This window comes from Opisthocomus hoazin, chromosome 5, assembly GCF_030867145.1.
Source record: "Opisthocomus hoazin isolate bOpiHoa1 chromosome 5, bOpiHoa1.hap1, whole genome shotgun sequence".
Lineage (NCBI taxonomy): Eukaryota > Metazoa > Chordata > Aves > Opisthocomiformes > Opisthocomidae > Opisthocomus > Opisthocomus hoazin.
Genome location: NC_134418.1, coordinates 74145754 through 74217842, shown reverse-complemented (window position 1 = coordinate 74217842; position 72089 = coordinate 74145754). Strand labels below are relative to the sequence as shown.

At 38.6% G+C, this 72089-nt stretch overlaps 2 protein-coding genes across 18 annotated transcripts; one reads left to right on the top strand and one right to left on the bottom strand.

Annotated features, from left to right (window-relative positions):
• Positions 1 to 16734: 16734 nt before the first annotated feature.
• On the bottom strand, positions 16735 to 32262 carry CEP44 (centrosomal protein 44). 11 transcript variants are annotated; one of them, XM_075421749.1, is made up of 12 exons: positions 31902 to 31946; positions 31128 to 31208; positions 28948 to 29097; positions 28190 to 28337; positions 27056 to 27202; positions 25992 to 26099; positions 24437 to 24577; positions 23866 to 24075; positions 20775 to 20844; positions 18591 to 18718; positions 18291 to 18328; positions 16735 to 17472 (listed from the first exon to the last, which is right to left on the bottom strand). In XM_075421749.1, the coding sequence occupies exons 3-12, from the start codon at positions 29034 to 29036 to the stop codon at positions 17415 to 17417; spliced, it is 1137 nt and encodes a 378-aa protein (XP_075277864.1). In that variant the 5' UTR covers positions 29037 to 29097; positions 31128 to 31208; positions 31902 to 31946; the 3' UTR covers positions 16735 to 17414. The 11 variants fall into 11 exon arrangements, 10 of the variants coding, with proteins under 10 accessions (XP_075277864.1, XP_075277867.1, XP_075277863.1 ...); XM_075421752.1 differs by lacking the exons at positions 31128 to 31208; positions 31902 to 31946 and adding an exon at positions 32206 to 32262; XM_075421748.1 differs by lacking the exons at positions 31128 to 31208; positions 31902 to 31946 and adding an exon at positions 31988 to 32033.
• Positions 32166 to 50023, top strand: FBXO8 (F-box protein 8). 7 transcript variants are annotated; one of them, XM_075421761.1, is made up of 7 exons: positions 32515 to 32903; positions 33000 to 33033; positions 37064 to 37400; positions 39587 to 39713; positions 47019 to 47137; positions 48422 to 48618; positions 49377 to 50023. In XM_075421761.1, exons 3-7 carry the CDS (start codon positions 37072 to 37074, stop codon positions 49562 to 49564), a joined length of 960 nt encoding a protein of 319 aa, XP_075277876.1. In that variant the 5' UTR covers positions 32515 to 32903; positions 33000 to 33033; positions 37064 to 37071; the 3' UTR covers positions 49565 to 50023. The 7 variants fall into 7 exon arrangements, with proteins under 7 accessions (XP_075277873.1, XP_075277874.1, XP_075277880.1 ...); XM_075421763.1 differs by having other exon boundaries at positions 37061 to 37400; XM_075421758.1 differs by lacking the exons at positions 32515 to 32903; positions 33000 to 33033 and adding an exon at positions 32166 to 32256.
• Positions 50024 to 72089: the final 22066 nt, after the last annotated feature.

The window sequence follows — 72089 nt, the reverse complement described above, 5'->3', positions numbered from 1 at the left end:
AAGAAAAAAAACAACAGAAAAAAGGATTTTGTGCCTTTTTTTTTTTTTTTTTGCATATTAGAATAGGTAACAAAATTACATGAACATGTTTATCATAGCCAAATTTGGGTCTTCAGTCTGTTCTGTATTTAGAAATAGATTTACATACTCCTCAGCAATTATCAGAAGTGGAAAGCTTTCAGTGAAAAAAATATTTTATGTTGAAAAGGGAAATTTTTTCCATTACTTAAAATATAACTTTTTTAACGTGTGAGGAAGATGACAAAACTTACCTGTCACTAAGCTTATTTTGCATCAGCAAAGACATAACTGCACCATCTACAGGAACAGCCACTCAAAAAAGAAGCTTGAGAGACACATCACAGTTACTATCTGTTTTCTTTTCTGAGTGTAAGGGAGACTTGCAGTAGCTCTTACGGCATTAGGAAGTAAGTCAGTAAGCACTAGAAAATTTTGAATAACAACCCAGTATAAGAAGAGGTCACTGTTAAAGTAAGGGTTGGAACAGTTCAAGATACTTCATCAACAGCAGAACATTGCAAAGTCCCTCAGCACACAGAAGTACAACTCACATGTAGTTTAAATATCGGGTAGCTTTCAAGCATGAAAGCCATATAGAAAACGTATTAGAATTACAGTAAAGCCAAAAGTCTGCATAAAATCCATAGAGGTTTTTAAAACACTTTTAGAGTTTGTTTAAAAAACCTCAGTTATGTCTTACAGTGTACCTCAGGTTTTTACCACACATGCTAAGAAGGGTCAGGGTAACCTAAAACAATACCTGGAGGTATGAGGAAATGAATGCAGGGTTAGAGGCATTGCGAAAAGAAGAAAAAAAATCATCTATCTACACGTAGTCAGTCAACAGTTCTTCAGGTCACTTCATCAGGGCCTCAGCACCAAGATCACGGTAGAAACATCTTAGTGTGGATACATACTGAAAAAAGATCCCTGGAATAGTCAGGGATTACTCAAGTGTTTTACAAGATTTTCCACACCAAGTAACCACTCTCCACCTGTAAAAAGCTTTCTACATCTTCTTGAGGAAGGTGACACTTTTATGTAAGACACCTAATCTTGATCCTAGTTTCATCAGGATTTCTAACTACAAAGTTGAGACATTAAGGACTCTGGTTGTATATACTCACTTTCCAAAAAATATCCTGCCTTGTGGTACCACGAGAGAGATTCACTCCTTAAGCAACTGGCAATTTAAACTGTTCTCAACAGTTTCTAGATAGTCTTTGAAACAAAGAATCAGCGATCCTTACAGGAAGGCTACAAAAGAGAAAACACTTTTTTTTTTTTTTTTGCAATGTAAGAAATCCATAAAAGTCATATTTGAACCGCAAAATGAATAGCAATGTAAAAAAAAAATCTTCAGGTTCAGCAATAGCTTTAACTATTGGGTATTTATTTTTAAGCTTCTGAACAGTAACATAATTTAAAGTAGGAAAAAAAAGAGGAGCGATAAAGATCCTGTTTTCGGTGGGATTCTGACTATTTTTCCCCCCCAATACAACACTAAGTTTCAGATTATTACTAATAGAATAGTAGCAATTATGAGATGCTGTCATGCACTATAAACAGTTGTTAATGGCCTTTCTTATACTTTTTCCAAGTAAATGAAACAGCCCATCTCTAATCAACAGCAGCAGTTAAACTCTCTACTGAAGTGACGATTTTCCACTGTTTTGTTAAAAACAGCCCATCACCTTCCCCCTTTGACCCCATTTGGACAACGTGAAATATTAGTTTTGCTTAGCTCTCAACTTTTAGATCACCCTGAACTTTGAAAAACTTCTGGAAGCATCTGAGTACCTAAAAAGAAGGTGAATCTAAAGGAAAGAAACTCAGCCCTTTGCTAAGACGTTGGAATAGCAAGTACACACACTAAAGAAAAGCAGAAGCAGCCGGGGAATATAAAAAGTGGAATGCTTACCATTTTAGAAAAAGAAGGAAGGAGGTTCTGCTGGCTTGCTACAGGACAGGGATACAGAAAGCAGATCAGAAGGCCTCTGCTTATCTCAGAAATTATGAAATACTTAATTCGTTTACAAGTAAAAACTAGCACAGCAGGTTTGAGCAGCTTTAAAGAAACATAACACATGCAGATGCAGAGCATTTTAAGAATCTGAAGATAAATAACAAAGCAGCCTAATGAAGAAAAGTTAAACAGACTGCATAAGTTATGTTGGACAGCTTATTTCCAGAAAACTGTATTGTCAGAAATGTGACCTACCTATACATCAAAGAAGCGCTGAAGCCCTGTGCAAGCAGAAGCCGTTTGGACCAGCTGTCCTTCATTACGGGTTTCTAGTTTAGCTGAGGGTTAGACCCTCAAGTCTCTGCTGACAGATGTTTGAGTAATACTTTATTTTGTTGCTTTTGCAAGAAAGGTCTGAAATGATTGCCTTTGCTGACAGGAATCTTCAAAGTACCTTGAATTTGCAATGGTACCTGTTTCTCAGAGGTCATCCGATGCAATTTAAGCTCTGTAAGTAAGTAGCTTTGAATCTTCCTCAGTTTTGTCAGAGACTTCCGAGTAGCCCGCAGGTCTCAGGCAGACAAGTTATCAAAGCTTAGTACCAGAGAGGGCCTCAGGAACCCAAAAGAAAGAGGAAAGAATGCATAAAGTCTTTCATACTAAGCAGACACCATAGTTCTGTGAACTGAGTGGTCAGTTTAAAGGTGTTTATCTTTTTAATGGGAGTTTAAACGTAAAATCATTAAAGTTGTTGTCAAGTACCAAGCAATAAGTTATATTACACAACTGATAGCATGAAATTAGGTTCCCTTTGAAGGGTGCTGCGCTCTGTTTAAAGTTGCAGTTTCTGCAGTTATGTGAGACGTAGGCACATTCCTAAAAATCCATCAGTTTTATCTATGTTGTCTTTTTGCACTTTTCTGTGAAAAATTATTAATTTTTTTTTCACGTCACATAAACATTAGATATGCAATACTCTCACAGGACTAAAAAGGAGAAGCAGATGCCTTCTTCAGCATCTTCATTTTAAAGAGATATTCAGGTGAGAATTTCTGTTTAATACTATGCTTCCAATATTCTCCATTAAGGGTCACAGTTCATATAGAGCTAACATGCCAAAAGGAACTCAAAATTTGTGCTAGGAAAGGTAAAAAGGAAGTGAAAAGGTAAAATTATCTTGCCTGGATAAATCAGGGGGAACAGGTAAAGCAACAGAAATATATGGACAAACAAGACTGTAATCTGGAAAAGGTTTTGAAGATAACAGACATTTCTGAATTTTGGGAATTTTTCTTACAGACAATTCTCTGAAATTTCTAGAGTGACATTTTGTTAAGGGTCAGACACCATACTGATAGGCTCACTGTTTTCCAGTAAAAACCTAGAAAAACTAGCAGGAAACAAAGTGTAAAAGACAACAAAAAGCTGACTTAAGCTTAGAAAAAGGCTATTAGGACCAAAATTTAATGTGTACTACCCTTTTCATAGATTCAGCTGAGAAGCTACCACTAGAAAGTAGAAATATCAAATCCAAATCTATTCCTAAGTGTTCTGGAGGAGGTGATTATCTTTTCATATGATAATTTTTGCTGATAATATTCAGGTTGTTAAGATGAGAAACACTGAAAAAAATATTTACTGAAAATATTACCTGAGTGAAAAAAAATATGCAGACAAAGTTCAATGCTGACAAGCATTGAAAACAAACAAGATATATGACAACTTTAACTTTGCAGTGATGGGTTCCGAGTTGGTTCTCCCTATCCAGAAGTGAGGTACTGGATCTACAGATGGGTCAAAAGAGGCAAAACGGCCCCTTTGGAAAATATCATTACATTTTGCTATGAAGAATCCAGGTCTCCAACAGAAAATAGAAGATGGCAGACAAGAATATGGTTTATACAGAATCCCAGACTAACACTTACCTCTCCATATAACACTGGAAATACTCATGCTAGTTTCCAGCTGACCTATTCATGTTCTGCAAGCATTGTATTCATACTTGATGTTTATTGTCTATGTATTTTGTCTCTACTGTTTCTCTCCACTCATGTGATATAACAAATATAGTCACCATTTTACTAGGATGCTCAACTACAGATTCCCTAGGGTATTTTCGAGCACTACCTTTTCCAGATTGTCACCTCTCTCATGGTTCGCATTCTGCAAGAGCCTGCAGAAAGTCCACAGTGGTCTCCCTTTTCTGAAAAATATTCCAAGTGATGTTGAATCTCTACCAGTACAACAGAATGAGGTACTAAGAGCAGCATTTTTGCCATGGTACTTGACTAATCCTGTTTATTTATTCCCTCTATTTCTTGTAGATACTCTGGAATGCAAAACCCATCACAATAGTAACTGTCTCTTTCTGAAATGCAAGGCGTAGAAGAAAGTACTGGCAAGCGAAATACATATTCACCTGATACAGTAATAAACACCATTAATAACTTCTTCCTTACTGAAGGAGAGAAAAATGGATCAGTTTAAGAGTAGTGTTATTCAAAGAAGAAAACACAAGGGCTTAAACTAACAGAAATGCTCATAAGCCATCATAGAATAATATGGTTGGAAACAGTATTTCTAGCATTTCTTAAAGCTCTTGCTTTTGGATTATTGTTCTTTCCAATAATCAGAGTAAATTCTGTTTATCCTAAAATATGGCCAGTGTTGATCTTTTTTCAGTTTCAACAACAGGGAATACGAAGATAAAACTAGAAAGGAGAATCAGCTTTAGTACTGGGACCAGAAGCAATGAGCTCTTTCTTCTCTCTTCTCCCAGATATGTATTCCAGACATTAAATGCGAGAAGCAGTTTCTGAAACAGAAAAGCATAGCTTCAATTTGTAAAGAAGGAAAACATTAACAGGCTGGGTATAAGGAGACCAGAGGAAAGCAAGAGAAAGGGGAGTAAAACTCCCTCAGTTACAAAAATAGTTCTAACAACTTACAGTAGGGACTACGTGACATACCTGCCAATCACAGTAATAAGAAATAAGGAACCAACTGGGCCTATCCACAATTATGTGCAATACTGTATTCATCATTGACATCAGAAAGTATTTCTTATCAAGGGAGTTGATACACATTTAGACATGCAAGAAATGCAAAGCAGCAATTTCTATAGACATTTTAAGAACATATTCTTGTGTATCTTCTTTTAAAATTTAGAAAAAATTGAAAGAATTATACAGATTGTATCTGCAACAGGCTCAGTGTTACAAATAATGGCCCACACGAAGAATAAAAAGTGAACTTAACACTGAATTTCTCTTAAAAAGAAAATCCCACAATTCTGAAATATTCACTATATTGCAGACAGCTTTGTAATTTTAAAATTTAGGAACTTAAGCTTTTTATAATAAGCTGTATAATTTAACATGTTTATCTGAAATTCATATTTCTAAGCTAATGAGATTTTTTTATGCGGAAAAAAAGGGCTGATTTTGTCAGCTTATGGGGAAGTTCTTTAGTCTTTAATCTTTTCCCAAACACAAAGCCTTGCTGCAAACTTGCACCATCGCTCCATTATTCAAAGCTCTTCTTATCTTCTCTATGACTTACAGAACTGCAGCTAACCTTTTTCCTGATAAGACAATGCTGGCTACTGTTATCTAGAAAAAGCAGCAAACGTCAATCTTTTATGAAAAAAAGGAGCTTAAAGACTAAACTGTTTATATTATAGTAGACACGTCTGTCTACGTTTGCCAATAAACTACACTGAAATAGAAAACATATCACACTTTATATGCTTTATTTAGATGAACATGCTATAGGTTCTATTTGCACTAAGAGTCAGCTTTTTATTTTGTATAATGACTAACACTGGAGTGACAAATAGAGAATGACTCAAAGTATCCAAGTTAAAGTTCAGATTTAAAAACATTATTTTTGCTTGAATAGCAGGCTTACTTCTCAAGGAACTGGATATTATTCCTTAAATCACTCCAAATATAATTTCAATTTTTAACAGGAAAGCACTTAACCTATTTTAAAACAGGTATCTTGAGTTCATGTAAGTTGAAGCTTAGCAAAAACTCATTAGTTTTAAGGTGTTATGAAAAACCTCAAAGGTAAGCAAAGATTATTCCTTACTTATTTTACCATTTCTATTTAAAAAACAATATTAAACTAAGTTCTGTTTTGAACCTTTTTCTTTGTATTTTTAAACATATTTTCCCTTTAGTTCCCATAGGAAAACACATAAAAATGCAAATAATAACCTTTATTGTGGGATACATGGAATATTACTACTGCCTAACATGAACTACTGAGAACACCATTTAACTGTAGATCCCCCATTCAGTTAATGATGTATATGCTGCTGTCCAAGCTGTTAAGACTAGAGTTATCAAACTAGCCCAGCTATCAGCAAGAGCACAGTTACAGCAACACAGAGATTGGCATGTTCTGGCCAACAAACTTCCTGGGGCTCGTAGCCTGTGCTGACCTCAACATTACAGCCCTGGTAACAAGTCAGGACCTGAGCTACTCAATTTACTGATAACTTAGGCATGCTCACATAGGCTACAGTCACAATACTATTTAAATGGATTTAGAGCGAGAAGACCAAAGATGACCTGAGCTAGCTTACTCTGCTGAGCACATTTGGGCTTTAAGTGTCCATATTAAAGCTCACTTAGGTAGACAACAACAAAAATTCATTCTTCCCCCACCCCCCAACATTAAATACATAGGCATAATAGAAATAAATACTCTTAACATATCCAATGTGACTTCTACTGTGAGAAAAATACAGAAGACACTGCAAACAAAGAAAGAGCTAAATGAGTGATCAAGACAAATTAGGTGGATTTCTTTAAAGTTAGCTATGGGTCTGCTTCCGAGGGACAGCACAGGTCTGAAAGGTCTGTTACCTAAAGCCTGAAAACCCTCTCTGATATCTATGTGATTTTAAATAACCTGTCAAATTAAGTTGTCTCCTCTCATTTACAGGTCTGTGACTTGTACAACATTCACGATACTGACTGTCACATTCCGTCCTCACATTGACTAAAGCTCTGTCTATGAAATCACTTGCTGAGGCAATACTAGTGTCTCAGCACTTCAACAGCCTGCAAGAAAGCACAGAAACAGACAACTTATGCAGTAGATACCGCTGGAGTAAAATAAAGTATACAAAGAATGATATCTGATAAGGAGCAGACACCAAAGAAGTTCGCTGAGAGGCTGCAGCATGTAGTTTGACTATCTCGTCAGCCAGCCTGGTCCCAGTCCTGCTGCTTTGCTCGGGGAACTCCTGCCATTCCCACAGAGGCGCGTGGCTGTAATGGTTCCCTGCAGGGCCAAAACACCCATTCTAAAGACAAGCCACGGGACTCTGCAGCAGCTCTCTTGAAGTGAGAGCAGGCATAGGAGAGTGAGCGAAAGCCTGCAGTCAACCGTGAGGAAAGGACCAGGATCTTTAAGCAACATCTATCCGTTACATCAGTTTAACCATATGGCCACAGGCATCTAAATAAGGAATGGTTGGAATTGCTTTTGCTGTATTTCAGAGGCTCGAAAATAATTCTTTTCATGTGCTGCTCACTATTTTAGCAGTGAGTTTGTTACTGTGCCAGTGTTTGGTTTACCTTAACAACCTGTTTAATTCTCCTTTTTTACCCCATAACAAAATGAAATAGTTTAGAAAGTATTGGAAGGTATTTATGATGAATGAAAGTGACTGAATGTTGCTAATTCACTGATCAAAGGAGAGTGTTCTGTGTGCTTTACAGAGCTAGGAACAATGACAGTATTTATTAATTTTTACACTTACTACTACAATTACACAGCCATGTAGTCACAGCTGTCTTTTCAAGAAACGAAAAGAAAAATATAGACTTATACTGGAACACACAACTCCAGATGGCCAGCAACACCTAAAAAAACCCAAAAAAATGAAGAAAAAAAAAATCCCAATGCTTTAGTTTTCATTGTATTCAAGGTGACTGTGATATCTGTGATACTAGGTCCGACCTCATATATATCCTAAAATGTTATAGCATTCAAAAACCACCACAGCTGACCTAAAGAAGTTTGGGAAGAGCCTCTCTGAGGAGGTACTATAATAGGAGACAAAGTATCAAAGTATTCACTCGCCTCATAAATCATAAAAGAGGCAAATTAACCTGTGTTAGTCCCCAGAAAACTGAGGGTGATGAGCCATAGATATGGTAATGCAACACTATCACAGCCTGTTACCGCCAAGGAGGATGCCCACCAGAAGCTCACTTCTGGGAAGGCCCAACTGCTTACTCCTGTCTTCCCCATCGGACATTGCCTTCCTTGACTTGTGCCTAGCCAATCTGGTTTGGCTGAAATCTGCTTCTCTCTCACGTCTGGTCTCCCCACAGCTGAACTGACCCAGCTCACACTGTTCCGCATGCGCAGCTTCCTGACAGACCACCCAATTCATTCAGTGGGACAGACACAGGGTTGGGGCAGAACCTCATGGGAAAGCAGCGGGTTGCCGTTTTGGACTTACCAAAAATTCTGTGTCTCCAACAAGCTTCTGCAATGGTGGTTGTCAGATTGGATGAGATACGACCAAACAAAGCTAGAAAGTAAAAATTGACTTCATGCAGCAGAAAAAGTGAAAAAAAAAAAAAGTCTTTGACAGTCTGTGAGTCAGAGGGGACCCTGACTCTGAATAGCTGTCCATATGGCTGTCAGAAAAGGAAGAAAAAGCTACTAATAAAGAATTTATATTAAAATTTGGATTACACTTGTACTGAAATATTATCATATATTAATATTAGCAATCAACATTGGACCATATATATGGGAGTTTTTTTAGACAACAAAAATCCCATTCCAACCCCCCAAGCCCTTGACACACCTCACCAATCATGCATGCACCGGACACACGTTCCTCCTTAACCTTGCTGACTATGTTCTGAAGCACGAGATTTTGATATTTTTGTTCTAACAAAGAGTTAAAAATGTTCTGATGGAAACATGGAGAATGCAGATGGGATTACCTAAATCCTGGAAGCAGAACAACAACAGAAAAGGCTTTGAACAGAAACACCAATTCAGATTCCAAGTCCAATCAACTCCCTACAAAGGGATACAGACTCTTTTTTTTTTCCCCTCAAGTACAAAACAGAATTATGTCAAACATTTTCATTTTTACACCACTGCTCACCACTCCCCAAGTTTTAGAGGGGTTGCTGGGTAGAAAATTTGCTGAACTTCTGAGGAGCCTAGGAGTCTGAACCACCTCCTCCCTTTCCACACATCACCTTTGAAGATTAAGTTGTAATCATCATTTTGCCTTGGTCATGGAAAGAGCTATTCCATTGTATTACGAGTAATGACCATCATACTACAGTGTATTTTCCCTACTCATTTGAGCCGTTCTAATTTCAAATGGTTCTCAATATTGGCATACTTTTAATTAAATACACCGCCTTTGTATTTCATGTTGTTTCATTGTCAGACACATTATATTGTTAACCTAACTTTCTAAGCATTATTTGAATAAAATATGTCCTGCTGACATCTGCTTTTGGTTCATCCAGAGCCTTTTTTTCCTGCTTCCCCTGTAGTTTCATTCCCTCCTCATCCAGAAGAATCTCCTGTAACCAGGACAGACCTCCATATTCTGGGCATAAATGTTTCAAGGCCATAAACATCTCCACTAGGACTTCAGTCTGGTCTTTACTCAAGACACCTTCTCTCCTTCAGCAAGAAGTGATTCTTGATGATGATTAATCTAACTTGTTGCTAAGATTAAATTATACCTGTACAGCAAAGCTCACAAATATTTCCAGAACACCTACAGATCACCACAGCTTCTTGTAGTTCTAGATCAATATTAGTTAGTACATGTTTATGTCAATCTTTTAAGTTGGGGGCAAGACTATCAGAAAGCTCACTAAATCAAAATCCACAAGTATATCAAAGCCATGCCTGTAACAAAAATACTTCTGCTCAGGGCCAGGTCATGAAATCAACTATGAAATAACTAAAGACATTAATCTCTTTCAGTGCCCTCCCAATCACCAGAGCAATTACTTATTTTTTTCCCCATGCAAAAAACGACATAACGTTTGTACCCCTTCTCTCTGTAGAGGTATGAGGATATTTTATACTGAAAACAATTTATGACCAGTGCATCAACACAGTATTATGCAAGTCAAAGTCAGCTTCAAATGAAAAGTTTTAACAGGTTTTAATATGACATTCAATCACAAAATACTTAAGAGCAACAAATTGTTTGCTGGTACATCTTAATGGAAAAGGCTGTATGTAATATAGATGATACAGGAAAGTTCCAACAGTTACTTACAAAAAAACCCTACAGAAAACTTGAGTCACTGGTTGTTATATCACAGCTTAAAAAGGAATCCAATAAAGTATTCAAGGCCAACAATCTCCCATCATATCAGCACCTATTTTTCTGCAGTTCACACAAAAGCACAACTACTTTATCTGAAATAATCACAGCTGTCAACTACTTTTATAACTACAAGAAGCTGGAGCTTAAGTTACTACTAATACATAAGCTCAAGTAAGTTCATGAACTTCCCCTTTAGTTCCTTCCATAGGTTCCAATGGAATGGTTTCAATTAAGAGAACTCTTAAAACCAGACTACATTTTTTTCCATTAGCTTTTTTCCTAAGTAATTCTTAAAGTGGGCATAAACAATGAACCAAACCGCATAATACTCTCAGGAGGAAAACAAGGGGAATCACTTAATTTGACATTTGGAGAAAGCAGATATAAAGAAATTACTATAAAGGACTTATGCCATGATATAGGGATAAAGACTCCACGTAATCCCAGATCATAAGTCAGTATGACAGGAATTGCATAGCACATTCAGACTTGATCACGTACAAGAAAAATGAACATGTATTGCTAAAAATAACTGAAGAGTCTTCACTGATATTAAAACTCACCTACACTGAGAGTAATGAAATGCTTTGAACTACCTTAATTGTGTTGTTTAACTTATCACTTTACAGTTAAACCTTGAGAGGAAGATTTGTTTCATATTTTCATACTACAGTGCGATCACCTACATGAAATATTATTTTACATGCCCTACTTGTGCATACATGCTTATTAACACAAAGGTTTGCAAACATATTCTCTAAGGACTGGTTTTGCATTTGCCTGTACATTTTATGGTCATTTTGCATAGTAACAGGAGAGAATATTTTTTTTTCTAATACAATGAAAAAATATACCTCTAAATCCACAAAAACTAGCCAGGGAGAAAAAAAAAATGAAAATCAGAAGCACTTGTGATAAATAGACCTATTTCAACACTTGAAAACTGACCCAGTTCCAAAATGTAGATTCCCTTTAATCTTATTTTCCATGTTTTTTCAGACACTCCTTTGCCTTTTCATTCAGCCAATTCAAATCTAAATTAAACAAATGCGCAATAAACAATTTTTCATTAATACCTACGTTAGAACTTTGCATAGCAACTTACTCAATTCTAGCTCACTGTGGGCTCAGAGAAAAGATACTTCAGCAGTAAAACACCAACTTGGCCCATTCCCTCTCCTGCTGCCCAGTTACTTCTTGTCACCACAGCATGCTGCTCCAACTGAAAGGTCAGACACAAACCTTCATATGCAACAGCCTAAGCTGGATCACAGAGCTGATGTAAACGGATAAAAAAACAACAAAAAAAAATCACAGACAAAACAAAACCAACCTGTATTTTCAGAAGAATATACTTGAGTCACATCAGTTACAAAATGCAGTTCATAGCATAGTCAGATGCAAACGAGCAGCAGTGGGAGGAAATCCCTTAAGCTGCCAAAAACTTTAGCTTTGTGAAACTATTCTCAGCATTCATGGAAAGTATTCAAGGCTCTTTAACTGCAGTTCTCTTAATCCCAGTTCATATTTCAACATGCACTCAATGAAGTGCAGCAATACCAGGTAAGATGAGAACAGACACAGAAACGTGAAAGTTTATGAAGACCTTGCAGTATGTTTTAGAAATATAATTGTCTTTGATTAAAATAATGAAACATAATATTCTTTGATATTGCTTATTTTAAAAATTAATCATTATAAACCTAACATTGGCAAAACTATTTTTCTGCTGATTCCAGAGCCTATCATCAAAAGTTATTTTGCTTTATGGCATATGAAGCTTCCTTTACCATAGCTGCAGAAGTAAAGGGGAGGACAAAATCAACATACATTGCTCTAGTAGAACCTCAGTGCTCACACTACTGCTTCTTGCTGTTAACCTATAACCAGAGCAATTTTCTCCCAGACAGTAAAAACCCTCGCTACTTCCAAAGCAAGCATCTGCTCTGGATAGTCTAAAGAGGATGAGCTCTGTAACCACAGATACAGCCTCTTCCTCTCTTATGCAATGTGGCCTTATCTAAACAGAGCTACCAAGTTTCCTACACCTCATAAAATAAGCTCTAGCACTCTGTCCTGGTTTCGACTGGGATCAGGTTAATTTTCTTCCTGGTAGTTGGTGTAGTGCTGTGCTATGGATTTGGGATGAAATGTTGGTAACATACTGATATTTGTAGTTGTTGCCAAGGAATCTTCAGCTTGTCACGCTCGTCTCCCAACGAGAGGGTGGGGAGCATAGAAAAAGCTGTGAGGGGGACACAGCTGGGACAGCTGACCCAAGGGATATCCCATACCATATGACATCATGCTCAGTAGTAAACGCTGATGGAAGAAGGAGGGGGGGACAACTGGAATGATGGCATTTGTCCTCCCGAGTAACAGTTACATGTGACGGAGCCCTGCTTTCCTGGAGATGGCTGAATACCTGCCTGCCGATGGGAAGCAGTGAATGAATTCTTGTTTTGCTTTACCTATTAAACTCTCTTTATCTCAATCCAAGAGTTTTCTCACTTTTACCCTTCCGTTTCCCTCCCCCGTCCCACCAGGGCAGGAGTGAGCGAGCGGCTGTCTGGTGCTTAGCTGCTGGCTGGGGTTAAATTCCGACCAATGCTCAAGGGAAGGAATATCACACAGTCTGACTTCCCCATTTGGGCCACTCTAGTCACAGGTGTTTTAACTCATATCGAGTGCTCGTCTGACACAGCCAACACACTGCATTCTCCTAAGTATCCTACAAAGGATACAACAGACCTCTATTGCACAGAAATCTGCCTAGATATCACAGAAGCAACATACTATCATTAAACAATTTTTGCAGATTTAATACCTTCCTGAAGAAGCTTCTTTCGCTGTCTGAGAATTACAAGTGAACTACTTAGATTTTCACCACAAAAAGTTTAAAAAAAGATCCTAGAAAGAAACCGAAAAGGAATTTTAGGTGGCATAAAGTGTTTGGAAAGACAACCATAAGGCCAAATGAATAATTTTAAGGTGGAATATATTACAACTGAGACTGTTCAAAGTGATGGCTAACTTCCAATATCAAAACGAGCAGCCGATTGAAAAAAGCTGTTTTAACTCCTGTTCAGTGATGATTAGTAAAGAATTTTAAGCACCTCCAATACAATGTAACTAAGTGAATTCCTCAAATATTAATAGCTTCTGATACGTTTTGATTATCTTACCTTTCTCTTTCTCCAGAAAAACTTTTACAAGAGAAGAATGCAATTCTCAAACTTCAGTGTGTCCATATCCTTGACTTTAGCTTTTTATTACTATAATAAAACAGGAATAAATACAAAAAAAGCCAATGAGAAAGGGGGGGAAGGAACAAAATAGCCATTAGAAAAAAATGTGCTCAGTATGAGCAATAGGCTGGCTGTATTGCAGGCTGTAACAGCAAATTTAGCAACACACCAGATTTGCTGTGAAGCCATATGGGCACCAGACAGCCATCCCCACAACATATACTCTTGTTCAAGAAATTAAAAAGAATGACTCATTTGAAAGAACTATCACTTATTTGATCTTCCACAAGTAGAGAAGAAAACTGCCACTCTCATTGGGTATAGCTCAACTGAAGTCACAACACCACTTGCAGCTTTAAATTAAATTAGCTAAATATATATGTAGGATTTTTCATATTGGAATATTTCTTCAAAACTCTATAATAAATATACCACATTAACAGAAAAAAGAGCAACAAAATTAGTTCTATATTAGATTTCAAAGAAGGTGGCTGTACTAATCACTGCTAGACTGACAAGAACGGAAAAACAAGTAACCTTCCTCTCCACAGAGTCTGGATTTCAGTTCTGCAAATTCCATGAGAGATTTTCTCCTTAACACAAGTATTCTGTATCAGGCAAATTTAAAAGAAAGTAAAACTTCAAAAAACATTTTCAGTCCAGGTTTCTTCTGCACAATGTTCACTGTTGGACTAGAAACTGAATTGATCCTGACATAGGATATGAGACTAAACCCGGACAGAAACACATAAAAGAGCTCCACGAATAAGCATAAGAAAATTGGATATACTTCCAAGGAAATAGGACACACTTAGTAATTATGGCTTTGAGCTTCGAATACACTTCTGATGATGCAAAAAAATACCAAGATAGGCATAAACACCAGGATAGAACTGAACTCGGCCTGTCTCATACCTAGGTATGAGACCAACCAAACTTGAGTGATCTGCAACACAATTTAAGTATCAGATCTTAAACATCAAAAGTAACATCATAAAGAATATATTCGTGTCGTAACGGCAGAACACTGGAATTCCACAACATGTAGCAGTATATATACAAACTCATAACTAAAAGAGATTATCAGAATGCTTTTCAGTACTACAGATTTGGGATTAAAGGATTCTTATGATGTTTTCTATAGCATGTTTTAATTTCAGTAAATAAATCAAAGTGCATACTGATGTTAGCTAAGGCAAAGTAAAAAAAAAAACTTCATGAGAATCCTGTAAGTTTTAATAAATTTAGAATCCTGCTAAAAAAAATAAGTTAAAATGTATATTTCTGTAGAAGCTTCAGTTTTAGCATTCTACTTTAATGCAATTATGCTTCATTATCCCACATAATGCATAAATACTTTCAGTTAAGTAAGGTGGAATTACTCTACTGATGTTTAAGGAAACAGAATTGTTAAAACAATTCTTAACTATAATAATAAATATTTTTAAACTAACAATTAAATTCAGTGACTTTAAGAAACACAATAGTTCAAGTAATGATTTACAGTGATGGAACATTTATCCCGAACAACAGGAATTTCTTCCAAGTCATTGGAGAGAGCTAGGCATGATAGAAACTACAGCGAGGAATATTCTCTAGATTTATCTGATTTGTGTTTCAGAAGGTATCTAACATTCCCTGTCACTCAGCAAGACCCACCAATGCAACTGTTACACATGTAGAATGTCAACTCTTTGACTGTTGTGACAATGCTCAAAGCAGTACTGCACCAGTAATTATTCAAAAACTGTTGCTATTTTCAGTAAAGACATACATTTCCCAGCATTGCACTGCTTTGGTGAAGCTCTACTGTGACACAGACCGTTTACCAGTACCATTTCCAATGATAAAACTGAACAACAAAAAAAATTGTAAATTGTAACTCAAACATGTAAAGAGGGTTTGAATGCACTATGAATACTTGTTTTTCAGAAGGCGGTATTATCTTCCAAAAACAAATTCCATTTAATGAAAGAAAGCAAATGTGAGAGAAAGGCCTTTCGAAAACCAGCTCCGCTGTCCTAACAGTAAAACACCCTTGGCTTCAGTTTAATCAAAGTGAGCCCCTGCTTGGTCCTGAAAACAGGAGAAGCCAAGCCTTTAATTGCAAAGGCTGAATCCCACTGTGCAGAGGAGAGTACTGCATTTCAGCTTCTGGAAGAAGGCAATAGTTGAACAAGTCTGCATTTTCAATTTTGCAGTACCAAACTGCACACTTAATGAAAAGATCTTTTTCTAACACTTGCTGCATTAATCCTATGCATTTAATGATAAATACCAGTAACCTCAATCATTTATATTGACTAATACCTCTCATTTTTGCCATAATGTTGACAAACAGATTCATTGTTCTGGTTCCTGCCACAAACATTATCAAATATCATACAGAACTATTATCTTACTTAATATAGATGCCTCTTTGAATCCAAGATAAAGAGGAAAAATTAGAGAGGTAATATTTCAAAATCTTTGATCAATACTGGTTTACAGCAATAACTTTAATTGTACAGGAAAACTTTTTTTCCCTACTTTGGTAATTATGTTGCATAAAAATTTCCACAAGATGGTGCCATAGTCCTGTTTTAGAAAATACCACCTATTTTCTGTTGAATTGGTCTAACATTTAGAAGAAAACCTCACTTCACTTCATTGTTAAGATAACAAACAGTGATTTGCAATGTGTATTCTCAATTCTTTTTTTTTTTTTCGAAACAACTGGAAAAGTTCTATTGCAAAAGTCCAAAAATCCTTAACTAAAGTTTATCTCACATAATGGATCACTGTATGTTCTTCTGTTCGTATGTAAAATAGTTGATTTATATTCCATATAGTTAAAGAAATCATATTGTTAAAACACATAAATCACCTTTTACAGCGTAATGTCAAGCAGCTGCTTTCGCCGTCATTTGCAAGCTCTGCCAAAAAAATCTCCTTTTGTGATATCAAACTCCAAAAATCTTTTTAAGTGAAGTATTATAGCACAAAGAAACCTTGATAGGATACGCTACCAATTTACAAAGAGTAATAAATACATAAATCTAATCAAACCTCATGCTTCTTTGGTTTTATTATATAATGTTTATGGAAGTCTTACATCTACTTACATCTCTAAAGAGAAATTTTAATACAGCTTCAAATCATAAAACTGTGGTGTATCTTTGTATACTGGCTGGTCTCCATCTGTGCTGCTGGTCTTAAAGGGTGTTGGGTAAGGGCACTAAAACACTCAACACATCTCTTGCAGTCAAAGTCTGTGGACTTGCTTGCACATTTTAGTGTTTAGGATCAAACTGACCCTCGCTTTGTCAGTGTTAATAGAAACCATAATGTGTTGGTGCTCTCCAGCTCAGCATGAAAATTTAAATAAAAACAGCAAAAAAGGTACATATTTAAAACTGCATATTTAAGTTTTCCTTAAGACTTCTTCAACCGTACAGATGGTAAGATGGTATGTAAGAAAGCCACTTGGGTGCAATATGCAAGGCCCAGCTGGAATGTTTCCAACAGGATGTAAACCGCGGTCCTCAAGCTTGCACTTTAAAAAACATATTACTTAGCACACTGCTAACAAATGTCAACACAAAAACACACTGTTATAATGACTTCACTTTACAAAAGTAGGGGGGAAGCTATTGGAACAGTTTTTAAAACCAAAAATCAGGGCCAGGGAGAGAGAAATCAATACACAGGTGCATTAGAAAATATTTATTTAAAGGAATAAAAGCACTAGTGATCATTACAAGTTTGATATATTAAAAATTTAATGTTGTACAAACATACACATTAGTTCTGATATCCATAAGTCTACAGAGACCAGGTCTGAAGACCTGTGCTTTCACGTCTTCTCAGAGGTGCTGCTTGAGGTTTTCAACAACTCTGAAGTTTCTTCAATTCTGAAAATAAATAGCATTTAGACACACACACATACTTATTAAAATACGGTGAGAAATAATTGACTTGCCTTTAACTTTCTAATGAATCCAAAATACTAACAAGCAGCATGAAATCTCTTAGGTTTACTCTCATCCCCCCTTTTCCTCTGAAATTGGTTTGTATTTTAAATGCCTACCACATATCAACAAACCTTAAGTATGCATAAAGAAAGAAGTAACCCACACAATAACATTAAATCACAAAAAAGATTACAGCTTTTTTTCAGGCCAGACACTTATAGAATAGAAATCTCTCACTAAAGAAACATTATACAGGAATGCACTTTCCTCCAAGTGTAATAAAAATATTTCCTATAAAAAAATTTTCATTACAAATCTCAGGACTAGTATCATATACACCTTAATACAGTTACCACAATGCTCAGCCTAAAATTGGCTTTACTTCTCCTTAAATAATAAAAAAAGAGTTAAGACAATGTAGCCATTTTTTAGGAAGAAAAGTTTCAAGTACTATGGAATTCCTATCAGAAGATAAATAATATTCCTATTCCTTGTCAACCAGATTCTAAACACTCTTTAATCTCTAGTTAATACTATTAAGAACGTTTTCTATTGCTTTTTAGAAACCAAAACAGTGACTCATCCCACAAATACAGAACTGTAAGTGGATTTATTATCCAGCAGAGTCATAAGGAAATGCCACACCTGATGTAGAGACCTTTGAGGTTTGGAACACATATGTACGTTCTCTATATGCCTTAGTCCAGTACAACTCCCTCCTGGGAAATGAATTCCTGCTGCCCTTTCCTATTACTTACATTTTACTTATCCTTTCCATTCTTTGTCTTGTTGTCTCCTGCAATTTAAAGGCAAAAAAAGTTACTGAACTCTTCAAAGCTAACATTCTTCAGATGGACTTTCAACCTGAAAAATTCACAGAGAAAATGTGACTTTCAGCACTGTTTACATATCAAAAGGATTTTTATGAGACAGACCTAGATGTAGTTTTGCACAGTTCCCTTGTTTTCCACTAGCAGTATACTCAACTAAAAATAATGCTTACTTGTTCTCTTGACCTCAGAAGGGAAATCAGCTAAGCATTTGCCAGTTTTACTTACCTTTGAAATGTCTGTCAGACCATGAGAATTACTGGCCATGGCTTTGGGAGATGGATCTGTGAGTAACAGTGAACTGAATCCAGACAACTGATGAGGACTCTCTGGCATCTCCTCCTTCCTCTCTGTATCTATGGAGAAATGTCACTTTTGCCTTTTTGCTCTCTTATTGCAAGGTCAGCTATCAAATAGTTTGATTTACAATATGTAGTAACAGAAGAGAACGTATTGTTTAGAGATGGAAGAAGAAAAGCTACTGGTGAGGGTCCAAAACAGGTTTCTCATTTTCTTAAAACAAGGTAAGTGCATTATACTATGAATAACACATACAAGATAAAATCCAAAAAGATTACTAGGAATGCTACCTTTATTCTGAGTACAGTCAGATCAAGACTTATGGAAGTCTAATTACTGGGTCAAACATTTAATAGTAATTTCAAATCATTTATATTATTTTTACTGTAAACTGCCTGTTCAAACATGTCTTTAATTTGTGCTAAGTAACCTGCCTTATAAGCAGCAAAAATATAAACAAAATCCTCACCTTCTTGTTTAGCATAAAATTTGTATCAAGCTCTTGCTGTTTCCCCTAGTTACCCCACTGGGGTAGGTTTAGCATCCATTCAGCAGAAACAGTATTTTCTTTTACATTGGGAAGGCTTTGATATTCTTTGCAATTTTAAAATGCTATTGTCAGGGAAGAGAATTTAGGATTTAGAAAAAGAGGAAAAGCGTTCCCATATCTTTATTTTTAGTAAGGTCACCATCTATGGATCATACCTTTGGAACACGATTAGCTACACTGTTCTATATTTAAAATCATATTAAATTATTTTTAATCAATTAAAAGGCATTTCTCCAATACAGCTGTGTTTCCTGAAGAGCACTACAACCAAAAAGAGCATCAAAGCATTGTGAGTGCTATACATCTCATATAGCAGAGTTAAGACTGGCCGCGTAACTTGTATGCCTAAAATTTCCTGAATCATATTTTACAAAAACAGGAATAGCAAGTTCAGGAGAATTCTAGAAGTCTGAAAATAGAAGAAGTCTCTTTTAAAGACCATCAGCCTGCTTGCTGACTTCAGCACCAATAACATACCACTAAACTTACGAAAGGAAGTAAACACGTTGCAAGTTTTCTAAGGTCTGTAAAAAGAAGGTCCTATTTCTGAGACTTCAAAATTAAAACAAACTTTGACATAACCAAGAAACTGCCTTCCTAATTTCCATGGAAACTGGATTACTGCGATTCCCTTTTAATTTCAATGCAAGAGCCCAACACTGGACAAAAATGCCAAATAACTGAGAATGGGAAACAGAATATCCTCCTTACTACTGGTGGTAGAAATAACAGCTGCCATAGGAGAAACAGAATGGTATAAGGTAAGGGCTAAAGAGCCACCATTGAAGAAGAGAGCAGACTTATTTCTGGCCTGGGGAACGTTTTTAATTTCTTTCCCACTCAAGGCTGTTTCATTTACTTCTTGTATGTTATCAAAATTAAGTTGGAAATGGAAGAACGAGATTTTGTCTTGCTATGCAAAATAAGAAAGGTTAGCGAAAATGCTAGTTGGATAGCTGCTGCTTCAAAAGGGATGAAACTATTAAGAACATTCATCAGTGGACTAGATGACCCACAGAGGTCCCTTCCAACCCCAAACATTCTGTGATTCTGTGATTTGAAAAACAACATGGATTATGAAGGAAAATGTCCTGATTTGTCCTGAGTCCCATTATAAAAGTAAAAAACAACATCATAAATGTGACACTATTTTAATTCTAACAAACTCACGGCAGCAAATATAATTCTTTTTGCACTTACAAATAGTTTATTTTTAAAACATTATGACAACTGCTTTAAAGTGCAGTTAACATTATTGTTTTTCACAGCTTTAGCTATAGCACCTTAATCAAATATGCATCTTTGAGAATTTTAGTGGAGTTCTTTGTAACTGTTAATTACTATGCTATATATTTTCATTAATGCTTCAAAAACTATGTCGGTAAATAAAGCTTCTAAAGAATAAATTACAAACATGAAAGAACTAGCAGGGTAATTTCTAATTTGCAGCACACATTTAAATTCAGAGGTCACTAATTGCAATTGTCTACTTAAAACACATTATTCTAGTCAAGGTCAGCAAGAAGTGTTTAGCATATGATGTCAACTAAAAAGATACTCACCAGGAGAAACTGGAGCCCTACTAGAAGTACATTCTTGACTTATATTGCTTAAGTCTGCAGATAAGTCTTTCTGAAATAAAAGTTTACTGCGTTTTAGCCATGCACCATGTTTAAATCATCTTTTGACTGAACAAAAGTGTACTTAAGTATTAATTATGTATGCATTTGCTACACCATCCAGATATGTTGGCACTGCACAACTGTCTTTACGGGACTAAAAAATCCAAAATTTCCATACATACACTGCACTAAAAATCTAGTCTATTTCATGGGGGCTTTTTTAGTATCAATATTGCTGTTCCTAAACAGGTCAAAACCTGGTCCAAATATAGTGCATACAACTTAGGTAGGAGCAGAATGAACGAGACTATTCTTGGACTTTGCTAACAATTACATCTTGATATTGGCTGCTGTTACCTTAATAAAATAAGTGTACCTTCTACTTCTGGTTGATATTCAGAAATGCAGCTCCCCAGTCCTAAAAAATTAACCTATTGATGAACTGAAATTCATTCCACTTAAATGCCTACAACTGAAAAGTCTATTTTGAGCTAGTTTCCCAGGCTCCGAAATGAGAGAGGGCTCTTCTAAGAAAGAGTCTCAGTTTAATTCTGTTTTCCTATTTATGAACAACCTTTTTTAAGCTAGATTGAGTTCATGTTGTACTAACAACAAATGTTTTTGAGTGCAATATTCAAATTTGAAAATAAAAAAATCCAACGCTCATAAACAACGTTTAAGACTTCTTTCCACCAAGCACTTATTGCGATGATTTGAAAACTGAGCCTTTGGTAAAGTATGTCACTTTACGTACTAGAGTAACTATATTAGTTAACAGGGGAATATCATACCCAAATAAGTGAATGAGGGAGAAATAGTAGGTATTGTGCGGCAAGAAGCTGGAAAAAACCATAATAACAGATACCTCGGGGAAAAAAAAAAAAAGTATCTGCACTGACTACTTCTGCTCAATTCCTTTCATTGAAATGGATTTGGTAGCTTTCAGACTTTCCCAGAGCTAAATGCACAGCTGCTGCTCCTTTGGCAGCAGTGCAAGACAGATCTGAGAGTGTTCCTGCTATGCTGGTTAGATGCCAAAAGTTCCCTGAAAAATGCAAGAGTAAGAAGAAAGGAGTAATTCTGAATTGTTTCTGTATCTGTGAAGCACAACTTGGATGGAATTTCATGAAACAAAGAAGCAGCAATTCTCTGGCCCAAAGGATTATTTCTTGGCAGTTTTCAAACGCCTACTGCAAAAAAAGTCAGGGTTTTGAAGACTTCTTTTTTTTAAATATAAAAAACAGCTTCTTTTGCTTTGAAAAAGAGACAAGCAACAATGCCACACAAACTAAATTTGAACTTGTTTCTGCAGATGACTTCTTTCAGTAACATGCAGTACAGAAATATAACTATCTTACTGGAAATTTTTGAGTGATATAAATGTTTAGTATTTTCCAAATACTATTCCCAATCTTTGAACAACTGCAATAAATACGCTACTGAAGTAATAATAAACCAAATTTACAGAAATAAAAGAACAAGCCTAGTCTGAAACACAAGCTTTCCCATGCTGCTACTATCATAAATACAGCAACCATCTCTTGAAGAGAATACACTTGAAATGGTAGCAAAACCATCTATGGTTGTTCAGCGGAAAGTTTCTTGAGACTGCTAGCAGAATAAAACATTATCACCAGTGGTGTTATTTGGACATATGTCTACTGATAATTAAATTACAATATCCATAAGAAATTGATTTCAAATGGTAAATCACTTGAGCCATTACAGACCTGAAACTCAAGAAAAAAGTGATTGACAATGTCAATCCTCATCAATTGAACTGCAACCTTTAGAAATAACCTAGTGATTAGTCCGAACACTTCAAGACTTTGCATAACTAGCACACCTTCAAGGTACACAGAAGAAAACCCACATCTTGTATACAAGCATTAGCGACATTTTCAAATTTGCAGGGCCCGCACACATTTTTTCAACATTTTTACAACTACAGAGAAAAATGCAACACTGATCAACTATTTTCCACGCAAGTTTTCAACCTCTGGAAAGCATCTGACAGTATCTGAAGGATACACGAGATACACATGCAAACGCACTTCGAAATTAAGCACATGATCACAAAAATGCTATGGTTCACTGCATCTCAAAATACTTGCATGTGTACACATATGAAATTACATAATGCGCATACAAGGACCTTTCAACAGCACGAAAAATAGCAAGAGTCTTAATACAACAAAATACTTGATTTTCTCTGACAAAAATGCCAAATGTAGTCATCACAACTGTAGCACTTTTACACATTTAAAAATGCAATGAATATCATGGACAAGAAACAGGAAGGTTGGAGAGACACGCAAAATGGAGAAAGACCATCGATTAGGCTAGGAATTTTGAATAGCCACAAACTAAGAACGGGACTAAAATAAACTTTTCCATTAATCTTGTATTTTCCATTCAGTACACCACCTTTCTTTGTCAACATTAATTATATAGATTGAAGACTTAATTTTCCAAAGGGAATATCTGTATCTGATTAAAGTTTGAAACATTAAAAAAACACAGATATTCAACTGCATCAACAGCAAGTAGATATTCAACTGTATCAACAGCAGCAACATTTGCAGGCCAGTATAAGAAAATTCAAAATAATGCAGACCAGAGTAAGTAAACTCTTAAATGTGTCACTAGCATGATGAAACTCTCAACTACAGAAACATTACGCTTTCAAAGACAACATAATTAAAAGTCTTCAAAAGCTTCCTTCTACAAGTTCACTAGGAAATAAAAAAACCACACATTCATTACTAATGAAAATAGGCTTAGCTATACGTGCTGTTCCTGCAAGGAAACAATTTCCAATGAAGAGCTTCGCTCCAGAGCATGAGAAAACAACAGAACTTCACAGTTAAGAAACAAGTACCACCAACTCCATAAATAGCACTTCCATTCAGATCATGCCTCTAAAAATAGTGAAAAAAGCATACATCAGGAGGCAGGAAGAGCAGAAACAGGCTGGTAACACTGTGTGTGGGTGATTTTTGTTACAGAAGGGAAACGTAAATTAACATACCTTTCTGGATTGCAACAACAGTTCTGTTTCAAGAAGCAAAACTCGACTCAACAAGTTATTCCAGTCCTTCTCATCTATGATCACCTTCCCTTTCAGCTTCTCTTCTAAAACGTGTAGTTTATCTTCCATACAATCTAGCTTATGAAGCTTTTCCTGGCAATCAGCAAGCTGACTCTTTAGGAACTCAATCTGAGAATTATCTTCTATGACCTGAAAATACGGATAAGATCATGTCCTCTAATTAGAAAACAGATATAATTCATCATTTGATCAATGAAATTAAGTGGAATCTTTCTGAAGTTCAGTAATCACATTCTGCTACATTAGAAAATTATTTTTCTTTTGGAATTGCCATAATATTCATGGAACTCAGCTTTTAAAGAAACTGTTGACAGAACTGGCTCTTGAAACGACGACATAATTTAACTGGCTTTTTTCAATATATTTATTATATATCTGTTAGTTATACTTAAGGAGCATCCAGCTATCTTGTTAAAACCTTTATCTTTTCTGAAAAGTTCTGTAACAACAGTTAAAAATACAGACAGCATCTTAAAACAAAAGTTCTTACTTGTTCACATTTAACTTCCACAACATCATGATCTAGGCACAATTCTTCTTCACTACCTCCCTGTGCTGGAAGGGGTAGTGGATGAAGGTCACCACTAACTTCATTTCCTGAGTGCCGTTCTACGTGAGGCTTCTTCTGAGTATGTTGGGGAAAAAAAAGAATTCACTGGTGTTATTCATTACAAGAACATTTCATTTCATCAGCCAAGTAACTGACACTAAAGACCTATCATTTTAGTATTTATTTATTTATATTAAAATGACAATCTTATCCCAACTGGCTGCAAAACATAGAAAGCAACAGCACGCAGTTTAATTTAAAAAAACATATAGACATGAAAGAGCTGTAAAACAAACATGCACACGCTTTACCCTATGTACTGTGTACCTTGGTTCCTTTCCATAAACAGTAATGAAGGCATTAATGTCCTCTCTTATTGTAAGGGTTGTTAAGATTTCAAAGTGTGGATTGGAAGGTATGAATCTCACTGTATGTATTAACATATGTATACATAGTTCCAACATCAAAACCACCACTCAAACATTCAGGAAAAAAAAAAGTTTAACTAGGTAGATTAGAACTCTCTCTTGACAACTGCCAGGAAAACAGCCCTACTAGATACATCCTTTGAATGCTTCCCTTCTTCCCTTTAAAAGAACAAAATGAGACAAATTTCACCTTCCTTTCCAGTTTCATAGAGTCCTACGATCACTACCAACCAAAACCAAAATCACCTAATGATTAAGAACCCACAGTTACTAGTTTTGTGCAGCATCTTAACACTTACAGTTCCTAAATGTTTTAGTGAAACTGAAACCCTCCTCTGCTAGGAAATTCTTAATACACACGCACATATCCCCATTCGGTTCTACCATTCAGCAACCAGAAGTGCCAGATAATTCATTCAAAATATTTTCTTTGCGAAATTTTCCTCGCTGCCAAAAGCAGTATTTTCCTTCTAAATAGAAGTCACCAACTTTTAATGGGCAGTCACAGTCCTAAAAGTTTTGTACAATTTTACTTTGCACCCTTGTAACAGAAAATATTAGGAAAGCTGTTTCTTCCACAGGCCAAGAGTAGCTTAACACACAAAATCAAGTGCTACTCTTGTAAAGCTAAAGCCAAGAGGAACGTTACATTAAGAAATCATTGCTGAACAGATTCAGACAAAAAAGCAAAAAATTATTTTGAAAGCTACGTTGAAAACATTGCAATGTTAGGCCTTCACTTCAATAACCAAATCGAATGTATATTCTTTTTCCAGCTGCATCTTCACTTTCACTGCTGTCCCTCCATTTGATCAAATTCAAACAGAAAACAACAGTATTAGATCGTCAAGGTCAAGACTTTGAGATCAACTACTCAGCAAAAGAGAGAAGGAATATCCTCTGTACTTTAGCTACTATTTCAGTCAACCGTACTTTGAGGGGCGTGAGGGGGGGGGAAGTCTGATCAAACTTTAAAACCTAAAAGAAAGCACATATTCCAGAAAGAATCTGACTTGCTACAAACAAGATTAACTTTTAGACATACAACATAAAAACTTTTTTCATACCTGCTTGGAATTCAGAGCACTGCCACAAGGATCAGCAAGGACATTATCACAATTCGACCATACTTCATATTTAAAAGATCTGAGTTTTTTCCTTGTTTGGGATTTAACCTTCAAAGTGAAGAGAAAGTATGACGCTTCCAACACAGGAATATTTTCCAAGGGAGGGAGGGGGGAAAGTGGAGCACGGGGACGAGATGACACATCCCATTTTCTGCTATCATTAACAGGCAGGAATACTGCATGGCATACACATAAACACATTTAAACCTTTGCAGTACAGTAGTATCTAAAAAACAAAAATTAAGCATGACCCAAATTTACAGAGAAAACAGATCTGAAAGTGAATGCTGTATTCATACACTCATTAATGCCTATGCAAGGCTGCATCAAGTTCGGGGCAGAGAGAAAAGACAACTTGTACCAGAGTTGAAAGACAAATGAATATGACAAAAATGTAGTTATTGGTCACTTTCGGGGGCATAAAGTATACAGAAGTCGTGAAGACTGTTATAAACTCAAACAAAATCCTGTAAAATATGAAGACTGAAAATTCCTTTTATTAAAGCATACACTGATACACAGCATACACTGATAAAAAAATGCCTTAATGTAAACCAAATATGATTAATAAAAATAATCAGATTTGAGATGTATACCACTGAAACACAAATACAAGTGGCATGTTTAAATTGTTACCAGAACTTCAACATATCCAATGGTTTTGCTTTGTTTTTAAATCTGCCTGCAAAGTCTACCAAGCTACACAAACATTCACTACGTTGAGAAGTGTAAAAGAAACTATCACTTACGGTAAGGATACCAAGTACCAGATTTATCTTCACTCTAGTATTTTTTTGTTTATACCATGAAGCATTGGCAGCTTCGTATCTTTTGTATACACGATGGCACTCAAGCATCTTACAACGGATCTTCATACTAATTTTCCCCCTATTTTGACTATCCGTGATGCTGCACCTTCATGTAAACTGCTCTTCAGCTTCTACCTGCAGCATCAAGCATGTCAAAAGAAACATCTCATAATAAAGTTATCATTTAATCAGTACCTTATTCGAGTTACTTAATTCCTTATGTTTTTTCACCACACAGTTGATAATGTCACAAAGAATCTGCATTTTTCTTTCCGCAAAGCCAAACTGAAGAAACTGCTGTTTTGTTAAAACTGGTTTATATTGAAATTGATCTCGAAGAAGCTGTAACAAAATACGAGCTAACTTCACTTTCAAAATCACCACACAATTTTTTGTAGAAGTGGCATGCCCAGGTTCTTATTTTTCTACAGTGTTTTCTTTCATTCTGCACTTCAGCAGTTAAACCTTTTCTCATTTGGTTACTCACATACTCTCAGCTGTTTCTTCTAACTAGACTTTCAACATATCACTTCCAGAAACATTTCATTCACACCACTCTTGCAAAGTTTAACTCACACTCTTAAGATTTTGAAATAAATGACTGTAGATATTAATATTTAAAAACTTAAACAAAAACTTTCCAAACTGAATGCACAATAAAAAGTTGTATTAATCTCAGCAAATGCATCAGAGGGCTAAGTACAGTTCTCACAGAGCCTCTTTGTAAAGGAGTCTCTGTCCTCCTCAGACGGAAAACTACTCCGAGTAAGCTAATATTCGTTAATACATCAAGCCACCTTTTATAAAAACGTGCTTATGGATATTTTTAAGGACAATTTAAAATTATTTTCATTCAGTTAAGAATTTGATTTGATTCCGATCTATAAATTGTTAAGAACTGGAATATATATTAATTTTGCATGGTGATTTAAAATAACTATTTCTTAATTGTGTTTCAATTACAATTATTGAAGTTTGTTGTGATTTTTTGCTGGTTATGATTTCTTCTCAGGTGACTTCTGTAAAAACGTATTGTGTAATAAATATTTTGGTACTCTTCACAACTAATGTAAAACGCAATAATATTACTGATTCTGCAATTGTCTCAAAATTGAGACTTGGCTAATAATATCCAGCCTTATTTTCATGAAAATCTGAATAAAGATTTGCCACACAGTGACTTACTACTCATCTTAAATTCTAACAGAATCACAGTTCGCATTCATTCCCAAAAATTTTCCACTTTCTAGTAAAACTCTTATGTTTAATTTTTTTATGAGGCCACACTCGAAACTGTGTCTCTTCTGCAAAGAACATGAAGACAGATACCTTATAAATAGCTTCAATAAAACGTAAGTCACTCTTTGCTGTGAGTTCTACATCACACTTCACCAAAAGTTCTGCTATATAAGTTGAAAAATATGTAAAAGAATAGCTGATGATGGGCAAAAATGCAGCTGGATCACCCTTTACTAACCTATTGAGAAACAGAAGTATTTTACACAGCAGAAGACAACAAAAGCCTTTCATTACATGAATTCAAACATTTAACTTGAGTGGTATTTGAATATAGCCAGCATGTTATACCCAAGTATCTCCTTCACTTAAAGGTTTTTTACAAGGCATATCTCATTCAGCAGTCTTTACTGTTACCTGTAAAATATTCACAACTCTTTTGTGACCCTCATATAATTTTAACATTGTCAAGTCTAAAACCCACCAGCATTTCCATCTCAACATTCAACACTTTTTTTTTTTTTTAAACTCTTCACAGGATGAAATTTCCTGAAGAAAGTTTTGCTAGCACTTACAAAGAAATTATAAAGGTGAGGGATTAATCAAAGTGAAAAACAACAGAGGAAAGAAGAGCAAGGTAGTGATATACTTTAGGATTATTCTAAGGATTGCTCAGAATAGCAAAACTGCACCCTCTTATCTTCCAGTTCACGTGTACCAAACCCCAACTTCCCATAGACATATGCTGTGCTTACTCATCACTGAGTGCAATGCTAATATTTATACATATCTTGTTTACATGTCGTCTTGTCATCATTTATTAGCAAAAATTTATTCACACTGCCGCTTACACTGTATAATCCACATCTCTTGGATAATTTAACAAGCGAAGTCCTTGCTCTATTTTTCTTAAACTTCCTTTTAGGTCTCCTGTTGCCATTATTCCAAATGCTATTCTTCTTTCAGATTATGAAATAAATGTAACATAGCTCATTCTCCTCCTTAAAAAAAAAAAGGCAAAATAAAAGAAACAAAAAAAAATGCACACAAAAATTACAAAATGCAACAGAATTATCACTGAAATTCAGAGGTTTTTGCTCCTCTTTTCTAGCCACTACTATTTCCAAAGTGTTAGAATATAGCACAGAGCTAGGGCTCGATACCAATTATCGATCATCACCTTCTTTCATGCTAAATAGGATCAAGTTATAATCCTCAATCTGATCAACTACCAAAGATCCTTAAAGATAAACATATTAAAAATTTAGGGCTGGCTAAATCCCCTAAAACCGAGCAAAAAAAAGTTTCTTTGCTGTTTCAAAGGAGCAGAAACTCCACAAGTAGTAAAAACCTTTTGCATCCTTTGGTTTAGAATGCTTCTTACTCTCTTCTTCACTGGCTAAAAGAGCAATGTTTGGATGTGTCAACAGAAGGCAGAACTAGCAACTCATCACAGCCAATACTTCTCTATTTAGATGATCTTTTTTTTAGAAAAAAAAATTAGAAGGGAGAGGGGAAGACAACAAAACGGAATCAGCAAAGCATGAAATCACCATCTACCAGAGGGATAAATAAGTACAGAAAGCTCACACTTTTAACACGTTTTACTGAACAGAACCGATTAGTAAATTCTTAAAAAAGAAAAAAAAAAAAAAAAAGAAAGAAATTGCCATAAGAGATCTAAGAACCCTGGCAACTCCCCCTGGCTGGCAGACAGTACGAAGAAACACCTGAAGCAGTACATTCAAGTATCAGTACTAATAATATAGAACTTTGTCCCTCACTCCATTGCTTCAAAGTACATTCATATTTAGAGATAGCCTACGAGTACTATGTACTGTATTCTACAACCATTTGTTTATAAGCAACCCGTATTAGTTCTTCTACAACACAAGACTTTAAAAGCACAAACTGGATGATAGGCCAACTCTCGAGTCACTACTGAAAACAAATGGCCTACATCTTAGCACTCTGGACAGACTGACAGAACTTAAGAAAGTTTATCAGCAAACTGCCAAACTCAATGTTTTTTGAATGCTTTAGAGAGAGAAAAAAAAAAGTACAGAAGTACAGAAAGTTAACACTTCTCACAGAAAGAGTTCTCCTTCCTCACATCCTTGAGATCTGCTTGTGACTGACTTGATCTTCTACAGTACTTCCCCCAAACACTTCAGTAGAAGTCACAACATGAGCTATAAAACCTTTGAACAGAAATTTACTGTTCAATTTTCTGCTAGAAACTGGGTGATAATTATCTGACACTGTCTTCACTGAGTTTCTTTTCTTGACAGAAAATAACTACTCTGAAGCCTACCAATCCAAGCAGTGAAGAGGCATTGGCTGACAGGCTATACATCAAGATAGTCTCAAGATACAGAATTCCGTATCATTTCTCTTGCTGATCCATGAGATTCAGACCAAAAGACCACGTTCCAAAGTGATTATGTCCAGCCTCATCAGAAATCAACTCTGATGGGTAGTTGAGCTTGCAGCTTTGTTATTTGGTCCAATGCATTAAGCAATGAGTCTTTTTGAAAGGAACTTCTTGACCACACACTTCACTTACAGTAAAAAAACCAAACAAACAAAAACAAATAAGCAAAAAACCCCCAACAAAACCCACCAAACCACAACCAGTTAAAGCTTCCACTCACAACGGTCTGGGTTTGTTGGGGTTTTTTTCTGCTTGTGCCTCTATGGTCTTTAAATCAGCAATCTTCAAGAAGATAAAGATCTTCATATGTGTTCTGCCCTTGTTGAAGTATTTCCTTCCTATTTAATTATTAGATTCTTCTTCTTTAATCATTAGGTTCTGGGTCATTAGTCACAGTAAATGTAAGTACACAACACTCACTGTTAAAGGCTAGGGACAATTTAACCTCAAGTATTTGGAAATGGAGGCAGCTGTTCTTCCTGCGTTACCTTACAAAGTGACCCATCCTATGGTTTTGCAAATTTAACCAGATCTCAAGACAAGTCTCAAAGAATCTGACATAAAACCGAAACTCTAATCTGCAACGCAAATACTCACAGAAGACACTCTCACAGGTATTCACCTAATCACGTAAGGCTGTTTCCCAAGAGCATCAACAATCCTTTCTACGCTGGACCTCTGGATGCAAAATTGGCAACTACTGTCACTACAAACTGAATAGCTCAGAAGATCATAAAAATAACAGAGTTAAGTCAGCAGAAAATATTTCAACATCTTGGGAAGGTGAACACTGTAAAAAGCGGCACACAGCTTTTGCCTGTAGGAATTTCTGAAAGAACAGTTACAGAACATCGGCTACCCAGAATAAAATCAGGTATCACAAAGACTGAAGAGACAATAACCTAGAACCGCAAGTGGTTTAAAGAACAACTTTCAAAATTGCATATGGTATTCAAAGAACTAAAGAATGTAAAAAAAAAAGGCTCAAAAAAACCATGCAAGTTACCAAGAAGATACTCTGAAATCTCTAAGAAAAGAGACTTTTGATTTCTTCAAATTGCACTTAGACTCTTCTGTTACACGCGGCGTCCAGCGCCCAGGATGCTCGCAAACGGCCGGTTGCCCCGGGGGCCACCGACACGTCGCCAGCGAACAGAGCGCGGCCCTGGCAGGGCCGGCTGCGCTCCCGGGACCCCAACAGCGCGCTGAGGCGAGCTCGCAAGAGCGGGACCGGGGCTGGGTCTCCCCCCGCCCTTCCTCGCCCGGCCGGAGACCGGGCCTCGCCGTCCCTGCGGGGAGGGAAGGCCCCGAACTAGGAGCCGTCCCCTCAGAGGGAGCAGACCGCCGCCCCGAAGAGGTCCCGACGCTCACCCGCGCCGGCCGGGCGCGGCCCCTCCCAGCCTCCCCTCAGGCCTCGGCCGGCCCGCGGCGGCACCCAGCACGCGCGCAGCCCGAACCTGCGGCCACGAGACCCAACGGCCGCTTCCGCTTCCCGCGCGTCCCTCCGCCGTGACGTCACTTCCAGCAACAACAGCAAACGTCAAACCCGCCCGGCAGGAGACGGGGCGCGGCACCGGTCTCCCTGCGTGCCGGCGGGGCCTCCCTGGCTGCCCCCCCGCCTCTCCCCGCCGCCGGGGGCCGTTCAGCCCCTCCCCGCCCGGCGAGGCTCACGCACCGACTCGGGCCGGGCTCGTCGCGGCGGCGGTTGGGACCTGAGCTCGCACAGGTACGGGCCCCGCGGAGCTTCCTCAGCGGGGCGGGCGGACGGACGGGCGGCGCGCCCAATCGAGAGCCGGGTGCGTTGAGGCGGCCCAATGGTGCGGGGGGGGGCGGCAACGCCGGGCCCGTCCCGCCGAGCGGGGGGCGGCCGTGCCCCTGCCGAGGCCCCGGCTCGGCGCTGCGGGGAGAAGGCGGCGAGCAGGGCGGCCCTCGGCCGAGGGCGGGAGGGCAGCCGCGGCCCGTGGCGGAGGGGGCTCCCTGGGGCGGTCTCGTCGGCTGGGGCGGCCGCGGGCATGAGGGACCGGCCGCGGCCCTGGACCCGCCGGCGTGGCTGCCGCGAGTCAGGCTGGGAAGGCTCTGGGCCGGGGGGAATCCGCAGGCCTCGGGGGCCGGTGCGGCTGCACGGGCGAAGCTGCAGCTGCGGTGACACGGGAGGAAGGGACGCGTTCCTGTTGGGGCGGTTGTGGTCGCAAGGCCGCGGCTGTAGGGCTCGGTTCTCGTAAAGTGGAGGGCATTTATGTCGAGATATAAATAATGTTTTCTTTAATAAACTAGAAGCCGGTACCAGTACAGCATTAATCTAGCTTACGTTTAGCTTTTAGTACCCTGTCGCGCTCTTCAGCGCCGTAGAAGAATTGATTACCCAGTAACAAGGTGAGATGATTAAAATGGAAATCAGACTCTGACAGGTACCAGACAGAGCCAGAGAAGATCAGCAACTTATAAACAAGCTTCATGTTATTTTCACAGTGATAGTTATTACAGCCAAGCTATCAATTACCAGGTAAAGTTACCCAATTGAAAGTTTGGAAACCTATGTTTCAGTGGCCTGTTGAATCTGGAGATTGAAAATGTATGCTCAAGATAATTTAAAAATTCCGTTCTAGACACCATTACTTAAAGGATTTTATAATAACAGTGAGTTTACTCATCTTGTTTTATGAGTGAGTTCTTCATCGTGGATTACTACAAAGCCTAAAGTAATTGCATGATGGGGAAAATTAAAATGTGATCTAACAAATGGCATATAAGCTGCTGAAGAGCTACACACATATTAAAGCTTGCAGCAGCTGGTTCTAGAATGGTTTAAATTGTGTCTCATACCGTTTCTTTGAAATTTCTTCATTTGGTACTTAAAATGGTATGATATTTTTTAATAATTTCTTATGTTAAAAAATACTTTTTAAAACGATTTCTGCAGTCATATCTTCTGTATAAGTATGTGAGTACATTATAAGGCTAGTTTCTTGAATGATATAGTGCTTTTTTTCTGTCTTGGAGCCACTTCTACTGCTAAATAATTTAGAAGTGATTATGTTGTTGGTGATGTATAGCAATTACCGATTTTTTGTGTGAGCACCAAGAAGAACTGTTGATATTCTTGTCAGCTCAGTATTGCTCAATACAATGTATTTTGTGAACAGGAACTTCTAGCTGAATATTGCAATAAAGATATTAAAGTAGCAACAAAAATGTGGATATTTGATTTAGGGATAAGTAAGAAAACTTGATCGTCTGTGACCGCCACCATACTCTTTACAAGTAGTGCATATAGAACAGAAGGATAATTGGACTTTGAAGAGGTTTGAAAGCTATTATAAAATTGCCAGGTGCTTATCTGATAGCATAAAGTTCAGTTGATAATTGACTTGGCACACCCTTTCTGTGAACTGTTTCTGATAATGCTGCCGGTCTTTCTCTCCCATCTTTCTGGTGTATTATGATTATGAAACTTACCACAAATATGATTCCTGATGATTTTCAGAGCCTTGCATTTCCTGCTACTCCTTTTTTTTTTTCTTTTATTTAAACTATGCGCAAATATTTAATATTTTCAAAAATTTTTTAACAGTTGGGTGTTAACAAGTGTGTATAGAAATGTGGCTTTGTTAGAATGATATAAACTAGTGCCAGAAAAGATGGCAAAAAATACTAGCAAAATAAATTCATTAATATGTCTTACAAAAAGTTAACCTCAACAAACAGATTTCTGCATTTAACATAATTTTTCTTTCTTTCCACTTGACATACACAGTTTACATAGAATAAGTTCTCTTATTTCATTTTTTGTAAAATGTAAAGTTTAATATTGCAATGTTGTCACATTTTTTCATGCTACTTTCTATTGCTTTAGTGGTTAAGGACTTGAAATGATGATGAGGAATTATGAGCCCTCACTCTCTGTTCTCTCTGTCCCCGAATCTAGTGTTTTGCTGTTTGGCTATTTTATCATTTTGTTTAGAGTCAGTGCTATATTTTCAGACCGTTTTTATTTTTGTTTTTACGTGAAGAGCTGCACTGAGGAAGTGCGCAGATTATATTGAAGTTACATCTACATACGTATGTGTACATTTACCTCTTTCAAAACCCTAGATTTTTTACATAATTGAATTGAGTGATCATTATTATTCAGTCATTCAGATCATCTGATATCTTCCGAGAGTGAACACAGCCTCTAAATTTTGCATCTGCATCTTTGAAAGTGTAATGGCCTGTTGGCAGTGTTCAGTTTACGCACAGGGCTAAGGTCAAGAACTGGTTGAAGCCTCCCAAGATATCTAGAGATACCCATTTACTAAATACTGTACTTAAGTAATTAACAAGCTCATATGCAGTGCCTAACAAAATGGGAGCTTTATCTTAATTGAATCCTCTAGCACAGTGATAGTAGTCCTTTTTGAAATGTTGTATTTGCTCAGAAATATTCCTTATGTGCTCTTGGCCGTTACTGCCTACCCACACAACCTGGTTTTTAGCTTGATTCTTCATTGCCTATCACTGTATGCTCTGCCTGCTCAGCAGGGACAATAGCAGCAACAGCAGCTGGAGTCAGAGTGGCAAGCGACTTAATAGGTTTATGCTTGTGGTCCCAAATGCCAGTTCTGGCACACCTACCGCTGATTCAGTTAATAGCCCTTGTTTTTACTGTGACAACGCTTGGTGATCCTTTGGGGTGAAGGTTAGTAACTCCCTTTTCCTTGGAGAGATTTGGTTACTCAAAAACAGGAAAAGGGGGCACCGAGCAAGTGTAGCTCTGGGAATGTCTCATTAAAAAAAAGTGGCTACCTCTTATTTTAATCTAGCTAGGCAATGAATAATAAAGGCAGAGAAGAAAGATGTTTTACTTACAGCTAGAGGTTTCATAAATTAATTGCAAATACCAGCATGAATTACCGAGGCCCGCTTTCATCAGACTGCTCATCTTTGTGTTGCCACTTTTTAAATGACAGATTGTGGTATAGCTTCCTCTCGTGAAGCAACTTTACTGGTAGCCTAAAGCACTTTTAGAAGTTGTATGCTGGTCTCAAGAAAATGAGAATACCTTCTTTATGCGTACATTGTTGCAGCCAGTGGTATGTGCTGTTTATGGTGTGACTCAGTAAGCTTTTTTATTTAAACATGCCTGGTAATTTATAGCAATTGATCATGGTTTAACCTGCCTCTGTATGATAAAACAAATAAGCCAAATATATAACTGTACAAGCAATGAGAATAAAAATAATGAAGAATTTATGTAAAATCTTGCATATTAGTAAATTGAAATACATAACTACAGTTTGGTCACAACTCTGGTCATATATAGAAATGAATTCTTAAACTTCCCCTGAATGGATGCTGATGTAGGTAACTACTTCACCAGCCAGCTGAACCTGTCTTTTGTCTACTTCCATCTTCGTTGTGCTTTTTTTCCCCTGTAATCTTTCAAATTTCTCATTTTTTATCCCGTAATACCTCATCACATTCATGGCGTGTTAGTTTCTGCTGATGTAGAACAGTTACCATTCATGTTCAACCTTTAACAGCATTAAAACCGCATTTTTAATTCCCTGTACTGATAGAATATATGTAATTTCAAATACATGTGAGATCCTACCACACCAGGCTATAAGTGTTTATTTTTGTTTTTGTTTTTTTTCCTGAAAGGCAGCATCAGGAACCTCGAGATTCCTAGTATGATCACTTTAGTGATCTGTCATCATAGCAAAGCTTGAAAAGTAAGATAGATCACCATATATACACCACTTGTGATGTGATTAAGACAACATTCCCGTACTGAATTAGTATAAATTATCGTACTTCAATTTTCCGTCTTGGTAAATACAACTGGTTACTGAAATTTGAGTTGTGGCATTCAGAAATCTTGACAACTGACGAACATTCAGGTTCTGTTCTTTTTATTACCATCTGCAGCAAATTTTAACAAAAAATAACAAACAGTGATAAGTAAGATATAGAAGCCTTATTGTGAAGTTTTTATGCTACTGTGCAAGAAATCTTGAACAGGTATTTTGAGTGCTCAGAAACAAGAAACTGAATCCTTAATGCATTATCACTGAAGTCGTTAAGCTTTGTCTTAATGTAGGTCACAGCCTAGTTTTGTGTGCTCCTCCCCACTACTCAGGACATTTTTGTTTCTCCTTACATTTTATAGAACTTCATTGACTCTAAATAAGCTTAAAGGAAGTCTGAAGATAAAAATTCCAAGTGTTCTGATGGTTAAGGCTTCTTAACTTGCATAGGACATAGATAACATTTGGTACTATTTGCAGAAGCTTATTGTTAATTTTGTCAGTCTTCAAGCATATAAATTTTTTGAAAAAAAAATCTGGGGTTTTTATGTTTTTTGTTTTCAGCGTTTATTCAATTGCTCTGTTGGAGACAGATTACATGGTCAGCATTACTTTGAGAAAACTCACACTTTTTTTCTAGTCAGATCAGTCCTACAGTTTTATTTTTCCAGCATGTGCTGAGTCTGTCTTACAAATGTTTATAAATAGCTGTCAATGTTTAATTTGGATTTTTTTGTCCAGCAGGCTCGCAGATGGGTCAGGGACTCTGGAGAGTTGCTAGGAACCAGCAACTGCAACACCAAGGATACAATGAACAAGGCTATCTTACCAGAGAACATGGCAGGAGGATAGCTGCCCACAATGTTTCCAATACAAGCCATCGCAAACAAGCCCAAGGAGGCATTGACATCTACCACCTGTTGAAGACAAGAAAATCTAAAGAACAAGAAGGATTCATTAACCTGGAAATGCTGCCACCGGAGCTTAGTTTTACCATTTTGTCATACCTGAATGCAACTGATCTCTGTCTAGCTTCATGTGTCTGGCAGGATCTTGCTAATGATGAGCTTCTCTGGCAAGGGTAAGCAAAAAAAAGAAGTATCACCTTGACATAGTAAAAGTAATTGTTGGATTTTTAAATTTGTCTCAACATGTGCTTTTTGTCATTCTAACGCTAGCAAAAGTTTCCTAAGTTACAAGAGATTTGACATAGGGGAAACATGAATATAGTTTAAAAATGTGCTATTCTGGATTTCTAATTACTGTTAGGTATTAGTGGAGATGCTTGGTGCAAGTATACATGTGTATTACTGCACACCTGTTATTTGATATATCATGGGGAAAAAAACAAGGACTTGTCTTCACTTTTGTATTGGCTCAAAGCACATGTCAAATGTTTGTATTATTACTTCTCTGAACTTCAAACAAGTATCTAGCTTGAGCAAACAAACCTATTCAGTTGAAGCTCCAGATAGAAAGGGATCAGAAGTCATCTACTATACTTGTCTTAGAGCAACTTAAGTATGTTTTTTGGAAGATGGTGATGGAAGAGAGAATGAAAAGGTCAGTTCTGCAGATGTGTCAAGTGGAATTTCCGCAGTATGTCCAGGAAATAAATAAATGAGTGTTCCATCAAACAAAATAGCATAAGATCAAAATTTTATTAAAAATATATGATATTTGATGCTTTTCAACACTAGGAAAGACTCATGAAATCATACTTACCTTTAGAATAGATGGTCAGGAGAACTTGTATCTTCTTTCAGAACATACCCCTTAACACACAGTAAGTACTATTACCGTAGTAGTTGGGTTGTTCAGGTCCTATTTCTTTTCCTTTCATTGTGCTCTACATCTCATCTTTCCTCATCATTTCTTTTCCCCTCTGCATTCGAATTAACCAGTTTCCTTTCCTATAATGCTGCATGAACTCAGCAACGTGATAATGCAATTGTAACTTCTTAGTCACAATTGTTCTGCTGTTGAATAGTGTTGTCTTGGCAGGAAACAGGAATTCTAGTGAAGGTCCTGCTAAGCATCTGAGTTTATGTATATCAAATGGCTTGGCAGTTGAGTAAGTATGCATTGGATTGTACTTGGTTCTTGGTATCAAAACCACACTAAATACAAATAAATTCCCTGGACCAAAGCTTGAAGATACTAGAGCTTCTTAATTGTATGCAGTATATATTCTTAACATGCGGGGGGAAGAAATACATATTTTCCTCAGAGTTCATCCTGGGAAATAGCTCAGTCATTTTTAGTGAAATCTTCCCAAATACTACTCAGTTCAAAGTATGTACTTTGGTAGTGAAAGTCAGTGTGCTGATTTAGCAAATTAATAAAAATCTCGAATTGCATATCTCTGTAGATATCTTAGTCTTCAGTGTTCCACCTGTATTGGATGTGTTTGAGTTTAAGCTTTGGCAAGTCCTGTGGCTGCAGTTCCAACCTCAGTCCAAATAAGACCCAGGTTCCTCAACTGAAAACAAAGTCTCTCCTATGTCCTTAGTGGCTACCTGCTGGTTCCTAAGCATTGTGCGTAATTATTTATGAAACAGATGTGTTGAAGCAGAACTACCAGGTCAAGAAGGAATCTGGGTAACAGTCAGAGTGACTAGAAAATAAAAGTTCTAGGGAATTTCAGATTGTGTCATCAAGGAGACTGAGGTGAGGGAGAGAAACCAATGAAACTGAGATGTGGAGTCAGGGTGGGATAGAAGGGAAAGAAACTGAGAAGTGATGAAAGATAGAGAGGGATGGGACTGGATCAAATAATTAGGAGCGGTCAAGACTGGAAAAAGGACAGTCAGGTGGAAAGGGACAGACTGGGAAAGCAGTGAGTTAGTGGCATAATTCTGTGCAGTGTTCCACTCGCTGCACAACTGGGGCACAAGAAGAGGAACAATTTTTGACACTGTCATACTGCTGCAGGAGAACAACTTGTCACAGTTACCCAGTGCTCACGTACTAGGAGTGCCAGAGGTCTCAGCTGTGTGAATGTCGTTATGATGCCACCTACTGGGATGCGTTTTGAGATTGCACTGAAATACACCAAAACCCTTGTGAGAAAAAAATAATCATATAAATGAAGACTTTAGCAGCACACTTGCAACAGGCTTAATAACCAAGTGTTACAAGCAACCTATTTATAACTTTTCTTATAGTTTGAGTATTTGGCTTTGAAGTGTTGGTTACATTTTGCTTCTGTAAAATACATGAAATACAGAAAAGAATTTTGATAATAGACTAATTCTATTTTCATAGGTTGTGCAAATCCACTTGGGGTCACTGTTCTATATACAATAAGAATCCACCTCTAGGATTTTCTTTTAGAAAATTGTATATGCAACTAGATGAGGGCAGTCTCACCTTTAATGCCAACCCTGATGAGGTAAGTGAACTGTTGCTGACAGTAATAAACAGTTAAAATAATTGTGATTGTTGTTTTATAATTATAGCTATATTAAAAGCCAAGTTTTAAGAGGCGTTTGCTTTACTGTAGGGATGGTTAATACTAAGTTACAGCCCTATCCTGATCTTTTTTTGCGTATGGTACCTGTGCATATCATTTACATGGCTTGCCTCTTAAGTGCTCTGTACAGTGCTCTGACTTATGGATGCCAGAAATTTGTAACCACATATTGGCTTAGGAATGAGGCAGAGGTCCTAACTGAAGAGACAACGGTGAATTTAAAAAGGATTATAATAGTATGCTTACATAAAGTAAAATGCTGAAATGCTTCTACAGAGTATGATTTTGTTCCCACTTCAGTTAAAGCAGGATGAGGTATAAAGTAGCACCAATTACTTCTATGACAATTATGGTTTCCTGTAAGGGATTTTTAAATATTTCCACTATCAAGGCGCAAATGTTGAAATATTATGAAAAAGATGTATTGCTTAACTATCCTAAAGATCAGTTTAATTTGATTGCTGTGGATGTTAGTTATGCATAAACATAATCTTTATAGTATGTAACAACATGTATTTATTTTCAAAAAATGCCCCATGTCAAACTAAAAGATTTCCATTTATTGATTCATGTAACTAACTGGAAAAGTCAGTTTCTGCTTTCACTCTGTCACCTTTCAAAGAAAAGAGCTTGAGAGTAGACAGCTTTTGCTTGGGAGAGACTCAGTTAGCACCCACCTGACAAAGAGAATCTTTTGTGTGCAAAACCAGACTCCTGCTTTGTGTTTCCTAGGAAATGAAGGCCCACAGTACTGAACAAAAAGTGGTATTAACTTCCTGCGTGTATTTATACATGCACAAGGAATTAGTAATTGAATAAATCCAAATCAGGAAAAGGATTAAGAGACAGGAAGAGATACACTTCTAGGAGCCAATAGTCCACTGTGCTGATACGATACAGAAAACATGAACTTGCGACCACAGGGTGAAATAAATAAAGCAGTCATGTGAATCTTTACAGTAATGTGATTTTGTTTGAATTTATCAAGCAGAATATGAGATAAAGCAAAAAGAAACACACTACTTCTATTAGTCACAATTTACAGTATTTTATAATGTCTCTGGTAGAGCTTTGCCTTGAACTGTGATACGTAGTGCTGACACGTCTTATCAGCACCTTGCCACTTGAGTTAATTAGCATTGATTTTCAGCAAGATTTTAGTGAATTTAGTAATAAAAGTGAAGCTTTTCAAATGAAATGCAGTATTTAGGTAACTTAAATGTGTTTTCAAGAATCTGTCAGGTTTTAATTTGTTACAACTTTGTTCAACCAAATTTTTATCTTTCGATCTTTTAACAATTTTTCACTTAGTCTTACTTTATAATATGCTGTTATTCCAACCTAATTTGAAGTTATCTTGGTAGTTTTAAAGCGTTTTGAGCCTTCAGAAAAAGCACTGAATAAAAAATTTGTTCCTTTTAAAGGAAGTTAAGATCTGCAGATAAGAGCTACCTTATAGTATACCTAAATTAGGTATTACATTTATTATGCTGCACTTACTTCTTCTGGGTTCGTTGTGGTTATATTGTACAGTAGTAGTACAAACAGTCTGCTTCAGGCCTAGTGAGAGACGAGAACCTCAGGATCTCTCCTAAGGGCTTCTGTTCCTCTCTCCCTGTGGAGCACCATAGCCTGGTAGGATCATTCAGGGCCTGAGTTTCAGGAGAATTCACAAATACTATTGCTTTTATTGTTTATGACTGTGATATTGGCAGATTTATTATTATTATAAGGACACTGTGACTGGAATATATGATATGACATTCCACTATTACAAATTGTGTCTCCGAATTTCCTGCCAAACTCTGCTTTACATTTGATAACAGACCTGATCAAATTACTATAAAAATAGGAATACTTACAGCCACAGGAGCAAGATTCTCCAAAGGACACCGCCCATGTCATGAAAATGGGTAACCAGGCTCCACAGCAACAGCTCCAGAGCTAGCGGTGGCTCACGGGGTAGGGAAGAGCATCTACACACTTTGTGGTAGGATTCTCTGGTTAGCCATTGTTGTGTGCATGGTGTTGTGATATCTGCTGTAATTTAATGTATGTGTGCATGAGCTTGCTAATTCGTAGCAGGTGCTCACATTCTGCTGAAAGAATGTGCTTAATCACATTACACATAATCTGAAAAAGAACTCCAGTGCATGTTTTGTTTCTCATTATTCTTTTTGTTTGTTGTTTTTGGGTTTTTTTCATATGGCAGCACCATTGTAGCCAAGATTTTGGAACTTGGTTTTTATTTCTTTGGGAGAGGGGGTGGTTTAGTGTTAGTAGTAACACTTCAATACGAATACTATGTTGTTTAATCTGCCTACATGGTCTCTGCTGTATTTTATTCTAAAGGGTGTATGGCATATGTGAAATGTTTCTCATGCAGTCCTCATTTCATATCTCATACGCTTATGACTCAAAGTTTGTAAGCAACCAGAAGTTATTTCCCACTGTTTTGTATACTCTGTCTACTCCCTACAAAATATTTTCACAAGTCTATTACATGGAGCTATGCTATGTAGTTAAAATTGGAACTGAAGTTGGAAAAGAGAATCCTTCAGTCAGGAAAGATTTTTTTTTTTTTTTTTTTTTTTTTTTCCCCATTCCTAATGATTCTAAATGATTCTGTTTAATAGCAGTTATTTTTTGTGGATCTGTTGGAATCTGGACTGTACTGAAACTCTCAGACTTTAATGAGGTCAGGATTTCCTTTATGTAGCATAATGATAAAGTACAGTAAGACAGCACTTGAGTCTTCTGATTGTTTCATTCATTACCAACTGCCTTTAGTTTTTGCCAGGGAGGTCAGTTTTACGTATATTTCTAACCAAATTTTTTGAAAATTTATCTGATTTCATAGTTCTCTACTAAGCAAGCCAATTTTGAGATGCATTGATTTATCTGTCCTAAGAGTATTATAAGTATCTGTACGTTATGGAAGGAAGATGTTCTTTTGTGTGATTTATCTAAAAAGTTGAAATGGACCAGACAGCTGAAACCTTTTGAAAACTCTACATTAAAGTCAGAGAACTTTAATCTTGTAAATTATTATTTATAGATTCTGTGTAACATGAAATATATTTCAATGTTCTACTTGTGATTTCTGCCATCATAAGTGTGTATGACTGAGACTGTATTTTAAACATACATAGTGAAAGAGACACTATTTGAAATGTATGTTCTATATTGTGTCGACGTTTTTCACCAAATGACTTGATTCATAACTTCCTAAGAATCTGAAAAATTTGTATTAGAAAATATAACATATTAAATGCACATACTGTGCATTTTGTTCCAGAAGATGCACCATGAAATATATTAAGATACTGCCTTTCCCTAGAAAAATGGGAATAATAATGCCATACATGTCTAGTTATTATCTACTAATAATGTTACCCAGAAGACCCCTTTAGAAGTTGAGGCCCTACTATGCCAGATACTGTATATACAGAAGAAAATAACAGTCACTGCCCCCAAAGAATTTATCTAAAAAATTAAGCTGCTATTTAAACTTGAATTGCTGTATTTCCTCACCTTTTATTTAAGCATGTTTTAATTTCATTGGTGATCAAAATAGTCTTTTGAATACAGTACGGACTAGAAGGAAATCAGCATTTTGTGTTGATATTTATGTAATCCTACCAAAACGTAAAAGCACACAACTCACAGAATTATAAATCACCTAAAAACGTTAATGTTAATATGCTGCTAGTGATTTTCTTATTCGCCTTTTAGAACTATTTAAGCTAAACAAATAGAGCATCTCTACAGCCATTTATGTGAAACTTGAAGTGAAATTTGTCTTTATTGACAAATGTATTTGGGATATATTCTCCTGCACTACTTTTAAATGTGCATTAGGTAAGTCTTGATTGTCTCCCAACTCTGACTTAGCAAACAATTCCATTTAAATATTAAAAAGAGAAATCATGTATATGTGTAGAAAAATACTAGTTTCAAAATTTCTATGCTGTTAACTTAGAATATGTCTGTTTTGTATGCATATCTAAACAGAGATGTCAAAGGCAACTACAGAGGTTTTAATTGTGACAGCTGTACTGAAATGTTCTGAAAGTACTCTTAGCAGAGAAGAAAATCAATGCAGAAATGAAACTAATACTGAAAAAGAAACCTTTTTGATTGTAGATATCCTGTATAGACATAAGTGAATGGGACAGGCTCTTGGGAACAGGCAGAAAGCAAGCTAGGAGTGTCAGTGCTGTAATGGAATAGGCTGGCAAAACAAGCATCATGTGACTGGGGAAAAAAGAGCAACTGTAAAAAACAACATAATGAAATACAACAAATGGCTTTTGTTGTTGCTATTAGTCCATAGGTAAGATTGTTATTTGCATATATAATTTAAATCAATAGTGTCACACATCAGTATTTTATCCAGAGCTGTCTGAAATTCAGTGGTAACATTCTTGTCACAAAGGCAAGGTATCATTAAGGCATTTTTCCTAATTCTCTAATGCTGAGAACATTATGGTGACAAGCAGGCTCCTCATATAAATTAGGCAGACACAGAGCTACTGGAAATCGTCACCTAACTACTCTTCCCCTAAATCAGAGGAACATACAGTGTGTGCTTGTCCTCCATTGTTTCCTAAGCGTTAAAAAGACCTCCTCAGACCTGGTAGGTAGTGGCACAGATCTGTCTACCCAGCTTCAGTCAAAAGTTCCCCAAGAGAATCACCAGATGACTGATAAATAATATTAGCATAGCTTTTAACAGTATGTAGACCTACTTATTTCAGCTAGTATACCTGCCACAAGCGACCATTTTAGCTACCAACAGCGATTTATTTGAAGTGTGGGTTCTGAGAGGAATTCAAGGCAGTGTTTACAGTGTTACAAAAAGCAGATTCAATGACATGCCGTAAATCTTGTAAATAAATTCCATTTGCTGTGAGCCAAAATTTAAGAACTTTAAGGAGAAATCATGTTTCTATTGTTGCAAAGTATTTGTAGTTGCTTAGGAAGAAATCAAAAGCAACTAAAAATGATGGCATGTGCTGAAGTATATTTTATTTATACCCTGTTTATTTGTGAAGGAGATGAGGCAAATGAATAACGAGACTGCATTCGCAGAGAAAGATATTGTGAAGCATTGGGGGGGCGGGGAGGAATTAGAGGCAGAAGACTTGGTAGCGTGTCAGGTGAAGGTCCTACACTGAGTTGAAATGTAGAGCATGAAAGAAATTATTTACGGCACTTACTGTCGCAGAGAAACCAACCCATTGTCTGGCTTAAAGGAGGTGTTATTTTCATCCTGCCACATCTATGACGTACCAGGTATTTTCTGGATACGTTGCAGAAGTGTTTGTTAAATAACTGCAGCAGGAATGCAACTGAGACTTCCTCACCAGGCTTCAGTTTGTATTACCTTCAGCAAATACTTGTTAATGAAGCATGTGCTTAAGTCTCAGTAAGTCAGGATATATGTAAAGGAGATGTTCTGCTGCTACTCTTGCATAAATTTCTGAAATACTTGAATTAAGATGCCGTTGATGTTCATTTTGATCTCCCATTTTTGCTTTCCTATTCAAGAAAGTACTTAACCTTATGTTGTCCATTCATATTATGGACAAACTTAAAAGTGATCTAATTTGGACTTAAATGCAAGCTTACAGTGCAATGCATGTTTCATTGTGGTCCTACATAAAGATTCTTAATATCGGGGCCCAAAATTGTTACGACTTTTTTGTTTGTTTGTTTTGTCTGTATAAAACCTTTATATTTTTATTTTATAAAACAATCTTCTAAAAAAAAAAAAAGCTGATTAACTTCTATTTTCTATAAATATATAAGCAAAAATTATAGATTGGTAAAAACAGCTGGATAATATTACAGGTGTTTGTTGGATTTTCACTTGTGTTATTAATATCCTAAGTGTATATATTTTTATTTCTTTTTTGCTTGATATAACTGAGACTTTTCTTTACTAATCCACTTCATAAAACAACTTTCCAAACCTGCACTCAGTCCTTTTTCTTTTTTAAGCAAAGTTGAAGAGCACTAGGAAGTTAGTTTATACACTGAATGACAGGTTGTCCCTACATCTTTATAGATGTAATGTAAACTAAAAGTGTAGACTTAGAAAATATTGTGAAGTCTGATGTCAGAAGATCTATGAAAAAGAGATTTCGGAAATATTTTAAAGGCGATTTAGGTTGTGGCCTTTGTGCATTATCCTATGCAGAAATGGACTGTCCTACGGATTTTACATTATTTCAACATTATGGTATAGTCAAGAGATACTGTACTTAAGTATTGTAACACTTCTTTTTGACAAATGCTCAGAACCACTCCCAGCCCCTGCCAAATTGAATTGAAACTAATTCTCAGGTCTAGATTTTTGTTGTTGAAAAATGTGATCATTTTTCAAAATCCGTTAGGTTGGTTTTGATTTCTGAGATCATAAGGAAAATAGTTTTATGCTTTGGGATGTTTCAATGAACAGAAAGAATCCAGAATATCACTGAAATATTTTTAGACGAAATTTGGCATGTGTATTCTGTAAGAAGTGTGTGCTTGGCAAAGTGTGGAAAATCCTGGAAATCATAATATGAATACAAAATAAACGCAATTGTTGTATCTTTTTAAACTTTTTTTATATGTTAGGTAAAGTGGTCTTATTTATGTGTATGTATATTTATACATGTTGATATTTACCTATGCTTTGAAATCAGCGTGCTTGTGTTTATTTGCATTATTACACATTTAAACAAATGCATTTAATGCATCTATTTGAATGTGATACATTGTATACATGTGAGAACATTAGTGTTTTAATGAAAGCTATTCAACACATTATGGCTAAGATTTTCTTATTTACAGAGGTTACGAAATTAAAAGTTATGGTCCCCACAGAATTTTAAATACAATTACAAAAGTATGAAAATCAAGATACTAGTCCACGCTGTAAATAAATTATTAAATTACCATCATGCTCGTTATTATGGGGTTCATAATTCTAAATTTCCTGCTGTGAGTATATCTAAAATGTCAGCCATAACAGTAAATTGTTTCTTTGCATTTGATTTATAGTTTTAGAGTGTATTGTGCATGTTGAAATGTGATTTAGAGGAAGAGGAATCATTCTGAAAAACAAACCAACTAATTAGTAGGATTGTGTTCCTATATTGCCAAGTACAATACATGTTCCTGAACACATTATGAAGATTAAATGTACTTATACATACGTGTATTTTATCTCAGGGAGTAAACTACTTTATGTCCAAGGGCATACTAGACGATTCGCCGAAAGAAATAGCTAAGTTTATCTTTTGCACAAGAACACTAAATTGGAAGAAGCTGAGAATCTACCTTGATGAAAGGTAATGTGAATTTCTCGAGACATTTCCTATTCATTTTCAATGTACAGCACCATTCAACAATATTTTACCTGTATTGATGCAATTTGAAAGATGTGAAAATGCAACCACGTAATGCTGCTGCTAAATCCAAACAGTTATTCGAATGGAAGTCCCACCCACTCCCTAAGATGCAATGGAGCATTCTCTTGGGGACGGCCTGAGCTGCAGTAGGGAACACTCTCCCTACTGTGACGTGCTCTGCTACCTCCACAATGCTTTCTCTTGCCCTCCAGGATACCTTCAGGTTGGGGTAGTGCAGTATCAGGGAAGAGGAGCACCAACATGTTCAAGCGAAGTTGAAAGAGGAGGAGAATAATAACTGGACCTAAACAGGAAGAGCAGAGGGACAGCAGCGCTTCTAGCAGGAATCCTCTCCTGCTTCTCATCCTCCTAAGCCTGTACCACTAAAGGACAAAAAGGAGTCATTCTGTAGTGTTATCGCCACTGACAGTCCTGTGCTGTAAAACTTCAGATTATCAATTTTTTTTGGCAATTGAAAAAATACAAAACCATTTAACAGATGAGCTTGCAAGTTAATATTAGCAACCCCTACTACCATTCATCTTCCCTTCTTAAACACAGTGTAATCAGACACTGAAAATACAAACTAGGTTTCTAAATGTTGAAACTCCCCTCTTAGTATTTAAATGTTTAATAGAAAGGATAAACAGATGAGAATATTCTTTGGGTCACTTCAAAATTGCTTCCAAATTTCCTTCAGATGTCATTTGCGCATCTGTTCGTGTAGGCTAGTCTGAATCCGTTAGATGTGTCTCTGTTCAGTGGAAAACATTTGAGAGCATCACAGCTTGATGGACGTAGACTTTAAAGGGGTTTTGTGAGCAGATTTTTATCTAACTTAAGCCTGGTTTTAACAAGATACTCCTGTAACACCAAAATGTGTGACACACATGAATCTATTCCTTTTACTGTCTTTCTTAATGGCTTTGTCAGACAGTTTAAAGGAAGTGAAGCCTCTGTGTAGACTATGATTGAAAATGTATATAAAGAAATGTGGAGTTCTGATTAATGTGTATTTTTGTAGTATTTGGCTACCATTGGAAGTGTGTGAAGAACATGTGTTTATATTATCTTTGTGCTGTTAGTGATCATTTTGTCTTTCAGGAAAAAACAAAGCTCATAAACTGTTCTAAAGCTTTCATTTTTTTGTTTTTGAAACCTACACTTTTATATTTAAACAGGTAAAAGAAACTTCTCTAATTGTGTGGGATTTTATTCTACCAGGCGAGATGTTTTGGATGACCTTGTGACGCTGCACAACTTCAGAAATCAGTTCTTGCCAAATGCACTGAGAGAGTTCTTCAGACACATTCATGCTCCTGAGGAGCGTGGGGAGTACCTTGAGACTCTCATAACAAAGTTCTCTCACAGATTCTGTGCTTGTAACCCTGATTTGATGAGAGAGCTTGGCCTTAGCCCTGGTAAGCAAAAAAGAGCTTTGATTCAGTGGATCAGTCCTTATATTTCTGGATGATGCTACTGTTTACAATAGCACCTAAACAAGTGTTTCTGAAAGTACAAACATGGCTTGGGGGAGGGTTCAGTATACAGGCATCATCCCACTTGCGTTGAAAAAAAATCAAAAGTAACATACAGATTCTATTCTTAGACCTACCTGACAAGTGGGTTTTGTATTTGTGATATCTTTCCTTTACTTTTGCCTGTGCTTAAGCTCTGTACTATCTCTAAATTCGCTCTTGCAAAGACTTAAACGCTTAACGTTGTACCTTGCGGACAGCCCTACAGAAATGAGAGGGAATTTTGGGCCTCACTCAAGTTAACAAGCATTTCTAATTGGTTGGGGGGGAGCCAGTTTTCAGTGGTGGGACTGCTTACATACTTAAAGATAAGCTTTAGCAGGATGTTGGCCGTAGTTTACAAAAACTTTCAAAAATCTGTTTAAGTGAATGTGCATAAAACCCTTAGTGACTTTTGGATAATGTAGAAATATTAAGAGATTTGTAAATGCTCATTTGGCAATGTGCTGACATTATTACTTTGAAAATTGCTGTATTAAATTTTATTTCCCTGGGACACCCTTTTGAGTTGTTACATATGTGTGTGTGTATATATATAAGCCCAGATAATGGAGACCTTTAGGTTCTTGGACAGGGAACAGTACTTTTAATGATCACAGTTTCCTTTTTAAATTTTTTTTTATTTATTCTCTCTTGTCTAGATGCAGTTTATGTACTGTGTTACTCTTTGATTCTACTTTCCATTGATCTAACAAGCCCTCACGTGAAGAACAAAATGTCAAAGAGGGAATTCATCCGAAATACACGACGAGCGGCACAGAATATTAGTGAAGATTTTGTAGGGCACCTTTATGACAACATCTACCTTATTGGCCATGTGGCTGCCTAAAAGCACAATTTGCTAGCACTTAAAATTTGTAATTTTCAAAAACTACATCAATTCAAGAAATTAATTATTTTGTAGAGATGGGGGTTATTTTAGCGCTGGTCATTCTGACCTCTGTATGCAATCAAAGTTTGTGTGTGTAAGTGTGTGTATGTGTAAATTACCTTTTCTATCTGTTTACCGTGGGAACGGAAGGAGTTGGAGATTTGTTTTTCATAATTTTTTTAGTTTTGCACAAAACAATACCATTAGTCTGACACAGCCATTTACGAATGTTAAACTGACATTACACTCTAAGCTGACAAAGTGGTGACTTTGTGCATTACATATGCTTGAGACTTTAATAAGTTTATTCTTTTTAGAGTACCATGTAACGTGTATATATTTAACAAAGAGATTTATAATTGTAATTATTTTATTGTAAAATATTTTAACTAAAATTTCTCCTTTTATCTCTTAAAATAGTGTTGTATTTCTTTCTTTTGCATTTTTTACAATGTTGACTACCTCAGATACATATATTAGAGAAACATTGGTCTGAATACTACAATAAAGTTTATTCTAGGAGATGACAGAACACTTGTAAAATACCTAAGCTGATATTGAATACTATATTGACTCACTTGAATTAGCATATTGCCAAGCTGCTGTTTGCTTGGTTTTAAAGAAGGTTACAACCTCTATTTTAGATGAACCTGATGTCATACAGGGATAGCCTAGAAAAATCATGCAGTTTACGCAGAAAGAGCTGACCTGTACTGCAGACAGTAGTTATTGGGGACGTAGGACAACTACAATCATCTACTCAGCACGGTAAGCAGGGAGAAAGCTCAGCAGGGGAAGTGGTAGGGGCGGCTGATGTGTTGCTGCTTTCAGCTGCTTCCCACTGGAAGTGTCAGTGATGGAAATGCGTAGGCAAATATACACCAGATGACTCGTTGCTAAAGCTGTTAAAAACTGACTGTGCAGGATTAGAGCAGTGACTGTGCAGGACTGGAGAGCCGTTTCAGCCTCAGATACTGAACTACTCTTTCTAAATCTGTCATGTAGCTAGATTTTAAATAGTTCTAGATTTATGAAAATACTTCAAAAATGGGTTTAGTCAGGTTGTGTATGAGGTTTTCTGAAGTGTGTAGAATGTTAGCACTGCAACTGCTGTGCATGTGAAAGAACTGAATAAGGATTTGTCTGCTTTTTGTTCAGGTAACTCACAGAGCAGTGCTTTTCTTAAATTGACATCTAGTTGAAATCAGAGCTGTTCCTGATTATGTTTGTTTACGTAATACTCAGCTATTGCTAGCATCTGGATTCATCATGGTAACAAGCAGATTTATCCTTTTTCCCTACCACTCCATGAGGTGAGGTAGGATGATATTCTTAGTTCAGTTTTACAGATTAATCTGCTATTTTTATGTAGGAAGCCTGTGGCAGAGCCAGGAATTGAAAGCAGGTCATACTCCTCACAGGCACGCACTTTGCCCACACTGCTGCTTTCCGTTTGGCACCGAGAGGGTTACATTTGCCTTAGATAGGAGAAGAATGATGACAATGACAGTCCACATAAGGGCTACGTAAATGACAGGCGGGAAAAAGTGTAGCTACTGCTGCTATTTCAAGTGTTTAGTACATTTTGTTTGTTGCTCTGGTCCACACGCAAAAATGCACCCAGAAAAAGTTGTTTGTTTTGTTTTTTTAATTCCATTACCTTTAATCAAGTGTAAATGCCATTTGTATTTGTGTAGCATACACAGCCAAAGCCAGGAGCCAGCAGTATTGTAGCTATCTTCCAGGCAGGTTTTACAGTATCAGCCCCCTCTCTCAGGATAACTTCTCACCACTTCACCCTATGAAACATTTCAGAAAGGCCACGGGTGCATTCTGCAGTGGTCAATTAATCTCAAATACAAATAAAGAGTATACAATACATTGGGGAGCTTAGTTTAAGGCACAGGTATCTGGTCCTGTAACAAAAAAAAAAAAAAGGACAAGAAGGACAAGAAAGAAAAGGTGGAAAACTTTTACCATAATCTGTAAAACCGACAATAAAGGTGTCTCTGTGCTCCTTAAAGTGGTCTACATGAGGACTGCAGAATATGGCTTTCTAGAAAACACTCCTCAGGAGTTATACACTTAAACAGAAGAATTCGGTGAATTTTGAAATTGCACTAATCTTATCAGGAAAGGCTTTCTTCTCAAACCACAACTGCAGAGTGAAGCCTAATTCTCCTCTGACTGGTATTTATGTTGACATTAGTGAGACTGGTTTTGATGTTGCACTGATAAGAGAGTACAAATTGTTAATCTTCATTTCTCTTAATTTCCAGTTGCCCTCAGTTCCTGTCCTCAAACAGATACAGAGCAAAGCTTCCAGGCAGACAGAACATGTTTTTTTCTGGAATAGATGAGTACATCTATTAACAAGGTTTAGAAAGCTTCAGGGCCAGTGTAACAGCCAAGACAATAAATTAGAAACAGGATGATATAGTTCAGGTTTCTGTAAGACACAAGTCCAGAGGAAAAGAAAAAACAAAACCCTAATCACATACAGATAACAGCATCTGGTCTTCACAGTAGGATTTTGAGTAGCGTTAGATGGTTAGCGCCCAACTCGTGCTGTATGTTCTGTTACTAACTTGGAGTGGAACAGAAAACAGCAAACACAACATGCCAAGTGTGAATTCCCTGAGAGGTAACCAAGAAACAAAAAATGACAATGGACATTTATTCTGTCCTTTTGAAGACTGAGTCATTCTCCAGAGTGGCAGAGAAGTTATTTTTTGCATTTTAAGCATCTAGACTTTTCATGAAGTTAGGCATTTTTCTGCCTTAAAGAAAAATCTTAAGCAGGTGTAACAATACTCTTACAAAGTGAGAAAGATTAAATTTGAATTATCTTAGTCATCTTCCAAAAGCCTTCTAAAAACTAAGTTTTGGGCAGTGTCTTCTTCAATGCACTATTGGTGTCTCCACATACATTTTAAAAGAAAAGAAGTGGTAGATACTTCACTGATCCAGGTGGCACTAAATGATATGATGTGGAGATAGCTCCTTGATCAAGCATTTCAGAAAACTTAGAAGATCCCAAGCCTAATTACATGAGCATGATCATATTCATTACTGCAAAGTGATTCCCAAGCTGTTGTGATTCCACCCCTGCATGTCCTTTGAACTTTGGCCATACGATGTTGCCTCCATGCTAACTCTGCGTGGCACTGAAGTAAGAACGGAGCTTGTAGCCTGTCCGCCTGCAAAGAGTGGTTATTCTGGTCCTAAAAGACACTGAAGTGGTGTTCTGAATGGCCATTTCTGAAATTTTGCTAACTTTAGTGTACACAGATGTGACAGAAGGACAACTGTTCTTTGTCAATGTAGGGGAAATGAGTGTACCTATGTCCGTGTAAAGTGTCACATAATGCAGCTCATTTTTGTCTGTATTAAATTCTGAGGCTCTCATTGTATTTATTCAAGGAACACAGCGTATACTACATACTCACGTGGTTTAGTTATAGACAGTGTCTGACATTCTACATTTTCTCAAAACCCTGTTTCTGTCTTGAATACTTTCCATTCATACTCTAAACAACAGATTTATATAGCTTTGGCTTTTTAAAATAAATCAAAGCCTCTTCAACATACAAAAGCCCGAAGAATTTTAAGTTACAGAAATGTTTGTCAATTTTGAAGGGCAAAAAATTTGCATTCAGGAAAAAAAAAAATCAATTTGTTCTCTTCAACCTTTCTCCCCCACCCCCCACACTGGAAAAAGAAAAATTATGAACAGTTTCAAAATACAGATTTAGGAAAATAAACTCTCTAGCTGGGCAAATAAATGTTACTATTTCCTCTTCGGTATACTGCAGTTTACTAACGTTCTTTGCATAACAGATTTATCAATTGCTCTCTTGAAGTGGTAATAGTTTTGTTCTCTGTGTAAGGTTGTGCAATCTGATATTTTTTTATAGTTCTGTTTCTAGAAAACAAGTATTACATTATTCTAAGTACTTATGCAAAATTGAGATACACCTACTTGATCATGTTAAAATGTCAAAAGAAGAATATTAAGGATTTAGAAAAGTCAGATTTACTTATGTTGGATTGGGATTTTTTTGTTGTTTTCACATATTTCATCTAAGTATCAAAACTAATAAACATTAAGGCTGATGACTTGTTCTCTGCCGTTGTAAAATCTACCACTCTAATCTCAAAAGCACTATTAAATCAGACAAAGGACAGGCTTGAAGGATTTCCTGTGTCTCCCATAGGCACATTATGGTTTCATTTTGCCTTAAAGAAAAATAATATACAAACTTTTATAATCCACATATAATAGTGATTTTGGTAAGCTAAAATTTTATGTGATCTTCTAATATTATTTATCAGACGTTAAAAGTTAAGATTCACCATACGATGTGTGTAATTAAATCATAACCAGATAGCTAGGATTAGTTACAGGAATAAATGTGTATGTGGAAAGCTTCAAAGAGATCCAGTTGCTCCTGCATCACTTCAGTGCTTTTGTTGACGATGATGTTAGTGAATTTGCAGTTTTCCTTTCTTATTCATATCAACAAGTTAGAGAAGAGATGGATTAGAAAATATTTACGCAGAATACTTCCATTCTGTATGTGACATTTTCTTGCATTAAAAAGGAACTTTCTGTGTTTGTTTATAATTTAAAAAAGAGAAAAACTACAATTCACTGAAAGAATGAAGAGGCTCTAATTTTCAGATATGTGGTTCACTCATAGACCTAATACAGAAAATGAGCAAAAAGCAATTTTCAGATTTCTAGCAATACAACAAATGCATTCTTTTTTAAGCTTAAAGAATACTACTTATTGAGTATTGCGTATTTATGTGAAAGCAACACGGTCAGGATGCCAGGTCTTTTCAGAGAGAGTATTCATTTGTAAAAGTTAGCTTTCTTCTTGGCAGTGTTGGAGAGGAATGTTCGATTTAATTTAAAATGATTAATGAGATTTTGTCAGACTCCCTGCCTTTACCACCACTGCAGTTTGTCAGCACAACAACCTGGGAAACCCGGACGCCACTCTGTCGCCCAAAACAGCTTTCCAGGAAAAAATAAACCTGAGTAACTAGTGCCAGGTACATGTCAATGGTATTGTCTTTCAGCTGCTGACAGTTTAACTCTGAGTTGGGACATTTACACATTCTGAGGAAGTGAACCTCATTCGTTATTTCAGTAGTCTGGCTTTGACAGTGGATACCAGTTCTCAGAGCAGGCATAGCCTTTATTATTGACCTTATGGAAAATCCTGTAATCCGTGCAGATGAGAAATTCTTTAAAAGGAAGAAAAAAAATACCAAAGCTTGTTCAGGTAAGTTTTTCTGGACAACGACCATCTGTGCAACCTGCCTCATTTTTGGCTGTGTTCCGTTGGGAGGATCCCATCCCCCGAGCCCTATGCACAGGAACAGCCTGCCGAGGGGCAGGGAGTGCTCCGCTGCACTCCAGGCAGACGCGTCTGCATGCGCACGTACGCTAACTGCCAAACCTAACAAGTTCACAGGCCTTTTCATACGTAACCACAACATAAGAAAATGGGCAATTCTTCTGAGACGCAAGGTAGATATTGAAAATTATTTATGAACTTTTTCACTTTCCTTGCTGAATTTTATTCTGTTGAGCTACAGCTTGACCACTGTGTTCTCCTTACACATGAAATATACAGAAAAATTGAAGACTTTAATTTCAAAAGTAGCCTTCCCCTTCCAGGAAAACATGTGTCTGCCTGTTCTGCACAAGTCTTTCTGCAGTCGCATAACCCTGTATCAACAGACTGACCTTTCATTCACTCCTGTGGACCCCTTTACACATCAGTTCTACTCACTAACTCAGCAGGCAAAAAATGCTGTGGGCCCTCACAGAGATGCAGATGGTGAAGGTGGCTTAGTACTGCTCTGCTACACCAGGCACCACGTACTCCTTACGGGGCGTGATGCCGCGGGTATCCTTTGCATGACTTTCAGCTATTTCTTATGTGTTAAAAAAAGTATTTTCACAACTGCTGTTTCCATGTCTTCACATCCAGAATTCAGCCTAATTGTCATAATTACATGTGACGCAATTGAATTGAAATCTATTTTTATAACTGGAGGACTTCTTAAGCTTGCCTGCCTTCTGCAGCATTAATCACCTACATGACAAAACAAGCAAGAAAATCACAGAAGCGCTTTAGAAGTGCTAGAGAACTGCATCTCTCAGTGTACTTCTTAGTGACAATCAAGATCTTGCATTTTTTCACATTAAATGTAACGTTTCTACATTCCACTTAGGAATTTATAGCAATAAAAGTGTTTGTTACAGTTCCATGCTGTCTAAAGTCTGACAGTACCGTTTCTGATTTGTACTAGCAAAAGCTAGTTTTGTTGGGCTTTTTTTCCCCTGGCATAGCAGCAAAATTTACAGTAGATGCACAACATTCATCTGTCACAGTAAAAATAGGATAAAAAAATGTTTTAATCTTTTTTCCCTATATATAAGATTTTGATGTGTAATAAAATACAGAACTCACATAATTAGTAATCAGCTTTTGTTAAAACTTTTTTCAGCTTTTTAAAAATAAATGTATTATTTCCTTTTCTTGGTATGAATTGTTCACAGTGTACATTGTGCTGCACAACATACACTGAAAATCACAGCACTTAAAGGCCTAATTTGAAAATTTAAATGGTACGTAGATAGACATTGCGCTGAGCTCCTATATAAAGAGGATTTTATTTAAAGCCAGAAAGACCCTGGAATGTATTGAGAATTCTTTTAAATGATTAATATTTAGTAATATTAAGTTAAACTGTTTAACATAAATCAAGTTTATAGTCTGAGTTTAAAGACACAAATTAGTTAAAGGGGAGGAAAGCCAAGGGAAGAAGTTGAGAAGACTTTTCAGTAAAGGTTTCATTAAAACTAGAATTTTCTTAGTTGAAGAAAATTTGTTGATCCCTCATCCTCCCTTTTTCCTGCGGTAACGTAAGAGCCTGCCTGCCCCGGCCGACAAGTCCATCCACAGCCAGGCTGAGCAGGCTCTTCCTTTGCAGCCTACTCTCCTCTTCCCCCCAAATTAGTAGCTGGACTGTGTGTAATCATGTTATTTTTAATATGTAAATGTAATTTCTTAACACTGGTTAAATAACAGACACGAAAGAAAATGGCAGTTAAGATGTGCTCTCAGTGAGAGTCAATATATTTTAAGTACAGACAGCTGTTTTGTTATACAAAAGACATAAAAAAGGAAGCCCATGTTACCAATCATACAGCTTTGTGTCAATAACTTCAATCTCATGACTACTCCAAAACCATCCTCAGATTAATTCCATGAATGCTGATTAACTATGTCCAGTCTGTTGTAGAAGTTGTCACTTACATACTTGAGCTAAGCAGAATTTTACATAGAATATGAGATAACACTTGGAGGGGCTGATCTGCAGCATCCTTACAACTCACCTCACAGGACATATCCTAGCAAAATTCTGACCACTGTCAAAAGCAGGTCAGTAACTCGTGGGAGTAGAGTCAGGATGTCATTATGGTTTGGAAGAAGGAAAGGCTTAGAAGTAGCTTTAATGCCTCACCTTCTGGCATACTCGTGGTCTCAGCACACTGTTTAAGCTGGTAAATGTCACTGGGTTATCAAATGCGACATAGCAGTATTCTCAAATCTTTGTGGATAACCTCAGTAAAGAAGAGAAACAGAAGCAGGCTGACACTCTGGAGGCCTCACGCATACTACAAGTAGTGCAAGTAATGCTGTTACTTAATAGACGTAATGCTTTAGTCAAAAAGCATTTAACCTCAGATAAAAGAGAAACAGTAAAATTCAATGTCCACGATGCATAGGAGATCTGTAAAATAAATAGCAGAGTCTCACCTGTACAGGCATAGCAGAATATCGGTCTAAAAGAAAAGGTCTCTCAGTAAACTATAATCTAATTTTCTCAACTGGTGATTCAAGTGCCCTTTTGTTTTCACCCAGTTTGTGGCCAGTTCTCAGGGCACAGGTGTACCACATCACCTAGCAAAGGAGAATTTGCATGTTCATAGGCTGATGAATAGTAATCAGTCTGCTCTGGCTGGCACTTCTCACAGTCTCTCTTTGGTGAGCCAGCAGCATTGTCTTTGTAAGTATTACCTTTCAGAAAGAGATTTGTCACTTGCCCTATCACAGAGTTTAGAAGCTATGCTCAAAGGCTGAAGAAGGCCAGGCTGGGTGGGGTTTTTACACTGTCAGGTATGTGTATTGTATACTTCTCTCCCCCTTTCCTTCTTTTTCACTTTCTTAATTTAAAAAAAAATCTTGTTTATATCATTCTTAACAGTCATTTATCTTGGAGGGGCGAGAAAGACTGTGAATCTTCGAGGGTAAAAAAATTGTGTGAGCTTTCAGAGTTCTTCCGTAACATTAAAATACCATTCCCGTGGTTGCCAAGAATTTTTTGTGAATAGAGATTGTGAGCTTCATGTAAACCCAGACTGATCCACTGATATCTGAGAGCAGGAGAGACACCTCACAATTATCACCACAGAAGGTTAGAACGTGGAACTGGTGTTGCCATGCTTGCAAAAATACCACTTACATCAAAGTTATTAAATAGTTACGGATTCTTCACCTACTATTGTAATTATTGTTATTTATTTCATGGAGTATTTTAGCTGGAAATTGTCAATTAAGATTTTTATCCCTCATCATGTCAGTTGTATCTACCACAGACCAAGAGAAGTTTCTGTGAAAGGACTTTGTAATACATTGCTATGGAAAATAGTACATCAGGTTCACAAGAACAAAGCTTTCACTGATGAAGCTCTAACGTACATGTTGATAAGTATAAATGGTTATATAAAAATGAAAATGGCCTCTAAGCAAGCAGGTGATCCAATCCGTTTTAAACAGAAGTCTTCACAGATGGGGTCTTAGATGTAAGCAGATGAATAACCCAATCCCTGTTGTGCTGATGATACACGTCTATAAACATGTGCTTTTAAGTTTCTGGGAAGCCAATGAAACCAGCTTTCCATACTATTTATGTCTGTAAGGCCCAGCCAGCTTGGAAGGACAGCACCAAAACCCGTTTTCCTGACATTTGGCGCAGGCTCCAGAAGTGATTTGTTTTAACAGATGACAACCATGGAGTGAAAGCGAGTTTAATATCAAGTTTATTCTTGGTAGGACAACTTTCACAACAAATGCAGTAATTGCAACAAAAGAAAAGTATGCTTGGCAATGGCTCCATAGAGGCAATGCAGTCACAAGGTCTTTCCTGAGCACAGCCAACACTTAGAAGCTTGCTTGGCAGCTTTCACCCATTGGGAAAAGCTCCCCTTGACACTCTCTGCCAATGCACAGCTTCTGCTCGCTGAGCATCATTCCCCCACCAGGCCAAAGCAGCCCAGGGCTTTCCTTGATGCTCGCTATCCAGGAGAAGGGGTCACAGTTTCGGACCGTGGCAGCATAAGAACAACAACCCACCGTTTCTGCTCCACCAGCCACTTCTCTGCTTCAGTGAAACTCCTGATTTACACCAGCTCAGAATCCGCCCTTCTCTTTTAAGTCCTGAAATTTGATTTTCTCCTACCTTTGTGTGTAACTATTCTCTCTGCATTACTGAGATGCTTCAGATCTGTTGTGCTCTTCATGCTATGGATTCCTTGTTCACACATGTCCTTCTGCAAGCAAGAGACTCAGTGTCAGAAAGAGAGGGCACAAACTCCATGCTCTGCAGAGCTCTTACAATCAAAAGATCATTAAAAAAAAAAATACAGTACATGGGCAAGGACCTATCCCTGGATAGAAATATGTTTCAAATTAAAGTAAGGCTAGAAATGACTGCAACATAAAGAATACTTTGCTGACTAGAAAATTCGGTAAACTCATGTCTTCTCCAGATATATCTATTGCATCATGTTTTAAAATGGCCAGGTTTCATGTTTTTCAGCCACATATTCTTGAAGTTATGTCCCTGACTGTAAGTATAATAGGATTTTTTTTTAAGTCTTCAACTTGCTTAGACACTTTTTTTCTTTCTCCTTTCTAATGTTTCCCTTGCTGGTATTAAAACATACAGCGTAATGTAACTTCCTAACAGTAACTCCTACTTTTTCACTGTGATTTCCTGGCTCTGTCGGGATCTTTCTAGATAGCTTCTCTTAGAAAGGCTTATAGAAAAAAAAAAATGTAAATACTACAGAGTTGACAGGGTTTATATGTATATATTTATGCCTTGTATATAGCCTAGGCTCCTGGTCTGCTTGCTTGCCAGTATGATTGATTGACTGCATCCCCAAAGATGTTTATGAAACCCGGCCGGTCCCGTATCTGGACAGATCTGCAAACACCCGAGGGAACCCAAGCGCCCAGTGATCCTGCTGTTGGCTCCAGTCCTGCAGCCTCAGACGGGAGGGGTGCTACGGCAGGGGTCATAACTAATGCCGCCGATGAGCTGCCCTTCCTCCGCCTCTTCCTCCTCCTCCTCCTCCCCAGCCTTCAGCGGCCTTGGGGGACTGCGAGGGCCACCCGACAAAATCCATGAACTTGTCCTTGCTCCGGCTCCGAGCAGGCAGGGGGTGGAGGGGCCGGGGGAGAGCGAGCTCTTGGGTTGTTTCCCCCCCCCCCCCCGTTTCAGGAGGGTCCCCTGTCACCACGGGTCGCTTTACAGCCGCGTCACTTGGAGCATAAATAAAATAAGAAAATAAAAAAGAAGCTGCCCACAGATTAGGGAGCCTTACTCCTATACTTAAAGCCCCCCTCTCCGTCCCCGCCGAGCTCCACCTGCCAGGCACAGGGCCGGGAGGATCCCCCCCCGGGGGTCATTTCCATGTGGATCCCATTATCATCATTTGCTCCTACTAGAATGGGGGATTAAAGCGATTAGAATGAAAATAATTAAACGATCTTTCGATTTACCCCTTCGCGTTGGTGGCAAGTGGAAAAGGAGAGGAGAGGGGACTCTCCCTAGAGGAACCGAGACAGGGTTTGTGGTTTCTCTTCGGAGGGGTTTATTTTTAAAGGAAAGGAAGATAAGGGGGAGAGGGAGGGGGAACCCTCACAACTGTCAAGTGTTTTCCAAACACGAGATTAACGCTGGCCAGACCTTCGTCGTAACGCGACCCTGCCGTTTTCAGATGTGTTCTCCAACCTGTAATCGTTTGTTAAGTCTCGGCGCTGAATGGTGAAAGCAAAATAAAACCCAAAAATGCTCGGATGCTCTGGGCTTTTGTTGTTTCGGAGGTGGGAAGGCGGAGAACATGTTTGGGGGGATCCCCTATTCGGGTTGTTTTCCTGCGACAAGCAAAATCCCGGTATTTCATCACCTGGAACAAAGCCATAATCCCGACGAAAGGATTTAAACGTTTAAAAATAACCGACGGGGTTTAATCCGATGAAGGGATAACTCTTTCTTCAGCCTCAAGGAAAGCGCTCTGAACAAGCGGCGGAGTTCAGAGCTTAGAACCAGGTCCGAGAAAAGGTAAAAATGCAAAGGTTGGCGAGTCACGAGCGCCTTCGCTTTCTTTTTTAAAGGAACGTGAACATGAAAGAGAGTATTAATAGATAGGGCCCCAGCGGGGGAACTTCGGGTGGTGGAATTTCAGTGACGAGAGAAGGGAGCCCTCCCGACCAGGGTGGCTGCCGGCCCCGACGGCGGGGGGGCCGGGCGGGGGGCGGCGGTGCCGGGGATGGGAGGCGGGCAGGCGGGCAGCGGTGAGGTGGGCAGGCGGGCAGGCAGCGGGGTCTGTGGGCACAGCCGCCGCCCAAGCAGCCCTCCCCTCCGCCTTCTCCCAGACAAGCGAAGCCACCGGACACAGCCTGTTGGACTTCAAACGGGCGGGGACGGCGACCGAGTCCCCCCCTGCGCAGCCGCCTGACACCGACCTGAACCCAGATGCTACAGACCCCGAACGGGCTGGTGCTGGGGGAGGAGGAAGATGAGCCCCATTTAAAAACCGCGGGGTCACAGCCGTAACGCTTCTGCTCCCCGACGGCGCAGCGTCAGAGCGGGTAATTCCTTTTACTGGTTACTTCGCTTGACAACAAGCAGAACAAAAAGAAAACCTTGTAGGAAGAACTTCGGGATCGGCAGGGGAGAATAACGTTTCTGCGCTCCCCGCTTAGGCGAAATCCCGAACAAAAACCGGCGCGGGTGCGCTGCCCTCAGAGCTCTGAGCGCACACCCCTGCCCGCGGGCAACGCTGCGCTTCGGTTTCAAAGGCGCTTCCCGAGCTGAAAAATTGCCCCGCGGGGTGTTGTTACTCTTAAAATAGTAGATCTTTCAGGCTGAAATTGAAGTATAGGAGTTTCTTTGATTCAACCGTGAGGGAAAATCCCGTTTGTTGTCAGAAGTTAATTTTCAGCTACTAGAGAAGTTACTGACTTTAAGTATTTTCCTTTCCTCTATAAATTGGCCTGCTTTCGTGGTAACTGAAAAGCTGCAGATCGAAGCCTGAACCCCGGCACCCTTTTGGCCGTGACCCCTTGAATAAATACTCGCTTTTCCCGCGCAGTGCCCTGTGCCCACCAGCCGGGCAGCGGAATTTCCACCCGCAAAAGCGCTGGTTCACGCCAAACCGCGGGTGCCAATCACAGAATGTTCGGGGTTGGAAGGGAGCTCTGTGGGTCATCTGGCCCAACCCCCCTGCCAAAGCAGGGTCACCCACAGCAGGGTGCACAGGACCGCATCCAGCCGTGTCTTGAAGAATATCTCCAGAGAGGGAGACTCCACAGCCTCCCGTACAACCTTCACCGCGGTGGCTTTACCGGCGCAGCTTCCACCCGCGCCGTGCCCGAGCCTGGCCTTGCCCGACGCCGCCTTTCCCGAGCTCGTTACCGGCCGCCTCTGCCCCGCGGTTTCCGGACAGTAAAAGCCGCCCCTTCCCCCGCTCGGGGCCGCCGGGCAGGTGGCCGCTCCCCGCGATTTTTATTTTTCCCCCCGTTTTCAATGCAAAACAGACAAACCTCGGGCTGCGCTCCCGCCTCCCCCAGCCTCTCCGTTGCTTCAGGGAAGACACGCAAGGAGAAGCGCCTGCTCCGCCCGTCGGTACCGGCAAACGGCAGCGCTCCCTCCGTCCCTCTGTCCGTCCGTCCCTCCGGGGGGCTGGGGGCGAAGCTCTGCGGCGGGGACCCCCTAGGAGAGCCGCCCCGCCACCCCCCGTGTCTGCTGGACTGGGCGCTCCGCGCTGTCCCGCCGTGTCCCAGCGTGGGACTGAGCTGCCGGGGGACAGGGCAGGGGGGCTCCGCCGGGGGACAGAGCCGCCTCGCCCCCAGCACGGCCGTACCGTGAGGAGAACGCCGAGGGGAAGGAAAAACAGAAGAAAACTAAGAATAATAAAATAATACTAAAAATAAATTATAAAAATAAATTATAAATAATGAAATAAAATAAATATGTAAATAATAATATTAAAAATAAATATTTATAAATAATACAATGAACAATAAATAAAATTAAATAAAAATAATAAAACCAAACAAAACCCACAAACGAAACAAAAAACTCAAACCAAAGCAAGAAGCTCAAACTAATAACAACAAATCCCCCCCCAACCTGTAGTACCCGAATCAGATTTACCTGCCGCGGCCGGGAGGGCTGCCATTGCTCTCCCTTCTGGCGGGGTGGGCTGTCCTCGGAGACACCCCCCACCCCCCCCCCCCCCCCCCCGTCTCCTCCGGCAGCCGCTCCCTCTGTCACCCGGAATGACACAGCAGCAGCTCCCCCAGGGCTTGGGCTCGGCGCCCCGCAGCCGTGCTCGCCCCCCCCCCCCCCCCCCCCCCCCCCCCCCTGTAAGGCGCTCCGGGGAAGCCCCGGCGGACCCGCCGGTGCCAAGCTTTGTCCATGCCGCGCCGGGCCCCCCCACCTCGCCTCAGCCCCTCAGACACGGGGAAACCCTCCTCCTCCAGCAGTGACCTCGTGGGTTTGGAGTTGGTTTGGGGTTTTTTTTTGTTGTTTGTTTCTTTTCCGACGGCTGTACTGAGGGTGGGCTGAGCGCGGCCCCTCCGACGTGCCGGGCAGCAGCCGCCCACCCAACCGGGGCTGCTCGGGCACCCCTCGGGGGTCCCGACGGCCCGCTCCAGCCCGCCCCGCTCCGCCGCGAACTTCTGCGGGAGGAGAGCTGGGGAAAAAAAAAAGAAAAACCAGAAAAGAAAACCACAGTCTCGGAGCTGAGAGGAGCTACAAACACTAAATACGCGTAGGGACGGGAGAAAGAGCAAAAGCAAATAAATCTGGGTTCCCGCACTGAAAGGCAGGAGCGAGCCCTTTGTGCACACCGCGCTGCAGCGAGAGGAAAGCCAGAGCGGGGGGGGCACGGCCGGGGGGCTCGCAGGGGCTCCCCCTGCCCCTGCCCTCGGCGGGACATTGACCTCCGCCGCCAGCTCCAGCCCGGCCGCCTCCCCCACCCAGAGAAAAAACACGGGGGGGAAGAAGAGTGTTAGGAGGAGTCCAGAGAGGAGGGAGAAAGGCTGAGGGGCAGGGCGGGCTTCGCGGGGAGCGGGGGGCCGGGGGAAGGAAAACCCCTTTTTCTTCATTCTGTCTGCAGACAGCCTGCGCTGCTCCAGGGGGGCGGCGGGACCCCGGGAAGGAGACGGCCTTTTAGCCAGGTTAAAGAAAAAAGAAGCTTTGGCAGGGTTTTTTGGTTTTCTTCTTAAATTAAGTGTTTTGGTAAGCGTATTCATACTCCTGCTTCTCTGCACGGGAGTCAAAGGATCAAACGGGGTCCCCGAAATAGGATCAAACAGGATCCCCAAAATCAGTTATATCTTAATGATTCAGGGCAAAACCTGAAGCCGCCTGATTCTGAGCTAAGAAAATAAAGGACTAGAAACGAATCTCAAGAGAAGGCTTTTTGGCATCTCTCACACACACTCACAAGTTTTTCTTCCTTTATAACCGTGCCAAATAATTCCCAAAAAGTGGAAGATGACGCATGCGACCAAACCCTTTCACTGGAACGGTGAAGTTGTTCACAGCATGCTTGTTTGCAGGATTAGTTTCTTGCTCTTCAGCTTGAGAGGGTGCCTAATACTGAAGGATACTCTGGACACACGCTTTCAGACTGGAAATAAATCTTATTCCTTCCTGTGACCCCTAGTACACCCACAGTAATTAATAACAACTGCAATTAACAGCTTCACTTTCATGTCTCACGGGGTTCTCCGCATGAAAATATACTGTGGATCTGCAGTTTGCAGATTTCAAGGTTACTACCACACGCAGAACCACTCTCAAACATTGCTTTTCTCAAACATGACCTTTCAGGTACGCCTCTCTGGGGTATCAAGGGGAGCTTTTCCCCACCAGTCCCAAACCAGTTTGCAACCATTCAGCCTCTTCACAAGTCAGCCTCTCCCTGGGCACAGATTCCAGCATCGTTTCCATTAAAGCCAGCAGGCTGGTGACTCCAAAGACACTACAACCAGTTCTATTCAGTTGTTTCAGTTAAGAAAAAAAAAAAAGTCAGTCTGTTAACAGACCTATCCTAAAACTGAAAGTGCACATATACATATTTCTAACAAACATCAGTTTGCTATTTCTTTTTCTGATAGTTCTCCTGTATGTTGTGGATGCAGTCAGAAGTGTCTTTACAAGTGGTGTAGAATATTCTTGATATGCAGGTGCATAACTGGATTTACCAGGAGCGGAGAGCTTGAAAAGGGCCTGTTTAGTGTCATCAACACTACCCAGCGTTGTGCATGCACTCCTAACCAGACGGTGCAACTGCAGTGGAGCAATGGCCTCTCACCTTACTCCAGGCCATCGCAACCGTGACTGCAGAAAGTCTATAAGAAAAATAGCGATCACCTTTATCTGCTCTCATCGTTTCCTGCTATCTCAATTTTCCAACCACCAGAAACAGTGCTTTGAAAATGCAGTTTTTTGTGTAGAAATACAAAGCTGTCTAGAAAAACAAGCAATGATAATTTATTTTTTAAAAAGGTGTAACCATTTGTGAGGTGTGGGAGTGAGAACATTTAAGGTGATTGCTTAAAAAAACAAAACAAAAAAACCCCTTCTTACTAAAGTTCTCAAATTCGCACTTTTAAAACGAAAGTCTACATTTCACTTGCAAGTTCACTTCTAAGGTTTACTTATGGAAATGTTATTGGATTATTGCTGCATAAGCAACTGTGGACCTTTCAAAAGGAAATTTTGCTCTGAGAAATTTTGCTTCCACTGCTGACTCCCAGTCCTCCTAACGGAGCCCAGCGCTTGTTGTTCAGTAGTCAGCGGCATTAATCAGGAGTCTGCGTCCTGCAGTTTAGAGCAGGGAACGGGAAAGGTAAACAGCTATAAATCCTGAGGTCTTAGAGAGAAATCCTCATTAGTCTGTCATATGAGAGGGTAAGAAAGAAAACGAAGACTTTTCTGGCTCTGTTGTCAGTATGTAAGGTTTCCACGCTAGTTCTGGTGCCAGGTGAGAGAGTGGCTGAAGCACTGGTTGGTGTGGGCAAGAATCGGCTCTTTAGGCAACTGAAAATGGCAAGGTCAGCAGTTTGCTCACGGGAGAAATGTCATGTGTCAGGAAAAGTCAAGAGTGAAACAGCTAATTGTAGGCAATTATAGTGACGGTCTGGCTACTCATAATGCTTAGGTTCCCTTCCTATGTTGCTGAGAGTCCAGTCAGACGGACCTGGAGTCCCCCGAAGTGCTCTCAGGTGTTGCTTACCGCATTCGGCAGTGCGGTGGCCAGCCTGGGCATGGGACACTGTGGGAGGATTCCCAAAGGCTCGTGCGAGGAGAACACGAGTGCTTTCTCCTGCCTATGACCCTTCACCGAGGCATTTCTCAGAGAAACCTGCTGCAGTGATCTCAGCTGCTTCCGCACCTTCTGGGATGGGACTGTTGCATTTTATCCTCTTGCATCTGTTTTACTGGAATATACAGAGAAATGGGCATGGAGATTTTAGAATAAGCATGAAAACTGTTTTCATGGCTGGACACTCATGTATCAGATTCCTGCACTCCTGCTTTTACAGACTTTGGAAATACGTTCTGACAGTGTTGGCAGGAGATGGATGGTGAGCTGTTACCAGAATGAGAGCGTAAGTAGCCAGGGCTCCTGAAGAACCGTGCTGGTACTAGACCAAGAAGAGCGGGAGGATGGTGCGGAGTGATGTGAGCGGGTTTGTGCAGCCGGCGCAGGTATCCAGAGGCAGCGTGTCTCTGTTCACCCAGCCAAACAGCTCGTGAGCCCTGTGGGGGAAGCAGTGTGTCTGATTGTTCAGGCTTATTAGTTTGGCTGGTTTGCAAATTGTGGCTAAGCTGCTTTTAGAAAGTCACTGTGTGCCTGTCAAGAATAGAAAGAAAAGGAGTAACACACATACAAAAATGCACAATTGTATGCTGAGCTTTATTTATTTTCCTTCTTGAAGATCAGCTCAGTGTACACGAATTTAGGAATACTTCTTTGATGGTGAGATGAGATTTGGCCAAATAGGGCACAGCTGAAAGGGCTTAGCTACTCTTTAAAGAACTGGGTTTCATTTTGTGTGTGTGTTGGGCATTTTTTTTTAAGAAAACAGCATGAGTACTGCCTTACTGCCAACACCTAGACACTTCATTGTTACAAGTTCATAAACACCATTAAAGCTAATTTATATTCTAAAGAGCCTCAGGTTTCAGCTCTATTTCACTTAAGAGTGACTGATGTGAGATACATACACCCTTTCAAAGAAGTGCCTATGTGCCAAAGCCCTGCTTTGAACTAGATTTACCGCTCAGGGCTGTCTATCCTGCTAGAGAATCCAAAACTTGACCATAGCTCAAAGTATTCAAACATTTTAGCTACCCTGAAGTTGGCTATTCTTTTTCCTGGGGTAGCTGGACTTTTCCATTTTACCCTGGCTACCAGAGGACCCTGGCATGGAAGCGAGGACAAGAAAGAACTGAACTTTTCCTTTCTTGCAAGGAAGTGTCAGAGTACAGTGTATTATGGTGGTCCAGGACACATTAGATAAATTAGCATTTTTCTCATCTTCTTGAAGCCAGAAAATCTCTTGATTTGATACAGCACTCACTACCTAGATACTCAAGGTCTGATTCCTAGGATGGTTATGTAAGAATTCACCAAACCCCTAAATTCTGCGTGATTTGTTTATGACTGCTGAAACCTGCCTACAGGGACAAAACCTAAAAGCCACAACTATGGATTGAGCACAATAAAAGCTTTAAGATTTATGAATTTTAAAGTTTTAGACTCGGATATTCAATTCTTTCAATTTGCGTCCATATTACTTAAATTCCATAGCTGTGTGCTTTCTGATTCTAAAGTTTCCGGGGTATAATAATCACAACTAGACCCTGAGACCACCTAGGACCCAGAAAGTACACATTTCTCTTTGTAGAAATTCCCCGAGGTGCCTTATCCAAAAGACATCTCCTTACAATACCTTCTGGTAAGTTCCTTATCAACTGCAATTATATTTACTCTACATGAAAAAGAACTGCACACAGTTGTGTTGTTGTTTCCTAGCTTAGTCAGAGACCAAGGAAATGGAAGATAGAGACTCGGTGCTTTTTAAAACCTGAAAGGGCTAGAATATGTCCTCTCTTCTTTTCTTTCTTTTTTTTTTTTTTTTAAGGAGAAATCAGAATTTCTGTATTTAAAAGAAATTTAAGAAATGGAACAGAAGTCAAAGGATGCATGGAGTTACCTTGCCCCTCCGTGGAGTATTTTGGCTTACATATCATTAAAAAAGGATCAATTTTGTCCATCCTTAGGCAAGGCAAGTGGAAATAGGTGGGGTTAAAGACACAGCCCTGCCCTCCATATTTCCGCTGTCCGTGGGGTGGTTTTTGATCATCTAACTGCATCCCCGCGCTGGACACTTGCTCTCTGCTCCCAGGGGCAGTCACCAAAATCTCTTAGCTGAACCAAGACCCAGGCAAACAGCTGCTCATTACCTGACACAGTCTTGCCAAGAAACCCAGAGGCAGCTATTTCATGTCGCAGCGTGCGAGCTGAGAACACCGGAGCGTTAGGAAGCCGGGCTGTGTACGCCGGAGGAGGACTGAGGTGCCCGGTGAGCGGCATGGAGCTGTGCGAAGGCTCAGGCAGCACCGGCAGCAGCTGGAGAAACGATTGCAGACCTGCTTTTGGAAAGAAAAGGCAGAGTGCCAGATGGCAGCCGACCAGGAGAGCTGAGGTCTAAACAAAAGCCCTAAAAAAAAAAAAAAAAAAAAAGCGCGAAGAAAAAGCCCAAACCCTAAACAGAGAACTAATCTTTTTGGGGCAAAAAAGATTTTACTAAGACATATTTAAAAAAAAAAAACAGTGTCAGATGTCTATTCTGTCTTGCTCTTCCAAAGGGCACATTTTCTCAGATACCTGCACCAAAAATACCACAAAACATTACCTAGCTTGTTTCTAAGTCAGAAAGCCACTAAGCAATAAAAAAAAAAAAAAGCTTTCTTCAAGGGGAGTTTGATGTGCTGTTTAGCCTGCTCTGTCATTTTTCTTGTCTCTCTTCATAATCCCTATGTAACCCAGAAACGGCGAGTAAAAAAGAGAGACCCTCTGCTTGTTTAATTACTTCCTGAAAATTTGACAACTACTACTTCGGTCTCATTGGATAATCTACTTTTAAATTGCCTAGTCTTTCAAAGACAGCATAATTATTTGAGTACACTTACTTCCCTAGCTATACATCATGCCTATCAAAATTAAATGCTTCCAACATACCATTGCAGCTTTTTAACATTTCACTTCTGTAATACATTTAACAGTAAATTGATCCTATACTTCCTTTTTAACAAATTTTCATACCTTTAGTAGTAAAGCACAGTTAGAAGTTGGATCTTTTTTCTCTGATGAGGGAATAAAGTTATTTAAAGAATGCTAAAGAGATTTATAAAATGCAAAGCCTGGAAGACATTTGTGATGTTTAAAATGATTTCCTTCATTTCTGCTTAAAAAAAAAGACTATTTCATTAATACAACTAATTTCTGTACAAAATGTGCAAGCAGACATAACTTCCTGAGTTTTTCAGTTTTGCTGAATAATAAATGTTATCTTGAAGGAATTAATGTGCTTTTCCTCTGAAATACTGTGAAGATTTTTTTCTAAAGCATAAAATTATTTACAAAAATTAAGAATAAACAATTCAGTCTACTCATTTGGCAGACTATTCCACTGACATTTTAACTGGTGAATATGTCAATCTTTAGAAATGTTATTTTTCTGTGATCCATACAGTTATTTCTGCTTCTATGTCATCAGAACACCAAAAATGACAACATGTGTTGATTAATCATCAAAATATGCACTAAGCACATACTCTGGGCACAGTCACTGCAGTGGGGGTGGTGTCTATTTTTCAAAGCTGAAAGACTACCCCACACAGTACCAGGATTTCTCCTGTAAAGACACAGGAAGCTAAAAGCAGTCACGAACACAGACCTCTCTCCCAGATATTAGCATTGCTTCTGAGCATTCCTCTCTCAGGATATGCTAAATTTGAGGGTTTTTTTTGTTTGTTTTGTTTGTAGTGAGACGTGTCCATAAGCCACATTTTCAAAAGAGAGAGGTTTTATTTGCAGGAATGCATGCAGACTCGCGTGGCAGATCCTGCCGGTATATGCACCACATGTGCGTGTATGCGTGCAAGCCAGAAGACTGTCTACGGCACATGTGCAGGTCAATCCAGCATGAGCAAAACCAAAAGCAAAAGAGGTAAAGAAACAGCACGTAAAAAAAAAGGAAAGAGAAAGAACCCCCCCTTCGCTCTAAATCATCACGGAGACTGCAATATCCTGTTATCTGTTGTAGTAACATCATATACAAAATAGAGAAACAAATGCTGCCCTTCTGTGAAGGGAGGTAATAAAAGATTGATTCATTAAAAAAGAAAAAAACCTGAGGAGATAAGAAATATGTTGTTTTAAGCTATACTTAAGAAAAGCACAGATTGACATAAGTTGCAAGCAGCCCAAATTTCTTCATATTGGCTGTTCCTGTTGTCTTAGGATAGGCATGAGATGAAAGACAAGTAAAAGCCATTGGACGTCTGGTTGCCACGAACCTGTTTCTAAATCACGTTCTTGACCTAGCGGAGAAGAGCTTTGTACACTGATCTTCATTTATTTTTTTCTACTGCAGACCTAAATAAGACAGAAATAAGAGACTACAAAGCACCAACTGAGTATGTTTTGGGGGAGTGAATAACAAATGCATTTCACCCTAAAGAGAGAATATTACTCACCAATGATTAGTATTGATTTAAAACACCTATCCAGAATGCCTCTTTAATTCTGTGATTATGACTACCTAATGGCAGTTAGGTAGATATTAGGAAGGCAAAAGTATCAAGTTATAGCACTAAATGATGAAAAAAATGCAGCACCACTTCAGACACCACATTTTTTTTGTTTAATTTAACGTCAAAGACTTGAAACCAGTTACCTAACTATTTTTAAAATGCTGGTTTCTGATTTCATTGATTTATCTATTCAAGTTTCTTCCTCTCTCATACCCTAAACACACTTACATGTTCAGAAAATATTAAAAATGGCAAATATTATGAAAGCTTGTGAAACGTCTGCAGAATTCACATATGAAATAACAAACAGTACGCATAAATAGATCCTATCCCTTCCCCTACTACAGGATCAAGGCAAAACAATGTGTGCAAAGTGAAAACTGATACACAAGAAAATAGTTAGACACAGTCTACAGAACTCACGAGAATAAGCTTGACTCTGGGAATATTTACAAGATCTGGAAAGAGTGACAGTAATCAGCTATACATATGTTAAGAAATGTTACATGTTACGGCAGCTGAACAAAAGCATTAGAGGTGTATGCCTACAGCTGGACTCTGAGGATCTTACTTAGCCCCCTGATGAAGCTATGCCAACAGTTCCCACTAATGCTAGTGGGAAGTGTCCTGCCCTTCTGAAAATTGCAATACTTATAAAGCTGCCTAAATAAGGTCTTTGATTACGCAGAAGACATATTAAAGGGAGAGAATAATGTGCGATATCCTGACATCTGCATACACGCTTTCAGTGTACTTGGTCTGCTACCGTGCATAGTTGGTACTCTTTTTCCAGTAAGTAGCACAGTAACAGTTTTTACTCTTCTATAGTATTCAATGGTATGCACAGCTTCTCCCAGTTTCTGAGCTTTTCAGTTTATCACTGTCTTAAACACCGTGCAAGTGTAGATTAACCTAAATTGTTATGAAAAAAAACTCCAACCATGATAATTCATTTGAATTTAGTTGATTTTGATTGTAGTTTGTTGATTTTTCTTACCCATCATCAGCTATGGAAAATAAAGACTTCCAATTTCTGCAAAAAATTAAATCTAAATACTTTTATTCAGAAGAGCATTCTGTAACAGTTTTTAGTGAGTATCCCATGCTTACTTAATATTTAAGGTCAGAATAGTCACAATAGAATTAAATCACTTGTCTGAAGTGAGTCATGCTCATATAGTGATTTATAAAAACAGATTAGATCTTAGAAATCAATCATTCTAAATGAAAGAATTCCAGGTGACATCCCACCTGGAATTAATAT

Coding starts and splice junctions, on each gene's coding strand:
- CEP44 (XM_075421752.1), bottom strand. CDS start 29,036: ATGGCAACAGGAGACCTAAAAGGAAGTTTAAGAAAAATAGAGCAAGGA. Junction 24,578..25,991: donor GTGCTCTGAATTCCAAGCAG/GTATGAAAAAAG, acceptor TTTCCCCAACAT/ACTCAGAAGAAGCCTCACGT. Junction 17,473..18,290: donor ATGGAAAGGATAAGTAAAAT/GTAAGTAATAGG, acceptor ATTTATTTTCAG/AATTGAAGAAACTTCAGAGT.
- FBXO8 (XM_075421758.1), top strand. CDS start 37,072: ATGGGTCAGGGACTCTGGAGAGTTGCTAGGAACCAGCAACTGCAACAC. Junction 39,714..47,018: donor TTAATGCCAACCCTGATGAG/GTAAGTGAACTG, acceptor ATTTTATCTCAG/GGAGTAAACTACTTTATGTC. Junction 47,138..48,421: donor AGAATCTACCTTGATGAAAG/GTAATGTGAATT, acceptor TTATTCTACCAG/GCGAGATGTTTTGGATGACC.